This window comes from Octopus sinensis, linkage group LG11, assembly GCF_006345805.1.
Source record: "Octopus sinensis linkage group LG11, ASM634580v1, whole genome shotgun sequence".
Lineage (NCBI taxonomy): Eukaryota > Metazoa > Mollusca > Cephalopoda > Octopoda > Octopodidae > Octopus > Octopus sinensis.
The window spans coordinates 44231225-44303313 of NC_043007.1; the positions used below are offsets into that span (position 1 = coordinate 44231225).

The 72089-nt window shown below is 36.2% G+C and overlaps 2 protein-coding genes and 1 long non-coding RNA gene across 3 annotated transcripts in view; 2 read left to right on the top strand and 1 right to left on the bottom strand.

Annotated features, from left to right (window-relative positions):
• Positions 1-4426: 4426 nt before the first annotated feature.
• Positions 4427-5882, bottom strand: LOC118765411. Its single transcript, XR_005001274.1, has 2 exons — positions 5380-5882; positions 4427-4778 (listed from the first exon to the last, which is right to left on the bottom strand). It is a non-coding gene; the product is annotated as an uncharacterized LOC118765411 (long non-coding RNA).
• A 17055-nt stretch (positions 5883-22937) lies between these two features.
• Positions 22938-53986, top strand: LOC115217227 (ribosome biogenesis protein NOP53). The gene is made up of 14 exons (XM_029786869.2): positions 22938-23121; positions 26964-27043; positions 29524-29614; positions 32992-33167; positions 34049-34122; positions 38346-38441; positions 39089-39199; positions 40670-40852; positions 42734-42789; positions 44690-44812; positions 46274-46340; positions 49374-49456; positions 50397-50453; positions 53915-53986. Exons 1-14 carry the CDS (start codon positions 22979-22981, stop codon positions 53919-53921), a joined length of 1347 nt encoding a protein of 448 aa, XP_029642729.1. The 5' UTR covers positions 22938-22978; the 3' UTR covers positions 53922-53986.
• A 4406-nt stretch (positions 53987-58392) lies between these two features.
• The window catches only part of LOC115217411 (endonuclease G, mitochondrial-like), a 21740-nt gene continuing 8043 nt past the window's right edge, over positions 58393-72089 (top strand). The window contains exons 1-2 of the mRNA XM_029787104.2: positions 58393-59015; positions 62793-62905. Coding sequence (XP_029642964.1) covers positions 58488-59015; positions 62793-62905 — 641 coding nt within the window. The 5' untranslated portion in view covers positions 58393-58487. The remainder of the gene's footprint in view (positions 59016-62792; positions 62906-72089) is intronic.

Consider the following 72089-nt stretch of genomic DNA (forward strand, 5'->3'; position numbering starts at 1 on the left):
AGGAGGTCCATATGACATCAGGACAGTATTCAAGAGTAATACAACACTCCGCAAATATCTCCTTTGAGTAAAACCACTAACAGAAGAAAATATGACCAAAGACTGTGTACTCCATCCCATGCAGGTGTGGTAGGTTATATAAAGGCGAAACATGCTGCCCCCTCAAAATAAGGGTAGACGAACATCGCAAAGCTGTGACCAAGGAGATATTGACAAATCGGTTATAGCTGATCATGTATGAAAAAATGGAGACAACCTCCCCCTGTGGGATGAAGTTAAAATAATAGACAGAGAATACCACTGGAAAATACGAAAACTAAAAGAAGCAGCACATATGCTAGAGCACAACAACCTCCTAAGCAGACCGAGTGCAGATATGAATAGGATATGGGAACCGGTATTAAGGCGGCAAGCTGGCAGAATGGTTAGCACGCCGGGCGAAATGCTTAGCGGTATTTCGTCTGCGTTACGTTGTGAGTTCAAATTCCGCCAAGGTCGACTTTGCCTTTCATCCTTTCGGGGTTGATAAATTAAGTACCAGTTACGCACTGGGGTCGATGTAATCGACTTAATACCTATGTCTGTCCTTGTTTGTTCCCTCTGTGTTTAGCCCCTTGTGGGTAATAAAGAAATAGGTATTAAGGTAGGATTAGAAAATATTAGATTTATAAGCCCTAAAATTTACTCCATAATTCCCCATGGGCATATGGCATAATGGTTAAGAATGCGAGCTACTAACCCCAAGATTCCAAGTTTGACCTGAACAACAACAACAACAATAATAATAATAACACCGAAAAATACCTTAGGAATGAGAACTCAGGTTCGAAATTTCCCCAAGACACCTGAAGAAGGCTGGAGGGTATATCAGCCGAAACGTTGTGTTAACAACAAACAAGATGAGGACAAATATCCGTCGAATGTAAATAATGAAAAGCAATGTAGTTTTGCGTATGTTTATGTGAATATATGTATATGTAAAGGTCTGAGGATAAACTGAAAAAAAGTAAAGAAATAAATAAGTTTTACAAAACCACCTGAACAAATACTGGAGTTTTCCAAGACCAAAAGTGATGGATTGCCAAAATAAGTACCAGGGTCGATCTGTTTTTACTAAAACCTTTCATGGCAATACCTCCCTCCTGAAAAAATATTTTATACTACAAACTGGCAGAAACGTTAGCATGCTGGGCGAAATGCTTAGCAGTATTTCATCTGTCTTTACATTCTGAGTTCAAATTCCGCCGAAGTCGACTTTGCCTTTCATCCTTTCAGGGTGGTTAAATTAAGTATGAGTTACGTACTGGAGTCAATCTAATCTACTGCCTTCCACTCCAAAAGAAATTTCGGGCCTTGTGCCTAGAGTAGAGAAGAATATTTTATACTACGTTGTAATTTTAATGCATCAACAAATGCTATGCAATCGCAACTTGAGATTACACATATAGGAGAAACCTCTGTAAGTTACAGGGATGAACTGCAGTTTCAATTCAGATACATCAGTATTGAGAAAAAAAATATATAAATTTATTAGTTTTGGTTTTAAGGCTTTCTTTATCCTCTATAGATGTTTAGAGACTTAATGAAGGGCCAGTTGCAAATTTGGACATACCTACTCGTGTGCCTCCTACGAATGTATTTCTTCATAATTTCTAGAAAAACAGATATTTTTTAATGAAATTTTCTACAAGTACATTTTGGATGGTGCAGATTACGAGGCTGACCTTTCCGAATTCTTTTCTTCACTGGATTCCTATGCTTTCGATGACAGAGATTTCAAATATGCATAACAACCATGTTTTCAAAATTTTTAATTCCCACCATCCAATTGTTAATTTTGAACTTTTTTTGAATTTTTTTTCAATCCACGTGAAAAAATATGGAGATTAAGAATATGAAGAGGGAGACAAATATTAATCTCAAATTTTTAATGAAAAACTCCAAAATTGATCCACACTCCATCTTGCTGTCTAAAAGTGAAAATGAACGGCTGTTTTGTCCGTTTCCGCATGCATAGATTTATAGTGAAACAGCAAAAGGATCACGATACTCAGTATGCTAAAAATAACAGCTAAATATCTGAATGTTGTTTTGGGGGTGTATCTCGCTTCCAAAAATTTGTTTATTTTCAGTGAATAGTTTTTTTCAAAAATTGCGAGAATTCACTGAAGATACAACTTCTTTTACCAATTTTTGTGGAAGCTGTGTTCCAAGTTGTGGCGTTCTGGGTTCAAGTTGGATTACCAAATAGGCCTGGATTACAGCGTGGCCAGAAGATTTTTTGCTTGCTGTGTTTTTTTTTTTAACTGTAGACTGATTTCTTTCCTTCTATTTTTTTGTGACTTTCTTTTTTCTAGAACTGTTTTATTTTTTTTCATTCCTTCCTTTTTGTTGCAACTTTCTTGTGATTTCTTTCTTTTTCTTCCTTCATTTTTATAATTTTTATCTCGAACTGTTTTTGGGCTTTTATTTAAAAAAAACATGGCAAAGAACAAGGACAATGTTTTGGAGTGGGAAATTGTACCACCCAAATAGTGGATGAAAGACTTTGAAGAGAGGACAGTGGTGTTGAGGACTTACTCCAAGTCACTCGACACCATTGCCCTATTTGAAAACACTGTTATCGAAAGGGAGTTGGCAGAGTATCTGTCAACTATTAAATTTATCTCCAGGGGAGAGTCAAATATGCAACGGTGTGATTGCTATTTGACACTCCTGAGGAGGCTCGCAAATTTGCGAGTCAGCCATTGGAGGGCAAAGAGATTTTGTTCCTTCCCACGTATTGTGGGAAGAAGTTAACAAGAGCTTAGGTCTGCGGGTTGCCACCCGGGATAGAACCCAAGTGAATAGAGGAGACTATCCGCCGGGGTCTTGGTGACAGCGGAGCCAAGCTCCTCAATGTTAAAATGTTGCCTGCGGCTGATTGGGTTGGGTCAAAAACTGTTTTGACCCTGTGGACCCAATCAGCTAAGAATCTGGTTTTCCCAGATTTTTTTTAAATGGCTGAGTGCAGGTACCCTGTGATTCTTGAGGGAAGCCCCCCTCCCCCACTCCAAGTGTCACCTGTGCCTGGAGCCAGGCCACATCTAAAAGAACTGTCCCAAGACTAGAGTAGGGTCCTGGAGCAGTTGGTTGAGGAAGAGCCTCCCCCTCCTCCTCTGGAAGGAGAGATGGCGGTAGGTGAGGAAAAAAGGGGGGGAGGAAGATGGGGAGCAACAATGGTTGCTCACCGAAGGATCCCAAAGTTGCGGGAGGAAGTGATGATCCTCTGGTTAAGGCAAAGGAGCCAACCCCTCCCGTACCAAAAGAATGGGACAGTGCCAGCAGTTCGCAGTGCACTGCCGGCATGTCTCAAAACCTTGTTGGTGGGAATTGTGCCACTGATGGAGGAAACTGTGGCCCCTCCCAGTGAAAATAATGAGGAATATGTAGTCTTCTATCTCAAGAGAGGGGGGCGGCCGTAGAGAAGTTTGTAAATAGTTTTGAAGGTCGGGAACTGGCGGTCTCGACCTGCATTGATAGTCCATATTGGCCTCCACACAGGTGGCTGCGGGAGTCATGGAAGAGAGTTATTTTTATAAGATATTTGATTCCTTTTCTAAGGAAGAGTATAATTATCTCTTCTAGGTCCCCGACTTGCTACGGTGGGTTTACCTGCAGGCACAAGAGATTTGATCAGGGAGGTAGAGTGAGAGGTCTTGGCACCTTGATTGAATTGGAACTCTTTGATTGTTAAGAGGCTCCATGCCTCAATTTATGTTACTGTAAGAGGTTCATTACCTCATTTGTGTTATTTAAAAAAAAAAAAGAAAAAAAGAACAGTGTTCTCAAGGGGCATCGATTGGTGGACGTCATTTGCTTCTCTCATCAATATCATTGTTTTGTTCATCATTTCATCTCATTTGTGTTATTGTCCAGCCCGCATTTGCTTCTATCTTTGTAATGCCTTTATGGCAAATCTGGTGAAATAAAGAAACTTGCTTCCCAACCACATGGTTCGGTGTTCAGTCCCACATGTCCGCCTATTAAGATTAAATTGGAAGTTGTGAAAGAATGTTTTCTTGGTGGGGAGAGGAGTTTTGGAAAATTCCCACATGTCAGCTTTGTTGGTGGAGTAAAGATCATGGACTGCACCCTGCTTTGGGATCGTTTTTTTTTTTTACAGGAATACACTATATAGATGGTGGAGATTCTGAATCTGCAAAATAAAAAGCATTTCAAAATTTTAATCCCCCCCACCCCACCCCACTATTTCTTAAATTTTCACTTTAAAAAATGTTTTCGGTAAAATACGTAGAAAAATACAGAGACTATGATTCTGAAAAAAAAAATTTGTAAAATTTCAATTTAACAAAGAAAAAAAAAGAAAATAAACACCCCCTTCCCTCTGCCCTATGACAAGAAATGAAATTAGAGTGTTTTCTCAACTAATGTTTCATGACGAACATAACCCAACACATTGTGGTTGAGGGTCTTTTGAAATTAAGAGAAGTATGTAAAAATTAGATTTTTTGCACACACACACACAAAATGACATTTAAAAAATATTTTTCTGTTTTGGTAATTCGTATTTAGAAAGTTGATCCTCGGTTTGGCTGCTGTTTCTAGCTTGTCAGATTTCTGGTTGGGGCGTACTTAAAAATTGAAGATTTTAAAACCCCACAAAACCTTTCCCTTTCTGTCAGGGTGGAGGGAGTATTTATTATTTTTTTGAAACATTGAAATTTTACAATTTTTTAATCTTCATATTTTTCTACGTATTTCGTCAAAAAATATTTCTAAAATAAGTGAAAGATTTGGGGTGGTGGGATTTAAGTTTTGAAATTTTTTCTTTCGTAATTCGTATTAAAATTTTGAAAACGTGTTTCTAGCATGTCAGGTTTTCTGTTTGGATTTTACAAAAATGTTTTTTCAGAATCATATAATTTCCGGGTTTTTCTACGCATTTCGCACAAAAAAATTCCTAACTCTTTACTTGTTTCAGTCATTTGACTGCGGCCATGCTGGAGCATCGCCTTTAGTCGAGCAAATCGACCCCGGGACTTATTCTTTGTAAGCCCAGTACTTATTCTATCGGTCTTTTTGCCGAACCGCTAAGTGACGGGGACGTAAACACACCAGCATCGGTTGTCAAGCAATGCTAGGGGGGACAAACACAGACACACAAACATATACATATATATATATACATATATACGACAGGCTTCTTTCAGTTTCCGTCTACCAAATCCACTCACAAGGCTTTGGCCGGCCCGAGGCTATAGTAGAAGACACTTGCCCAATGTGCCACGCAGTGGGACTGAACCTGGACCATGTGGTTGGTAGACAGGCTACTTACCACACAGCCACTCCTGCGCCTAAGAAAGTGAAAATTTTCACTTTCCTAAGAAAGTGAAAATTTAAGAAATTGGTGGGGGGTAATTAAAATTTTGAAATGCAGTTTTTTTTTTTTGACAGATTCGGAATCTCCGCCCTTGATGTAGTGTGTTCCTGTAGAAAAAAAAAATCCTGAAGGGGATGCGGTCAATGATCTTTACCTCCACCGCTTTGTTTCCTCATAACTTTCATAATTGATATTTTTTTCATGAAATTTCCAACAAATACCTTTCACATGGTGTGGATTACGATTATATCAGAAATGAAAAAGAAAAATAACTGACGGGCTGGTACACATACATACTTACACGTCACATATATTCACAAAATGAAACTTGAAATTTCGAAAACCATTACTGATGTGCGCATGTTCAGCATTATTTTCTATTCCCATCAAATTCTGAGATAACGTAATTAGCATACTCAGCAAGACATTTGTAGAAAATATCATGAAAAAATTAACCATTTTTCATAAAGTTATGAAGAAACAGTGCCGACTCGTGTGGATTTTCTGAAACTCCTCTCCACCTAAAACTCCCAGAGAAAAAAAAAAAAAAAACTTTTCAATCTACGTAATCCGAAGCGTATTTGTAGAAAAATTCATTTCCTGAAAGTTATAAATAAAGTCGTCGGAAGATATTTGTGTAGGTATGCCAGTATAGGCGATTGTCATAATTTTATTAACTTTGATAGATTTTTTGAAATTTGAATGTGGGCATGATTGAGATCACGGCAGAAGAGGGTTACTGACTCCTACACGGAGTCCACCCCCTTGCAAGAACACTCAACGCGCCCTTAAAGTTACAACACATTTCCACCACCACACCAAAAAGAAAAACACTACGTGTCACGTCTAGTCGAAACCGACCCGACATGCACAAGGGAGTAGCACGTTAAACATTGTAGTAGTACGAAATTCTAAATTCACTATTACACCTCCAGAAATAAAAAATATATAAAATATTAAACGCGATGGTCATAGCTGGAGCGTTTCTGATCATAGATTTGCAAGATGAGGGCCGGCCCCAAGAATAGAAAGAGTTGGTGAATGTCATTTAAAAATGCTGGTCTCATATATTCTAGTTTTTCGTCCATTACGTAAATTAAATAACTGAATAATTTCGCTCAGGTTTACCTTATTACTTCTCTAAAGATGTTATATACCCCTATATTAAACTGATTCACAGTATTTGCAGAAACCGAATAAATAGGTGAACTGAGGTCTCGATCTGCTAGAATATCTATTAGACCTATTTATTTAATTTTTCAATTAATCAGACGTATTTGTAGAACATTTAAACATTCATATCATTAATCAAGAGTACCACCCTTGGCATCTCAGCAACAGGAACAACCACAGACCAGTCATCACAAGAGAACCCTTTATGTACGTACTTTTTAGCTGCTGGAAATAGCAGCTAAATTCTTTCGCATACATTGTCGTCTTTAATATAATATATTGAACAATGTGGTACCTGATATACAATAAAACGGGATGGTCACAACTGATGTCATTTATTCATGTGGCGACTCAGTTAGGGTTTGCATCAACTAGAGACTTTTACACCTGGCTAAACTCAAAAGAACTCTTTCTCCATTCAACTAAGCTGACAGTTTGTTTAATAACTAACAAGAATACTGATCAGACACACAAAGTCGTTGAGTCTACGTAAACAACGAAATATGGACACAACCAAAGGGACATCACATAATTTTTACACGATTTACATATTAATTAAACTGAGTTAATGACGTTTTATGGTATATTTTATAGACTTAAAACAGCGTTAAGATAATGCCGTTTGTGGGAAAGGTTATGAAAGACAATAAAAAAATAGAGAAATTAAACCTTGTACTTTACTGCCCGTCTCTTGATCTTTCCTACTAACGGCATGCCTAAGATAAACCAGCACATTATATGTTACAATTCTCGTAGATATTCGGGGATTTTACTGGAGTAGAGTAAATAATGCTTAAAAATCATTTAACACTAATTCAACTGGCTTTAAGTACTGTTTTATAGTATATTTTATAAACAAAAACAGCACATTTAAAAAGATTTGCAGACATTCCCGAGTGGTCCAGCATGTCGTTTCTGTGTGGTCTTTCTGTTTAATACCGGGGGTAATAAACAGAAAAGACCACACAGAATCAGATTCGACAACTTTATCAAAAATTAATGACTAACATGAGATATATTAAGTAATAACATATACAAAGCATAATAAAATGATGGACGTTACGAAATAAATTGTTCCGTACCTGGAAAAAACGGGAATGTTCTTGAAAGAGACAAAAACCGGTGACGGCAACAAGAAAGTGGTTAACTTGCTGAAATTCGCTATCTTGTTGAAATTCGCTATATTGTTTTCTTCTTCTTACGCAGAGTTTACAAGTGGAAAAGAAACGATAAATGAATGAGTATAGATAGCCCTTATACATACACACAGTCAGTCACAATGACGATTTCTAGGAAGCAAACATTTTCACTATCACTTTGTTTTACAATACTGATTGGTCGGGAATCTGCCGTAAAAGGAGATTCTGCATATCGAAAGAACAATTTCTGAGAATTTACAAAGTGAAACGGCATACGTGTGAATTAAGAAGAAAACAGAACCATTTATCAGTAAAAGCTATATAAGAAATTGAGAAATTGACTTGGTGAGTGTTTGTGTGTGTATGTATTTAAATATATACAGGTTAGTTATAGCAGACGGAAGACATATTAAAACTTCTGATAAACACAAGTATATATATACATTGTTGACTTCGACTTTTTTTTAAACAAAAGGGTTTCTCAACCCAATATTTACATGCTATTTTAAAATTTATGCATGATTCGAAATCGACTATATCAGAGATGTGCTGCCAAGGTAGGCAAGTGTCTACCTTGAATAAAATAGATCTATAGCAACATTTTCCCTTTAAGGCAAAATATGCTTCTAATTCAGTAAAATTATAAAAGTTACTTTGATTACTATATATGAAATGCAAAATATTTTATTTTTTGTAGATTAGGTAGGCATAATGCGTCCCTGCCTTTCAATCTCAATATTTAAGCTACGTATAGTACTGAAGTAGTACATGTGCTGCGTACATACATTTCTACAAAGTTTCCTTTACGTGCTATAAAGGCACGCTTATTTTCTGTGTGTTTTTCTATATAAATGTCACCAACTGCCTACCCTGAGTAATTACTAACAACACATGCCTTATATATAAATGTTATCATCGGACTACAGACATGCTGGGACAACCTCATTGATAGCTTAAGTTTAGTTGCTAGAAAAGACTTATTTGCTTACCAACTATGTGGTCTTGAGTTCAATCTCACAGCACACCAAGTCTTCCACTGCCTGTGACTCTGGGATTGTAGTGCCTTTGGGTTCTATATAGTGCTGTTGTGGATTCATAAGTTGATAGTGCAGTGCTTGAAATTTTCCAGCATTAAACTTCTTGTTTATTTCAACCCACTTTTATACTGCATTTCGGTCCCACTGTAGGCTTGCAACATCATCTGAATTTTTTTTTATTGCATGTGATAATTTGTATCATTGATGTAGCTAGTGACAGTGGTTGTCCAAGAGGGCTATTATAAACAGTAACTGCTCTAAGACAGTTCTCTGGGAGACATCACTTAGACTTTGAGTTTCCTCAGAATGGGTACCATTGGCTGCAACTTAAAGAAGTAGCCACTTTCCCAATTTACCAGTAAGGCCAAGGTTTCACAGCTTATGACATATCATGTCTTGATCTACCATATCAAATGCTTTTGCTAAGTGAAGATATATCACAGTGACATCTGAATGGTTAAAGCATCTGTTTCAAAGCCCAGTCATAGTGCTGTAAGAGCTGTGTGAGGCAGCTTCTCCCTGGACAAAAGCCATGCCAGTGTATTGTTCAGTAGGTCATTTTCTTCTAGGAACATTATCAGTTTCTTTCTGATGATTTGTTCCATGACTTTACTGATATGTGAGATCAGAGAGACTGGCCTGTAGTTTTTGGCCTCTGCTCTGTTCCCAGCTTTGTGGATAGGGTGTATAATGCCTTCCTTCAGCATTTTAGTAAGTTTACCACTTGCAAGAAAACTCTGGAAAAGTATCTGAAGTGGTTTTGCTAAAGCCTGCTTACATGACGAGAGGAAAATAGATGGGAAGCCATCCGGACCAGTTGCTGAGCTTGAGCTCATTTCATCTATGGCCACTATTAAATAATTCAGCCAAGTTTTTTATCTGCATGTGTCCGAGTGGGAAGGTGAAAATACTTTTAAATTGTTCACTGAGTACCTAACTTATCCTTTCTGGGCTTGCAGTCAGTAAGCTATTTCCATGGAACAATGGTCCTGTTTTATATTGTATTGTGTCTGTTTCCTTTGCAAATTTATAGAAAGCTTCAGGGTTTATTTACATTCGACGGATATTTGTCCTCATCTTGTTTGTTGTTAACACGTTTCGGCTGATATATCCTCCAGCCTTCTTCAGGTGTCTTGGGGAAATTTTGAACCTGGGTTCTCATTCCTAAAGTATTTTTTGTGTGCAGGGGCAATAATACATATAGATACATGTATATATGGGAGTATATGTACATATACATGTGAGTATGAGTTGTATGTGTAGATGTTGATATGTATAAATACCTATGTACATGTTTAATATATGCATCTGCATACATCTTCACATATATATTTTCTTCTACTACTAAGCATTGACCTATCCAACCAACCTAACCTATATTCCCAAATTCTTCATTCCACCATATTACTACCCCTACCCTCTCTCCCTGCCCCATCACTTAGGATCTATCACTACATACCTGACACTCCTTTACTTTTTACACTATTATACCTCTGTCTCTCTACCACCCCCATTCCTTCTATCTGACACTCCTTTACTTTTTACCCAATCATCTTTTTACACTTTCATATCTTTCTCTCTCTATCAACCTCACCTCCCCATTCCTACTATCAATTTATCTTGTTTGACCACTAACTTGTACACTTTCACTCTCTTCATCTCTTTATTATCTATCTCCTTGCTTTTCTTTTTTCTTTTCTTTATTCCTCTCCTCCTGTTTTCCATTTGACCTTAAAAATACATTCCCTACTTTTAGGTCACTTTAAATAAAACCCTTGATTCAATAGCACTGTGTACATGGAATGACCAATTTTAAGTACTATTGGAACTTACAAGGTATTGGAATCTTATATGTATACTATTCTGCCAAAATAATGGATCTACAGATGCAATATCCCCACATATCTCACATCTATTTTCATTTCTCCACTTCACTCTCTATTTCATATCTTATCTAAATTACCTATTAACTATTTTCTCACACTGTCTCTGATGAAGGGATATATAAAGTATCCCAGAAACAGCTGCAAGACCTATTTATAAATGTTCTAAAATCTTTCACGGCCTTCGATTTTTATCACATTCTGAAAGAAATTTATATATATATATATACATATATATATATATATATATATATATGAAAATATATATATATATATATATATATGAAAATATATATATATATATGAAAAAAAAAAAATATATATATATATATATGAAAGCATGAAACTATAAGTTGTGTATTTAAATGGATATTTATCTCTCACTGGATGGAGTAGTTTTTTGTTAATTCTACCTCTTTTGGATCTGTAAACTGTGTGTATGTGGGGGTTTATCTCTCTCTATATAAAACTGAGAATGTGTGTGTGTCTGTTTGTCTGTGTGTTTCCCTAAAACTTGAGAACTACACAACCAATTTCATTCAAATTTTACACATGCCTTACTTAGGGTCCATGTAGTTTCATGGGCAAAAAAATGTTCAACTTCTTGCCTAGAGTGAGCCCATAGCAATATCATATCTTCTCCACTATTTCAGTATTACGTGTTAAAAGTGAAACAAAAACATTTCTCTATTATACATCAGATACTTTCACTTTAACAATAAAAATAATAATAACAATTAAATTATATGTAGTAAGTAATAATTAAAATCAAACTAAAGTATAATATAATCGTAACATAACAAAAGTAAAAATAGCAATTGGTATAGCATCAATGACTTGAACTTGAATAAGTGGTTTCACATGAATGGGAATAAATTAAAAATAAAATTAGCGTGCAGAAATGGAATAGTCCAGATGGAGCTGTGCTTTTACATTAGATTATCTGCTAATTAGCTAGCATTAAGTATCTATATGAAGTTTGGCTGTATGTAATATCTGTTTTCTCGAACAGCCAGTTCTACAGAGTAATGCTGTTGGTTTATTTCTTATATATAAAGGACTAAAGCTTCAACTGCTTACTGCTTTCTGATTCATCGTAAGGTTTGTTGTTATTATTATTACTGTTTAACTATTGTTATTACGTTTGTTGGTTCCTCGTAAAGGAAACATTGTTGTGTTGCATTTGTTAAATAATTGTAAACTGTAACCCTCCCCCTTTGGGAGAAGGAGCTTTGGTTATTGTTTAAAAATTGAATTGTGTCCCTGTTTGGGGAAATTGACTATATTTTCACCATTTACACGAAGCATTTTTGTTAGAATACCTTCGATAGAAGAAAGTCCAAAAATGAATTTCGCTGCAACCGTCGGTGGGCACGAACTCATTGAAGTTAAAATGGAAGAAATACAGATTGATCACGGACAAAGACGGTGAATCTAGGATAACACCACCAAACGAAATAAAAAATTAAATTAAAGAAAAGACTATTGTCTATAAAGTATACAATGTAGAGAGAAAAAAAAAGATTTGAACACCTGGAGGAAAGCACCATTGAAAAGTGTCTTGGCGTGACTATGAAAGATATCTAACAAGAGGCGGTAAATTTGCCACAATAGAAGCAAGGTTTGAGTCAACAAAGTGTGCAAGGGAGTACTCAAATCGAACCTTGCAAAGTGGAAATATTTTATTTTTACCTTTATATCTGGGATGTAGGACATCCCGGATAAAAATTTAAAATGTCCCCCCAGAAGTAGAGGTAGGCTGGATTGTAGCCACACTTCTATACAAGAGGGAGGACAAGATACAATTGATCAAAATTGCAAGAGACGGGCCTACAATTCCAGTCTGTTATATATTTTGAGTATTGTTATCACTAGCGATAACAAGATATAACTTTGTATTTTATGTGTAGATGTATATATATAGATGTACATGTAATATGTACACATATATATACACAAATATACATGCACTAGCACTATGACCCGGCAACGACGGGTCATAATGCTAGTATATATATATTAGTGAAAGGACAAATGAAAGAAAGTGGCACTCACCACATTTGGTAGGAGTTACATATGTTTATATAATACAATATAATATATATATATATCATCATCATCATCATCGTTTAACGTCTGATTTCCATGCTAGCATGGGTTGGACGGTTCAACTGGGGTCTGGGAAGCCAGGAGGCTGCACCAGGCCCAGTCTGATTTGGCAGTGTTTCTACAGCTGGATGCCCTTACTAACGCCAACCACTCCGTGAGTGTAGTGGGTGCTTTTTACGTGCCAGACGGGGCTGGCAACGGCCACGATCGGTTGGTGCTTTTTACGTGCCACACATATATATATATGCAGATATGGGCACAGGACATCACCAACTGTAAACAACACAAAGTACGAAAACAAGCGAGTTAAATACACAAACGAGAGAAAAAAAACTGAAAACAGGAAAAGTAACACAAACAATGACACTTCATCAGTTGTTAGCTGTCTATCTACTCCTCATTTCAAGCATTCAACGACAAACGAAATCAGAAGTAGATTGACAGCTGACAACCGATGAAGGGTCGTTCTTTGTGTTACTTGCCGTGTTTTCAATTTTATTTTGTGTTGTTGTTTGTGTATTTAATTTGCTTCTTTCCATACTTTGTGTTGTTTACAGTTGGTGATGTCCTGTGCCGATACATGCATATGTATATATATATATATATATATATATATATATATACAAATTGAGATAGGGGTTGCAAATTCAACCCATAATGATTGTACCTATTGTATTGTATTACTCATTCATGTACGCTGTTTTGTTATATTTTTTTATGTTTAACCTTAATGTTCTTATGTAGTGGTTCAATAAAGTATGTGATTGGGTATTATCTGGTAGTTGATTAATGATTTAGATGTATTTCTCCATTTTCTGATTTTGTATATATATATATATATATATATATATATATATGCATATATGGGCACAGAACATCACCAACTGTAAACAACACAAACTCGACTGAGGAAAGAAAACTCCGAATGACCCGTCCTTGTTTTCTTTGTATCTATGTGGATGTTTTGTTGTCCCTTTCTTGTATCACCTGTCTGGATGTTTTGTGTTCTTGTCCCTTTTTGTGTATATATATATATATGTGCATATATATATTATTTATATTATCATTTAATTGAACACCATGCATCCATTTCCAAGTAAGTTTATGTATATATATATATATATATATAATAGAAATATTAAAATTACTAAGTCTCTCTAAAAGAGAACACGGCAGCGTTCCCGGAAAATAATAGCTTTATTCTTATTTTTATAAGAATGCCATATTAGTATGGCGATAACTATTATTTTCCGGGAACGCTGCCGTGTTCTCTTTTAGAGAGACTTAGTAATTTTAATATTTCTATTATTGAAAACAAGTGGATGTATTCCACCGAAACTAGGTAAATAAAACCTTTGAACAGAGATTGTCGGAAGCGACACCTACTGGTCTGACTACGCTACACTGAAAAGGGGCAATACCCCGAAACGCGTCTGTAGCTGTCGGTCAAGTAGTGTGGAGCGACTGACCTCCCTTGTTCGAAGGTTATATGGATACAGTTTGTGTATCAAATAGCTAACTTAAGGCGATGGCCTCATGGAGCTAATAAGCGGACAGCTTTATTCTTATTTTTATAAGAATGCCATATTAGTATGGCGATAACTATTATATAAATATATATATATATATATAAAATAAATATAAGAGAGTGGTCACTATATGGCTCACTCTAGCACCAGTTAATCAAAAGGTTTCAACCACAAAAATACATGTTCCCATGAAAGTCAGTACGATTGTTAGCTCACACACGGACAGGGCAAATAAAAAATAACAAAAATACAGATTATTTTGGGACAATTGTTTCGCTATTAATGAATTAAATGTAATATTACTTACAAAAAAATCCACTTGTAGCTCCTCAGCCAAAACTATCTGGATGAAATCCACTCAATCACACGCCAGATTTTACCATAACGATAAATACGCGTGTGGTTCAATTGATTACATCCGACGTTATAATTCAAATGCCCCAACTAACAGCGCGCCAAATTTTCACGGAAAACAAATACAGCATTTAGAAATAAATGCAGCATAATTATAATTAATTAATAAGGGTGAGAGAATTAGATACTAATTTAATAGTATATCTATTCTACACCAAGTGGCCTAGTGCTCCGAGAACCTGGATTATTATAATATTTTATAATATAATAATAATTTTTACAAATAAATATAAGAGAGTGGTCACTATATGGCTCACTCTAGCACCAGTTAATCCAAAAGGTTTCAACCACAAAAATACATGTTTCCCATGAAAGTCAGTACGATTGTTAGCTCACACGGACAGGGCAAATTCATTAATTCATTAATTCATTAATAGCGAAACAATTGTCCCAAATAATCTGTATTTTTGTTATTTTTTATTTGCCCTGTCGTGTGAGCTAACAATCGTACTGACTTTCATGGGAAACATGTATTTTTGTGGTTGAAACCTTTGGGATTAACTGGTGCTAGAGTGAGCCATATAGTGACCACTCTCTTATATTTTTTTGTAAAAATATTATAATATATTATAAAATATTATAATAATCCAGGTTTCTCGGAGCACTAGGCCACTTGGTGTAGAATAGATATACTATTAATTAGTATCTAATTCTCTCACCCTTATTAATTAATTATAATTATGCTGCATTTATTTCTAAATGCTGTATTTGTTTTCCGTGAAAATTTGGCGCGCTGTTAGTTGGGGCATTTGAATTATAACGTCGGATGTAATCAATTGAACCACACGCGTATTTATCGTTATGGTAAAATCTGGCGTGTGATTGAGTGGATTTCATCCAGATAGTTTTGGCTGAGGAGCTACAAGTGGATTTTTTTGTAAGTAATATTACATTTAATTCATTAATAGCGAACAATTGTCCCAAATAATCTGTATTTTTGTTATTTTTTATTTGCCCTGTCCGTGTGAGCTAACAATCGTACTGACTTTCATGGGAAACATGTATTTTTGTGGTTGAAACCTTTTGGATTAACTGGTGCTAGAGTGAGCCATATAGTGACCACTCTCTTATATTTATTTTGTAAAAATATTATAATATATTATAAAATATTATAATAATCCAGGTTTCTCGGAGCACTAGGCCACTTGGTGTAAATAGATATACTATTAAATTAGTATCTAATTCTCTCACCCTTATTAATTATTATATATATATATATATATATATATAATATACATATATATATATAAATACAAAATGGGACAAGAATGCAAAACATCCAAATAGATGATACAAAAAACACGGATGGGTCATTCAAAGCCTCTAATCTTCAGTCAAGAACCAGATCATCCTTGCAATTTTGGCTGATTAATCTTGAGATTGCTCTGATCTGGCCAGCCCCAAGGAAAAACTAAGCTACGAGCATTAGATTTCTTGGAAAAAGGATTGAATGTATACGAAACAAGGACAGAAAAATGGATGATGTTACACAAATATAAGTACAAAAAACAAAAAAATAATACGAATATAAATACAAAAAACAATAATAATAATAATAATACATATACACACATATATGTAGTTTATAGATCCAATAGAGGTAGAATCAACAAAAATGTATTCCATCCTGTGAGATATATATATCAATTTAAACATATAACTGAAAGAGAAGACAACTAATAGTTTCATACTTTTATGATACTTGAACAAGTGTATTTATAAAATACATCAAATATCTTAAAGCAATATTTCAGGTTCTGTTTGTGTGTTAAATATATATTTTAAAAACAAGGATGCTGGACAGTAAAAAATAAGAAAAAAATGTGAAAAAGTTTGATACAGAAAATGAAACCAGAAAAAAGAAATGAAATCTAGAAAACTAAGGTCTTCATCCTCCCTGAATGCAGAAAGCTCTTTAAATACAACTAATTTAGAACAAATTAACTGAAAATATGTCAAAGTCTATGAGACATCAACTCAAGCTGGAGCAGGTGGTGCCCTCCAATTCGATAAAAGACACCTATCCATGTGTCTATACTTCCTAAAAATGTCAGATCTCGAATTAAGCAGTGTGTTAAAATTGCTAGATCTGAGAAGAATATGAGATATTTCTTATTTCTTTATTGCCCACAAGGAGCTAAACATAGAGGGGACAAACAAGAACAGACAAGGGGATTAAGTTGATTACATCGACCCAGTGCATAACTGGTATTTAATTTATCGGCCCCAAAAGGATGAAAGGCAAAGTTGACCTTGGTGGAATTTGAACTCAGAACGTAAAGACACACGTAAAACTGCTAAGCATTTCGCCTGGCATGCTAACGTTTCTGCCAGCTCGCCGCCTTGATATGAGATATTTCTGCTATGCATAAGTCGCATTTCTTAGATCCATTAACATATAGCATGGATTTCTCTATTATTTCCATATAATTGTATATAAAATATAACTTGACTGAGGGAACAGAAAAATGGTAGATCTGAATAGAAAAAGCAGTGAGAAAATGCATAAGAAAGTGGAGAATAAATACTCCATAAAAACAGACTTGGGTTCAAATAATAGTACATTATTAGCAGCGAAGTCTAAACCTGAGATAAATAAGACCATAATAGTAGAAGAATGTTGTAAAATAAACAGCAATAATAGCTCCAATAGCAAGCAAAACATACAGGTAAACACCAATATACACAACTTAAGGGGTGATGTAGAACATAAAAACAACAAAACCAGCAGCAACATGAGAGCATATAACTGCAGATGGAGAAACAAATGTAAATTTTGAAACAACTGCTTGAAAAGGAGTATGATTTATAAATGTGGAAGCGAAGGCAGGTCCACAAAAATGTGTACATCGATGCAACATCTGACAATGAAAAGCCGTCTTAGAAACCATCTTATGTCATTTGCGGATGTAAATAAAAGTCACTACACATCCTTAGCTAATCTCATCTAGAGACTTAAATGGAATGGGGTGAAACACACAACGAAGTTTCTATATTAAAAAATACCAAATCATATGACGGAACATCACAAGTCTGAATCCATGTCTGGAGGAAACACTGGAAATTATTATCTCCAAGGAAAATGTAATAGACATTCCAAGGTGGTTGTATCTTATAGACAAAATTAAAAAAGCCTTCTTGAGACTGGAACAAAGTATCACAAAACAGACAAACACCAACCATTATTAGCATCAAACCAAACAGTAGAAGGACTTTCCAAATGAAGTAAAAAAAAAGTGAAAAAGACCTTGTATACAACAAGACCTTGTATACAATATTAAGGACCCCAACATAAACCGTGGGAAAATACAGTAAGTGCTGTTTATTATTATATTATTGAACATGCAAGGAAACAATACTAGATGTATAGAATGACTATACAGAAATATCATAAACATGTGGTACCTTCACTAGTAAATGCCATGCCCACTTAAGCAAGAAAATTAACAGAACAGCAGGGGCCTATATAAAATGCTTAATGATACCATTCCATTCTCTACCTTACTGGCACCAGAGCAGAAATCACAAACTGATAACCTCTAAACAAAAATTTGCTCCCTTAGAGCTTGTAAAATCATTCTGGCATCAGGGTTAAATCAAATGTCCAACATTCCACACTCACAGCACATATACACTGAATTCAAAAGAAACAAGTTCATGACTATTCTCTTTTACTTTTCTTATATTATTGATGTCTACTCTCTCTCTTTTCCTCTTCCTATCCACACATGCCCACTTGCACAAATTTAAGTACCAAATAATGCATTATATACACCCACCCTCACATTGTTTATGCATATCTATATGTTTAAAATTCTCTAGTTATATCTGTATGTATGATATATCATAATAGTCACAGGAACTGCCCATAGATCCTACAGATCCTTCTGAGTGGTGTAAATTGGTAACTATCCCTTAGCTAAACATTCACTACAGCCAGAACACTAATTCAATATTGCTGATTTCTCCTTTTTTGAGATCGGTGACAGTTTGTCACTGGAAAAAGCATATAGTATTTTGCATGTGGAATGAGTTTTCATCACTAGCTCATAATTATCACACACTGATGATGGGAACCCAGGTCTGTGTGTATCACATAAGGCTAACGATGGGAACGATGATTTCCCCTCGCAAATACTAATCGGACACAGACAGTGTGCCATTAACCAGATGGAGGAGATGTCCCCCAGAGGCTAAAAACAACACTATGTGACCACCACATTTAGTTGGCAATTATATTTTACAATATATATATGCTCCTAAGGGCATTGGACTTCGCCAAGCAGTATGTCAACATCGATAGCTCGGAAATTGATATTATTATGCATGCGAGGAAATCGCTTCTTTTTTTCGAGGATTCCACCTGGATTAAGAAGACTGAGGATTCTCTTTTCGATGTACCGATGGGGGCATACGACGGGGCTGAGTTATGTATGCTCATAGGAGCCTTTATTCTCTATTATCTAAAAATAGAATTCCCATTTATAGATGCAGGTTTATATAGGGATGACGGCCTTATAGCCACGCATAATCTAAACGGCCATGAATCAGATAGACTTAGGAAGGACCTCATAGCTTTCTTTCAAAGGATGGGCTTACGGGTTACGATAGATGCTAACCTGAATAGTGTAGATTTTTTAGACGTAAATTTTAATGTAAGATCGGATAGATTTAAACCTTTCCGTAAGCCCAATGAAAAGCTATCGTATATTAGCAAAGATTCGAACCATCCACCAGTTATCCTTAGGAACTTAGTCAGCAATGTAGGTAGAAGAATATCTTCAATTTCTTCGGACGAGGCAGCTGCACCTTATTACGATAGCGCATTAGAGAATAGTGGATTCTCTGAGAAGATCCAGTTCAACCAGCTTAATGCTGATAATAATGCTGCACGAAGAACTAGAACCAGGAAAGTTTTGTGGTTCAACCCGGCTTTCAATTTGGCCGTAAAGACTAATATAGGTAAGGAATTTTTGAGATTAGTCTCTAAGCATTTTAAGCAGGGTCATAAATTCTATAGGATATTTAACAGAAGAACCCTGAAGGTTAGCTATTCTTGTTGCAGAAATTTCGCCTCTTACATTAGCCAACATAATAGGAAGCTAATTGAGATTAGACATGGTGCCGAGCCCATTAAGAAATGTAATTTCAAAAACGAAAGCTCCTGTCCGTTAGAAGGGAAATGTCTGGTGAAAGGAGTAGTTTATAGAGCCAAGGTGCAAGTGGAAGGCTCATCGGAATACAAGACATACACAGGGGCTTCAGAAAATTCATTTAAAACAAGATTTTATTCTCATAAAAATTCATTTAAATACCCAGAGAATAGGAAGAAAACCAGCCTAGCAAAATATGTCTGGGAACTAAAAGAAAAGGAAGCCCCACCTTTCAACGTGACATGGAGCATTCTGGACAGGGCGGCACCATACAGGCATGGAGCATACAAAATAATTTCAAGTGCAAGCTTTGTCTATTAGAAAAAATGTACATCTTATTCAAAGACAATAATTCTTTGAATCAAAGAAGTGAGCTAATGAACTTATGTAGGCACGCGGCTAAATTTAAAATGTCGAATATAAATATACCATATGGATAGAGTATATATTTTGTATTTTTGATTTTGATTTTGACTCTTGAACGATGAGCGCTACGATGGATTTTGTTTCCAAGCTATGCGGATCTTAATCTGTATAGCAAAGTCTTATGTTTCTACATATATATTAGGAAAAACCTCCAACTTTGTTTTCATGTTATTGTATTGTATAGGATTACCTTGATTATTTATATTACCTTGATTATTTATAAATGACCCAAAATAGGATGTTATATTTTATTTTATGTCTTTCGTATATATTTTTATTAATGCACCCATTTTTTTAAAAAAAAGCAATTTTTTTTTAAAAAAAAGCAATGTTGTCAAAATTAGAACGTTGATATAAGTATGTGCATAGCAAAGCATATGTATTTGTAAGCATGCGTATCTGTGTATGTGTAAGTGAAAGTATGTTTGTGCTTAAGCACACATATACACGACTGTATGTATATGTATCAATTCAAACTTGTGTATGTATACTTGTCTCCATATATGCCAATAATGCCGTTACACTGCTTGTATACATAATTTTTTCTTATTTCGTTTTTTTCCCCACACCTCCTTCGTTCCTTTTTCTCTCTCTCCCTTTCTTTCGTCCCCCCACCTTACTCAGTATATGAGAATCGCTACATAGATCATTTTTTAACTTGCGTGCGAGATGGTTTTGCGTGAATATATGTACACATGCTTTTATGTGTATATTTAGATTTATATTCATACGTCTGTATATGTATGGCGTTTGCGCGCATAATTTTGTGTATGTTGATATATATATGTAGATTTTAATATAAATATGTATTGCAGTGTAATATTTATAACAGGTTTAATTTCTATGCATTAATTTGCACTTTCTTCATTAATGTCAATATGTATTTTATTCAATGTAAGGTTTTTTCCTCGGATTTTATAATTTTTATATATATATACTTTTTAAAGGTGTAGCGTTTGTAAGAGTATAGATTGGATTGATATATCGGTTCCATTCTAGCAAAAACTGTCTGATGAACGGCAACGAGAAACTCAGAGTAACAGATTTTGTTGAATTTTCTGCTGCTTAAAATAAAGTATATATATATATATATATATATATATATATATATATATATTATATATATATATATATATATATATATAATATATATCATCATCATCATCATCATTTAACGTCTGTTTTCCATGCTAGCATGGGTAGACGGTTTGACCGGGGGTCTTGGAAGCTGTTTCTACAGTTGGATGCCCTTTCTAACACCAACCACTCTGTGAGTGTAGTGGGTGCTATTTACGTGCCACCAGCACAGGTGCTAGGGGAAGCTGGCAATGACCATGATCAGTGTACCAAATCCACTGACAAGGCTATATTTGAAGAGACTTGCCTAAAGTGCTATGTAGTGGGACTAAACCTGGAACCAGGTGTTTGGGAAGCAAACTTCTTACCACCAGCCCACACCTGTGCCTATATATGTGTGTGTGCTACCACAACTTGACAATCGGTGTTAGTGTGTTGACGCACCTGTAAGCTAGCGCTCTGACAAAAGATAGCGTTGGATTAAGTACCAGGCTTTAAAAAATAAGTATTGGGGTCGATTTGTCTGACTAAAATACTTCAAGGTGGTGCCCCAGCATGGCTACAATCTGGTAAATTTTAATCCTATCACCTGCACGATTTTCACTAAGAAAAAAAAAAAAAGAAACTCAGATTTTTTGCCAGGAATCAAGTACCCTGACTTCTTAATAAGCAGCAAACTCCTTTTTTTTTTTTGGAAAAAAAGGGAGGGGGATGGGCCCTCCCACTATCCAGGAATCATTGGACATTTTTTTTGTTTCATTGAATGAATTCCAGTGACCTTCTAATATACTACAAAACCCAGAGAGAGAAGGAAAAGAGAGTGAATGAGTGGGTGACAAAGTTCACTGAATGGGTAACAATCTATCATAATTATACATATCATTATACATCATCATCATCATCGCTTAATGTCTGCTTTCCACGCTGGCATGGGTTGAATGGTTTGACTGAGGACTGGTAAGCCAGGAGGCTGCAATGAGGTTCCAGTCTGTTTTGGCAAGGTTTCTACAGCTGGATGCTCTTCCTAACGCCAACCACCCCCAGAGTGTAGTGGGTCTTTTTCCGAACAAAAATAAGGGGTTTGCAGCATATTAGGAGGTCAGAGTACTTGATTCTAGGCAAAAAATCCGATTTTTTTTTTCTTAGTGAAAATCGTGCGGGTGATAGAATCAAATAATACCCACAATCTAATGTTTGAAACAAATAAGATATATGCATACATGTGCGCATGCGCGTGTACGTTTGTTGATATTTGTCTCACACTGTTTGACAACCGGTGCTAGTTTGTTTATGTCCCTAATACATTGGCAGTTGTCAAGGTGACAAATACCAACACACACAGACGCACGCACACACACATACACACACACAAAACACACATATTACGCCGTAGCTTACAATCTGTTTTGTTTTGTTTTGGTAAATTACTGATAAAATATAAATTTTCCCCGCAGTCGACAAGCTTTGCATGTATTTAGTTATTAATCTTCAAATAGCTACTGAACCAATAAAACATTTGATATTGGAAGAATGAAAAGGAACTTACGAAGTAGAACGTTTCAAATTAAATCAAATTTAAATCAGAGGATGTTTTCATTTTTTCCTGGTTTTAGAACCGGAAGAACCGAGGGGAGGTAAGTCTAATCAGCCTTTTAATGGCGACCATGATTATGGATGCAGCTTCAGTCAAGAAAGAGCGTTTACACCAGGGTAAAAATAAAAAGAAATCTTGGAGGAAAACTAATATCACAGACGTAGAAGAATATTTGGAAGATGTAAGACATCAAGAACGAACTGGGTAAGTTTTTTTCTGTACGATGAAATGGTTGTTGATTTTTTTCTTTTTTACATCATGTTTTGTGTGTATTCTCAGTGGCACGTGTTTGTCATCTTCCAGTAAATGGTAGTCAACGGCTAATAATATCCATTCAAACAAAGCAGGATCTTATTAAATTACACCATGAATTATTGATTAATAACGAATATATATATATATATATATATAAATAGATGAGTGTATTTTTACCTTGTTAACAATTAACACGGAAAAATAAATAAATAGTTACCAGGGTAGCAAAAATCTCACAAGTAAAGAGGTTGTAACTCCTTGATTATAAAGGTAGAAACTAAGTGTTTACGTGGAATATTTTGAATAATATATGAATAAATAAATGTAGTTTAACGCAGGTGTAAATCAAATATTTGATTTACACCTGCGTTAAACTCCATTTATTTATTCATATATATATATGCACACACGCACGCACCCATACACTCGTATTATCGCATGCTCTCGACGTGCGATAATTAAGTCATTATTCCTCTTGCAGGAAATCAAGTTATGTTTGGACATAATAAATGGCAAGACTTCCTTTTATACCCTAATTGTTATTTGTTGTTAACCATTTACACTAAATGTTCTGACTGTTTACGTTGGTACAGTATGGATAAGGGCTGTTTTGTTTAGCTTATGTCAGCTCTGAACCAGAAGCTTTATGACTGAAGTGTTCCAGCAATGGCCATCCCATCGTATTTTCAGACCATATCTAGGCTTACATTATCAAATGTTTTCCCTCATTTTATCATGGTAACGTGATTGGGAGGGGGAATAGCTGCTTAAACAACTACGAAGTTCCTTCGTTGACTGTCGAAATCTGCGGAGTTAAAGGACATGGTCCGCACCCCCCTTTCGATTATTTTTGTTTGTTTGTTTTTTTCTACAGAAACTCGCCTTTTTGACTGCCGAGATTTCGAATCTGCAAAAAAAGAAATCAGCAATTCAAAATTTTTATCCACCCCCACCAATTTTTCACTTTTTTTTAGAAATTGTTTTTGGCGAAATACGTAGAAAAATACGGAGATTTTGATTCTGGGAAAAAAAAATTTTTGTAAAATTTCAATTTTTGAAAAAAAAAAAAAAAAATAGATACCTTCCCCTCCTAAAATAGCAGATGTAGAAAGTATCTAAACAGAAAACTCGACATGCTAGAAACAGCAGTTAAATTTTAATCCCCCCCACCTTTTTTTTCTTTGCCAGAGGGGTGGAGAGGGGGAAATTAAATTTTGAAAACGTGTTTTTTTGGGGTTTTAAAAATCTTCAGTTTTTAAGTACGCTCCAACTGGAAAGTCTAGCAATCTAGAAATCACAGCCACACCAAAAATCCACTTTCTAAATACGAATTAAAATTTTAAAATGCTGATCTTTTTGCAGATTCAGAATCTCCATAGTCGTAAAAATAGGTTTCTGTTGAAAAAAAACAAAAGAAATGGGATGTGGTCCATATCCTTTACCTCTATCTCAAAATCTGTCAAAATGTTTGCAGTTCTTGTCTAATACTTTTATCACTGACCTAATGATTCTAAGATTTGTTGCCACAAGTTCTTTACCTATGGACCTCTTTGAATATTTTTTTCAAATGGATCCCTATAGCCATTTGATGATTCTAAGATTTGTGGCCACAAATTCTTTACATTGGAGAAAGTAATTTAGTTGTTTCTTTCAATAAATACATCCAAATCACAATTTTTTCATGTATCCTTTACTATTTGGCTTGCATGGACACCCCAAAATCTTATATGGACCCTTTTTGAGAACCACTGCTGTAGATAATCCTCATGACAGGAGGGTCATCATCAACAACAGGAGATTGATTTATCTACAGCTGTAAATCCAGCTTTCTGGAAACAAATGGTGGTAGTGGAAGTCTTTATTCCATGGTTATGTGGGTTTCTGTTGTTTCTGAATAACTGTCAATGTATAAAAGGTATCCAGTGCATTCTGTAAAGTAGTTTGTGATCGAATGGGTCCAGAGAAACTTTTGGTCTTCTCATTTCTGATGTTGGTGTCCCACAATAAAATGTTCCTGCACACAGTACACTCTCTGAAGTTGTTGGTATAAGGAACAACATCCTATCACAGAAACCATCCAACAGTAGGACATTTGTGAGATTTAGTCTTCTGACATCTCTAGATATGGCAATAATTCTGAATAAGAATTGACTTAGACTGACAACCTCTCCAGCCCATTCCAGCATGGAAAGCAAATACAAAATGATGATACTATCAAGAATCAACTTCCTGATGAAACAATCTCAATAAAAGGATTTCAAAGCATTTTGTTGTGCCTTGTTTCATGTTGTTGAATTACCAGTGTAGTGTTTAATGAAAGAAACTAAATTGTTTAAAGATTTCAACAACTGGATGGATAGTGCAATTTTCTGGGTATACTCATCATCATCATCATTGAACATCCTCCTTCCATGCTGGCATGGGTTGGACATTTTGACATAAGCTGACTGCAGTCTAATGACAGAAACAAGTAAAAGATAAAAGATAATACTTTTATTAAAGTGGTCATCAAGGCTGTTGGTTTGTAGTTGCTGCATACCAACAGTACAAATCCAGTTATCAGCAACATGTAAACTGACATGGTTTTACTTACTGTAAAGATTTTTTAATTGTACTGATACATTGGGATAATACTCCTGTAACACCAGCATTTTAAGATTGGTGTTAGACTGATATGTTGCTATAATTATTGCTGTCTGTGAGGAAGTCTGGATATTTGGAGGTTGGGAACATTCCAGTTTCTTTGCCCAATCTGTTTGAGGCATTTCTATTCTAGCAGAGTTAAACTGCTTTATACTGGTTAGTGGTGTATTTCTTTCATCTCTAAGCTATTCATGAATATCTGTGATTTCAACATGAACCCATTGACTTTATACAGCCAGAAAGTGAAACCTGAGTTTTCTGTAAGTTCAGTAAGGTCAAATCCATTACTCTATAGGACAACTGTATACACATAATTTACTTATGTTCCAGCCCTTTGAGCTTTTTTATTTTTTTTATTTATATATGTCACTTGTTTAACTTATTCCTCATGATCTTTTCTTTCTCTTTGACATTTCTTAATACCGAGACAATTATATGTTCTCACTATGACCTATCACACACATTGAATTATTCAATGAGGATAACTAGGGCCAGGTGGATTAAGAAAGCAATAATAATTTAGTCAGTCAGAGGGTAATCTAATTACCAATGAAAATGACTTTATAGCATCTATTTGACACTTGAATCAAAACTTTTTTTTATACATTTTATGAATTTTGAGGAAGATTTACTCTGAAATCTTTTGTCACATATGCTGTGACTTCTTCAATGACTCACCAACCCACAGGATGTGTGATGAAAGATTTCAGACAAAGGACACTAAAATAAGATGAAGGTTTTATTTATTGAACAATTACACATTTAAAAGTGAGAAGAAAGTGCATTGGACTCTGAGCTTTGCTGGGTTTTGTTTCTTTGTAATGGTAAGAATAACAAAAACATTTGACCCCCATTTGGTTGTAAACATGAAGTACTGGCTATTATCATTTTAACTCATAAAAATAGAAGCTTATAGAATCACTTTATTCATAAAAAATTGAATTATGTTTGACATTAGGATAATGTTAGGCAATTAACTGAAATTTGAAACTTCATTTTAGATGTCTGTACAGTTATGTAAGAAGTCAGTTAATGAAGCTGTTTCAATTTGGAATTTTAATTGCTAAAAAATGTCTTATCAGATTTTGAAGTTAAAATATCTTCAGTTATTTGTTGTTGCTGATATCCATTTAAATTTTACTTTTCAGGGGAATTATTTCACTAAAAGCTGATGAAAGTCTCTTTTTTGTTGATAAAAGTGTTAGCAAATCAAAGAAAAGAATCACAGGTAACTTGTACTTTATTTATTTTTCACACACTTTATGTAGAATTTCAAGCTTGGACCAGGCAGCATGTTTTGGATTTGTGTCATAAATATCCTGTGCTATCCATACAAATTTAATTATCTTGTGCCTTCATCATTTAAAATACTGTATATGATGTGACAATTGATTTTTAATATTACATTTATCTCACTTTAAAGGTGACATGTATAGTTTTCCTATTAATGTTCAAATCTGACCATCAAATCCATTGGGAATCACTTGTTTTTTAGGTAAACACTCACTTTCTGAGTGAGATGGGTGTAATAGTAAAAATTTACTAATGTGACTATTACTACCTTATATGATCTTAACATTGCAGCTACCACGAAATGCTTAAATGTTAATGTTAACAGTCTTGAGAACCCTTTCTGTAGACCCACTATACTTTTTTCATCTTTTATCTTTTACTTGTTTCATTCATTTATACTGTGACCATGCTGGGGTACTGCCTTGAAGAATTTTTAGTTGAATAAATTGACCCCAGTACTTTTTTTTTTTTTTTTGCTGAGCCTGGTACTTATTCTATTGTTCGCTTTTATTGAACTGCTAAGTTACGGGGATGTAAATACACCAACACTAGGTGGTGTGGGGGCCAAAGACACACACACAAATTGGGCTTCTTTCAGTTTCCGTCTACCAAATCCACTCACAAGGCTTTGTTCGGCCTGAGGCTATAGTAGAAGACACTTGCCCAAGGTGCCACGCAGTGGGACTTAACCCAGTACCATGTGGTTAAAAAGCAAGTTTCTTACCACACAGTCATGCCCATCTAATATTTTTTCTCTAAATCACAGTGTCTGTAGTATTAACTCTTTAACTGTGTGGTTAAATTTCATGGTCATTTCTCTAATGATGTTAATAAGCAATCTAAGTAAATAGTAAAATCAGCATGCATGTAGAAAATGGTTACATTGTCTTGCAATATTTTTCACATATCTCACTTTACTATTGATACTGTATGTGTTGTAGCTGTGTGGTAAGTAGCTTGCTTACCAACCACATGATTCCTGGTTCAGTCCCACTGCGTGGCACCTTGGGCAAGTGTCTTCTACTATAGCCTTGGGCTGACCAAAGCCTTGTGAGTGGATTTGGTAGATGAAAACTGAAAGAAGCTCGTCGTGTGTGTGTCTGTGTTTGTTCCCCCAACATCGCTTGACAACCGATGCTGGTGTGTTTACGGCCCTGTAACTTAGCGGTTCAGCAAAAGGGACCGATAGAATAAGTACTAGGCTTACAAAGAATAAGTCCTGGGGGCGATTTGCTCCACTAAAAGGCAGTGCCCCAGCATGGCTGCACTCAAATGACTGAAACATGTAAAAGAGTATGTCTGATAAGTACAACATGTATTAATAGAAGTTAATTATTTCTTCCACCACATTAATAAACTAAGTGACTGAAAACCTGTCCTCCATAGCAGAAGTGTTAATGCTGCTCTCCCTGATGAAGAGGATTGGCCTGCAAAAGCCCTGTGCCAGTGCCACGTAGAAAGCACTTATGCCGACACCATGTAAAAGTGCTCAAGCCAGTGTCACATTAAAAACATTGAATATGCACTGTAAAGTGGTTGGTGTTAGGAAGGACAACCATCCATAGAAATCAAAACAAATTAGACTGGAACCTGGTGCAGCTTGCCAGCTCTGGTCAAACTGTTCAACCTTTTCCAGCATGGAAAACGAACATTAAAGAATGATGATGATTATGACTGAATACTGAAAATAATATAATCAAGTTTAGAATGTTTAGATTAGGTTACTTCTGCTAGCAACAAGAGCTTTCTCCTTACATAGAAAAAATAAAAGGTAGACTATATAAAGTGTATGAAAGAAATATGATGTTGTATAGTAGTAAAACATGGGCATGGAGGGTGGAAAGTATGCAGAGGCCAAAAATAAATTATCAATATGAACATGCATTGAAAGCAAATTGCAAAACAGCAGCTGGGTATTAAATACTTCAGCCAGTGTGTGCTAGTGTGGATGAAAGAGACACAGAAGGAAACCATAATTATGTATTTGATCCCAGAGCATGGAATCATGAGTGAATACTTTTTCTATAACCTCATGTTGTGAAAAACAGGTGTGGAAGTTGTCAGGGAACTGTATCTAACCTTTGTTAACAGACGTCTTCCATCATCCAGTTTAGCAGCACAGCTTGATCTTTGTTCAAGGCAGCATGACAAAAAGGGTAAGGAAGGAGAGAACTGAAGTACAGAGGAGACAATAATGGAAGAGAAAAACAATGATAGGTAGCTATATAGTGGCTGTTGATAAAGAGATAGAATGGAAAAACGTGAATATTGTGACAGAAAACAGAGAATAGTGACAGCTAGAGAATAGATTAGTTGAAACATAAACTCATAATTAGAAAACTAAATAATTTCTTTGATTTGTCTGCATTGTGTTGAAATTTGGAACGATGTGTTAATATTATTTTTTACCTTCAGCTGCTGAAAGAAGACGCTTAAGGCAAAAAGACCAGCCTTTAAAATGTCATTCACAATTGTATCGAAAGGGTAAAATCGCATGTCCAATAAAGTAAGTGAATTCTTTGATATTTGCCCTATCCTGTTATGATATAGGTGTATCATGATATATATGGTTACAGAGGTGTGGTACCAAAACTTTTGCCTGTTACAATATATTTTGAGGAAACTCTGCTGATGTTGTGAATAGGTGATATGAGTTAAGGTTTTAAAATTATTTCTTTGGTTATTTAGTCAGGACTTCCAAGGCTGGTGGTAGGGACAGAGGGATGTCTAGCTTCTGTGCTTGCAACAGAGTGGATTCTGTCTGCTAAAAAGACTCAAGAAACATTATTATTAATATTACAGCTGGGTTCCAACTTGGGTCGCAGCAGCAAAGTCCACCTGCCACACATCTTGGTTCAAAATCACTGCCTTAAGATCCTGCATCAGTTGCTCTAATGATTCTACTGGGCCATTGCTGGGAATAGAAAAACAAATGTAGTATGGCATATTTGGATTAGACAAGATTATATCTTAAATGGCTGTGGTGGTAGTCATAATAGTAAATATAGGAGGACATGGCACATTTGTGACCCAGAGTGTGTGCAGCAGCCATGCAAAAGATCAAGGTCACTATACTTATTTCTGCAATTGACAAATAGAAATAAATTGACAGTGAAACCTTTATTTTATAGTATCTGCTTTTTTTACTGTATTTCCTCATTTTTACCTATGTCTAGAATCAGTACTACTCAGCCATTTTTGTTCCGTGCTCCATTTTGGTTTCGAAAAATGCAGAGAATGTATATTACATATATACACACACACACACACACACACACACACACACAACACATATAAATATGGTGCTTGTTTTCTGAGAGCGATGTTGGGAGTCTTGCTAAGTGATCACATGTGGAATGAGATCAGGGGTAGAACTGGAGAGAAGGATGTTGTCACAAAATACCACCATGCAAATCTACAATGGGCTGGTCATGTCACAAGATTCACAGACGATTGGTGGATCCATGCAGTTGTTGAGTGGTGCCAGCGCATGCAGAAGAGACCACACAAAAGACCTCCAATCAGGTGGGAAGAGGATTTAAGAAAATTGTTTGGATCAATGGGGTGAATGCTGTGGCCAGTGGAGTCAACTTGGCACTAGACAGCCTGACCAACCCAGGTGATATAGCATGTATCCAAAAAAGGATTTAATTGAAAATATTCTAAGTTTTACTTGTTACTTATGCCATAGGTGCGTGCAATAAGGTCAAATTGTTATGAAATTTGCTTCATATCTATGAAGCTATGATTTTAATCTCACTGTAGCATTTCCTATAACCTTGTGTTGACCCCATGTCTTTTGAACGAAACTGGGTAGATGGAAACTGTAGAGACACCCATTGAATGGCTTGTATCTTATTCAGAAAGTACCGTCTTGATATAAACTGTGTCGTGCTGATTCTGTTTGACAATTACATAAAATATATACATACCTGTGGAATACTTGGCCACTTTCATGCTAATTCAGAAGCAGGTGGTGCACACGATTGAATAAGTGAATCCTCATTGTCAAGCAATGGAGATCCAGTACCACTTAATTATCCCCTACCATTCTGAAGTAACCTATGCCCCACCAAAATACTGGTAAGCCCCATTTTGAGAAACACTGATTTAGATATCATTCCACCCTCAGGTGATTAATTGTTGTCTGTACTTATATGTAGAATGTTTCCACTGGTCACTTACATTTGAGTAACTAACATTATTCACAAGTAGATAGTTATCATTCTTCACTTACTGGTGAGCTGTTAACTTAATAAGTTAACCACTTATAAATAAATAAGGTAAAACCCATATATTTTACATCAAGTTATAGAACTATATATTTCATATAATGGAAAAAAAAATCTTTTATCTTTTTGTTTACTTATTTCAGTCATTAGACTGTGGCCATGCTGGGGCACTGCTTTGAAGAATTTTTAGTTGGTTGAATCAACCCGAGGACTTATTTTTTTTCTTTAAGCACAGCACTTATTCTATCAGTCACTTTTGTCAAAATTGCTGTTTCAGGGACATAAACACACCAACACTGGTTGTCAAGCAGTGGTGAGGGACAGACAAACGGACACACACACACATATGACAGGCTTATTTTGGTTTCTGTCTACCAAATTCACTCACAAGTCTTTGGTTGACCCAAGGCTATAGTTGAAGACACTTGCCCAGGATACCATGCAGTGGGACTGAACCTGGAAACATGAAGCAAGCTTCTTAGCACACAGTCATGCCTGCACCTTAAGTATTGATGATCACCTGACTGAGTAGACTATCAGATGCTATACATTGCTGGTCACAATGCACTTTACATCCTTTTAGCCTCTAAATGATGCCACCCTGCTGGCTAGGCGAGCTGGCCAACATTCTCTCCTGATTGAAAGGGTATTAGAGCATTGTGAAAGGAAGTGTTTTGCTGAAGAACACAACGCGCTGCCCAGTCTGGGGATTGAACTCATGATCTAATGATTGTGAGTGCAACATCTTAAACACTAGGCCAGATGAAAACAATTTCAATTGACATCTGAAACTGGATTGCTAGGTTGATGGGGTACTAGACAACCAGTTGTGACATCAACAGTTATATCATGTAAATTTTGCTGTCTTATTATTTAATTAAAAGTATGGGATGTATTCATAGGTTTGCTTGTTGAACATTGGTCTGAGTCCAAACATCATCATTGTTTAATGTTCACTTTCCATGCTGGCATGGGTTGGAAGGTTTGGGTACTGGTGAGCCAGAGGCTGCTCCAGGTTCAATCTGGTCTGGCAAAGTTTCTACAGCTGGGTGCCCTTCCTAACGCCAACCACTCCAGTGGGTGCTTTTTACGTGTCACCAGCATGAAGGCCAATCAGGTGGTTCTTGCAACAACCACGCTCACACTCAAAAGGTGTTTTTACGTGCTACCTGCATGGGAGCCAGTCCAGCGGCACTGGCAATGACCAAACTTGAATGTTGTTTTTCATGTGCCACCGGCACATGTCGGTAAGGCAACGCTGGCAATGATCATGCTTGAATGGTGCTTTTCATGTGTCACGGGCACAGCAGCCAATCCGTGGCTCTGGCAATGATCACGCTCGGATATGCTTTTAACATTCCACTGGCATGAATGCCAATCAGGCGGTATTGTCATCGGCCACGTCACTGATTTTAGTTTGTACACTTACCTCAATAGGTCTTTGCAAGCAAAGTTCATTGTCCAGTAAATGAAGGGTATTCATAAATGGGCTGGTTACACCCACTGGCATAGGCCATGGGCTATGGTCTCACTTGACTTGTCGGGTCTTCTCAAGCACAGCATATCTCCAAAAGTCCCAGTCACTATATAAAAACTTGAAAATTTTTGTTTTGTTGATATGTTTAATTTTGTTTTCTCTCTTCTTTCACAGACCAAACAGAGTTGTGAAAAAAGTGTCGGATTTCCAACTTGAGCGTTTACTCAAGAGAAAGCTTAAAAAAAAGGAAGAAAGGACTATAAATGATCGCATACAAGCTAATAAAGACTACAAAGAAGAGAAAGCAAAATATTTCTCAGATCGGATTATAGATTATGATCTTTGGAATGGTTAGCCATTTAAATTGTTTTTTCCTCTATGAGTTTGTGCATCTGTTGCCATTTGTGGTAGCTACTGCTTCTGTTTCTTTTCCCTCACTGCATGATAATGTTTGTATGCTGTTTATTTCTCTTCATTCAATGTAATAATATCTTAGATGACTGTTCTTTATTCCCCCTCGCTACCATGTAGTAATAATTCCTGCTTTAGACAGCTCGAATGGATCTGTATGATATAATGAAGAGCATAGCCTTGTGGTTAGGATGTTGGACTCCAGACCATTGAGTTGTAGGTTTGATTCTCAAACCAAGTGGTGCATTGTGTCCTTGAACAAGGCTTTTCATCTTGTGTTACTGTTGTCCACTCACCAGAAATGATTTCTACCAGCAGTTTAGGGTTAACTCTGTAAATGGACTGGCATCTTGTTCTTGTGTTCTGTCACTTAAAAGCCCCAGAAAGTCAGATAAGCTCCAGGTTCCATGAGTCTGTTGGCTCAAAGTAGACTTTTAGGTGGTTAATGTGATAATACTTGTGTTGGGTGGTTGGTATAATTTACTTCCCTTATTCTATCAAATCCATTCTCAATCTGATCATAATCTGATCAGACTATGGCCATAGTAGAAGATGCTTACCCAAGGTACCATGCAGTGGCATCTATGTGCTTGAGAAGCAACCATGCAGCTATGTCTGTGTTTTGAAGGATTGTACAATTCATTGCTCAGTTCTAAACATTTTTTAATTGGTTTTGTTTTTCTTTTTAACACAGCAATTTGCTATCTGGCCATTTTTGTGTAAAAATTTGAAGTGAAAGACATTTTGTAGCAAATCAAAATTTTGCTTTGATTATTGATCCATTTTTATTTCCTGTTCTTTTTTTTTTTGTGAATTCCAGACTGTAAGAAAGAAGATGAAGAAGTAGAAGCAGATCCATATTATTTAGAATACACTAATAAGATAAGAGTAAAGGTATGCCAACTCATATATGTTTTATTTCCCTCTCCCTTCCTCATAATTTTAATGTGGTTAGTAGATTCTCATCATCATTTAATTTCCATTTTATATGCTGGCATGCATTAGACAGTATGACAGGAGTTGGCAAGCCTGAGGACTGCACCAAACTCCACTGTCTGTTTTGGCATGATTTTTATGGCTGGATGTCCTTCTTAATGCCAACCACTTTTCAGAGTGGACTGGGTGCTTTTTATATGGCACCAGCATTGGCAAGGTCAGTTTTTTAGGGCTGGATGCCCTTCCTAATGCCAACTACCTTACAGAGTGGGCTGGGTGCTTTTTATGCGGCACCAGCAGTTGCTCACATTATTTGAAATACATCAATGATATAAGAATACATCCAACCCATGCCGGCATGTAACTCCTTTATATCCATTTTGCACACCATATTGCAAGGATGGGACAATTTATCTGTTGGAAGAATAGTTTTCATCAGCATAATCACTGCTAACCACTTGAATGTGAAATAGGAGCAGAGGCTGTTTACTGTTCCATTACTCAATCCACTTGTTTCAAGCACATTTAAATTTTGCCTTAAGGCACAACACAAAAACTGGAGAGAAAGTTGAACTTGTGACTCTATAGTTTGTAGTATGACCATTGTTCTTGAGAGAGTTTATATTTTACTCCCCAATCATGTGGTTTAGGGTTCAGTCCCATTGTGTCAAAGCTTGGGCAAGTGTTTTGCTTCAGTAAACTCAGGCCAACCAAAGTCGAGTGGATTTGGTAGGTGGAAACTGACAAGCAGTACATTGTATGCATGTGTGTATATCTGTATATATATATATATATATATATATATATATATATATATACATTATATAATTAGGGTTCAGTAAAATAATTTACTTTACCACACACCGAACTTTTAGAAATAGCAGCCAAAAAATTTTAGCTATTTCCTCTACTATAAGAAAAGTCTCCCAGACAATGTATACTCAAAAATAATTCACGCAGGTATAGAGGGAAAAATAATGAAAGATCACACGTACATCGATTACTTGAGAACGCCATTTCTAGATTAGTTGGATATAGAGATCAACATTTCCGTCATCAGCCCAAGATTTCATTAGGTTTGAATATATATATATATATATATATGTATCATTATCCTTTAATATCTGTTTTCCATGCTGACATGGGTTGGATGGTTTGACCAGTGCAAGCAAACCAGAGATTTGCACCAGGTTCCAGTCTGATTTGGTTTGGTCTCTACAGCTGGATGCTCTTCCGAACACCAACTACTTTACTGTGTATGTTGGCTATATATATATATATATATATGTGTGTGTGTTTGTGCATGTATGTTTGTTCATGCATGCACAATGTGTATATACTTTTATGTGTATCTATGTGTACACACACACAAACACGTGTGTGTATTCATATATATATATATATATGTATAAGCTACAGGACAACCAAAATGTTAAAAAAAAAAGTGAATTATATAGAAATATCTACTCGCATAATAAAATATGTATATATAAAATAAAATATCTCTCAGCAATTTTCTTCCCCTCTTCTATTTCTTAGCAAACCCTATTTCTCTCTGCCTCTTAAGCTGAAAACAACTGCAGATGGCGGTGGCAACAGCGGCCACCAGTCAAATTTCACACTTGTGTATATATATGCGTGTGTGTAAATATATATATATATAATTTAAAAATAGGATAAAATCTTTAAGAATTTATCAAGCGTGAAAAACCTCAAGAGAAAAAATCCACCAATTTTTTCACTTAAATATATTTGTTTATATTATATAGAGGGCATTACTATACATAAATGCCACACGCTAGGAGGGACTCTAAAAGTCAAAACTACCAAAATAAGTAAACACATCGTACCGAATGCAACTCTCAAAGCAAGTCATTTAAAAACAGAATTTAGCTGCAGATCACCATGATTTCATAAAAATGCACTTTTTAATCATCAGTGCAAGCATAATTCAAAATTTATAATGAATGAACAAAAACAACATACCAGACAAACAACCAATGTATCCAACGTAGCATATAGAAATGTTCAACCTTTATACAGCATATGTAATCTGTTTGACTGACCAGGCAGTTCCCGTTGGACTTCCCAAGAGGAAGAAACACAAGCCCTGGGTGACGAAGAAGGTTAAACGAGAACGTCGACTCAGAGATATTGCTTGGGCTGAATTCAAAAATCTGGATTCGACTGCAGCTTTTGAGGTGTACAAAACTCAACGAGACCGAGCCGTGAAAATTGAAAAGAAAGAACGCTTCAGTTATGAATACAAAATCGCGGCAAATGCCAGTAGCAATCCAAAAACCTTCTTTGCCCATGTCCAGCGGAATTCCCACTTGAACAACCAGATTGCAAGGTTGGTAGACTCAACAGGCGTATCGATTGAGGACCCTTATCAACAGAGTCAATTATTTGCTGAGGCTTTTTCAACTATTTTCAAACAAGATGATGGTCGTGAACCCCCTCCATTTGATAGATCGGTACCTCCAATGCTTCGATTGATCATCACGCGGGACCAAGTCAAACGTGTTATTCAAGGCCTCGATGTCAACAAGGGTCACGGCCCTGACGGCATACACCCACGGGTTATCAAAGCGTTGGCTCCGGTCATCTGCGAGCCCTTAACACGACTATTCAATATGTCATTGGCGACGGGTGTTATACCTGCAGACTGGAGAACAGCGATAATCTGCCCAATTTTCAAGAAAGGGAACCGCGAAGACCCGCTTAACTACCAACCGGTTTCCCTTACATCAATAATCAGCAAGATGTTCGAAGCCATCCTTAAGAAAAGTATGATGCTCCACCTCCTAAACACAGCCTCGATCACTGATTCCCAACACGGCTTCGTGCCGAAGAGATCATGCTTGACCAACTTACTAGTAATGGAAGAATTGGTGATGCGCATCCTCGATGATAGTGATGCTGTTGACATCGTTTTATTGGACTTTGCCAAAGCTTTTGACTCGGTAAACCACCGCCTACTACTTGTCAAGCTTCAAGCATATAGTTTCCATCCGGATATTGTACGATGGGTTGGTGCCTTCCTCTCAGATCGCTCCTTCCAAGTTCAAGTTAATGGTTCGCGGTCCGACGTCTCCAGTGCGAGCAGTGGCGTGCCTCAAGGTTCAGTGCTTGGGCCCTTGTTGTTCTTAGTCTTCATAAATGACTTGCCCGACGACTTCACGCAACACACCCTTCTATTTGCCGACGATATCAAACTGGTCGCTCCTCGCGGTAGTATAGAGGATCTTCGTCGATGCCTCCACCAAATTTGGAAGTGGTCTAACGATTGGGACCTGTGTCTGAACGTGTCAAAGTGCTGTCATCTGCCTGTCGGCTCTACTCCTGCAACTCAACTTGATTTCGAGCCGGGTCATCTGCTGCTGGAGAGGACCGATCAGGTAAAGGACCTGGGTATCTTGGTGGATTCCTCCTTTTCGCCTTCGGCCCAGTGCGTCCATGCTGCCAACAAAGCGCACGGAATTCTGTTTTTGATTCGACGGTCATTCGGAATGCTCACAGCAGCCATATTCCTGCCACTCTATGTCACGCTGGTGAGACCCATATTGGAGTATGGGATTCAAGCCTCTTCTCCTTATCTCCTCAAAGACATACAGCACCTCGAAAGAGTCCAGAGGCTGGCTACCCGCATGGTTCATGGTCTCAAAAATTTGTCCTACGAAGAAAGGCTGAGGACGCTCGACCTTTGTTCTCTTGAAAAACGCCGCCGCCGTGGTGATCTCATTCTCGCCCACAACATCATAAGCGGGAAGTGTAACCTCTCGAAAGAGCTGTTCTTCACTCCTGCTCCGGAGCGTCGACTGCGGGGTCATTCCGAAAAGCTCTACCTGCGACGATTTCATCTCAATCGAAGGAGAGGAGCTTTCTCCGTCCGGGTTGCGGATCCGTGGAATAAGCTGCCAGACGAGATAGTGAAGATGCCGACGACCGCTTTGTTCAAAGCCTCCCTGGACCTCAAGTGGCCTGAACTCTTTACATGAACACCACCCTGTACTTAACTCCATGTCCCCCTACATGGCCTTGCTATTTGCTTTTGAGCCAAATTAACTAACTAACTAACTAACTATACATGTACGTAAATGGCGGGCTTTTTTGAATTGTATTTCAGTAACAACGTGCTTATTTGGAATAACATAAAACTTCTTGTGTTATTTTTTCAGCCTCCTGCAATGTATTTAAAGAAACGTTCTGAGGTGCCTGCCATTGAGGTACCCCATGCAGGTAGTTCCTATAATCCAGCATATGATGATCATGAAGTAAGTTAAAGACTTTTTTTCACCTTTGTGTTGTTGGTTTATGATGTTGTCATTCCAGTTGTCGTCTGTTGTATTTGCTCATACTTAACTCCTCATCCTCTAGCATAAAGCTGCCTCCCTTTCTGTTATAGGCCCACTCAGTTGAAGGGGTCTTAGTCTTATAGGCTGCATATCATCTTCATTTAGTGCTGGTGTCAAAAAAAAAAAGACTCATTACACTCTTGAAAGTGGATGGTGTTAGAAAGGGCATCCAATCTTTAAAAAACATGCTAAAGCAGAATTGGAGCATAATGCAGTCTTCAGATACATCAGATCCTGTCAAGCCCTCCAAGCGATGCTAATGTTGAACACGGACATCAAATGATGATTATGATGATCTAGACCAGTTGTTGGTTTACTCATCAATCAGTTGTGTCTGGTCATTTTAATACAGCCTGTGGCTGGAATCATTGTCACATGGCCAGTTTGTATCATTGTTTTATAACCTTGGTAGCACTCTCATATAGTCAGTTATCTATTTGACTGTGGTCAGTTATTTTCACTTTGTCACATGATCTGTTGTTATAGCACTGTTTTCCTGTTTCATTGTAAATATAAAAATATTTCCACTTGATTTTATTAAACATTATGTAATATTTCTTTTGCAGAATCTTTTACAAATTGCAACAAATGATGAAATACGATACACTAAGATGCAAGATAAGTTAACAAGAGCTCTGGATGCTATGTTCCCAACAGCAGCAGAAGCACCAACTACAGTAAGATTTATTTTCTTGTCATCAACTATAGTTTTTTTTATTAGTTTATATTACTTTTAAATCTAGTTCCATTCTTCTAGTGTTGTTGTTACTCTGCTATGTTTTGTGTTTCCTAATTACACACACACACATATCCATATATATATATATATAGTGTTGAGTGAAGAGAAGTGAAGAGATATATATATATATATATATATATATATATATATACTAGCAGTATCGCCCGGCGTTGCTCGGGTTTGTAAGGGAAATAACTATATAAGCATTTTTAGAGAGTTACTTCCCTTATATTCGGGCTTTCTTAGCCATTTCCGTTTTGGTGTCTTCAAGCCATGAAGTCGTTGTTCTAAAAGAACGCTGGTCTCCTTGACAACGCATTACGACGTTGATTTGCTTACACTCCCTTCCCCACAGCTTCACGAGGGAGGGAAGAAGGGGGAGAAGCAAACAGGTGCAGGTGTGACCATGGACGCCAACTCCGCCACCATCGACACACGAAAAATTATGCATTAAAATGGAATAAAAAATTATGTTAAATTATTTTTAAAATCGTAGACTCATCATAGACGCGCGCTAATAGCCAGACGGGCTCGATATTAATCACGACTATAAGATACCCGAATTTGGTTAAACTGCACCGCAAAATGTGGGAGGAGTTAGGAATCTAAATCGAAGGGGACAGACACTCACACAACTACAGTTTTATATATATAGATATGCATGCTACATACATGGAATGGAAGCACTCCGTCGGTTCCGACGACGAGGGTTCCGGTTGATCCGAATCAACGGAACAGCCTGCTCGTGAAATTAAAGTGTAAGTGGCTGAGCACTCCACAGACACGTGTACCCTTAACGTAGTTCTCGGGGATATTCAGCGTGACACAGAGAGTGACAAGGCCGGCCCTTTGAAATAAAGGTACAACAGAAACAGGAAGTAAGAGTGAGAGAAAGTTGTGGTGAAAGAGTACAGCAGGGATCACCACCATCCCCTGCCGGAGCCTCGTGGAGCTTTTAGGTGTTTTCACTCAATAAACACTCACAACGCCCGGTCTGGGAATCGAAACTGCGATCCTACGACCGCGAGTCCGCTGCCCTAACCACTGGGCCATTGCGCCTCCACGCTACATACATACATACATACATCAATCAATCAATCCCTCCCTCCCTCACAAGCATAGAAAATGGATGTTAAATGATGATGATAATGTGTGTATGGTGTACTATGAACATGGCACTGCAAATTAGTAACTTAACTTTGATGCAGTGACTAAATTGTAAGTAAATGTTTTCAAAGCACATATATTAGTACTGATCACAGAATATGAATCATTATCACTCTGACTAGTAGACAAATGTAACAGTAACTTAATTAGCAGTGGCTTAGTCAGTTAGTATATTTCTGATTTTCCTTAGAAATTTTGTTTGTGTATTTATTTGTTTTTGTTTTGTGATTTTGTTTTAAAGGAATCTTGGATAAAAGAAATGTCTGCAGGGCTTCAAGAAGAAGATGGTGATAAAGAAAAACTAAATGAAGAGAAAGATGGAGAAAATGCAGAACTTAATAATGAGGAAAATGAAGTAGTTAAAAAACAACCAAAAGCTAAAACAAAAAAGCAACACCGTAAAGCACGAGAGCGTAAAGTTGAGGTAAACAAAGTTTATATTTAATCATTTTATTTTAAATATTTAATGTATTCCTGGCTGATGAATGTGTATGCTGTAAACATTGCTTAAAACTTAGATGGGTAACCACTTAGGAAACCCAGGTGCTTTAAGCACTTTTGTTCAGCCCCTGTCAGCATAGCAAACTGGACATAAAATGATAGTGATGATAAAGTGTCTTATAAACTTATATGACATGTATACATATAAACAAACTAACATTTGTTTTTTATGAGTGCCAAAATGTGTGTATATAGATACAAATGAGATAATTTATTTTCCAAAACAGAGATGCTTTTAGAACAGCACAAACATTAGGCAAATTACCCTTATGAAGTGGATAAATTTGTCAACAACCAGCTGGTCGACAAATTTTTCCACTTTGTAAGGGTAATTTGCCCAATTTTTCTGCTGTTCTAACTCTTTCATTACCATATTTCTAACCAAAATACACCCCTTATGTGTTTCATTTAATTTCTAACATAATCATAAATGTAGCCTAGTTTCATTAAACAACTCTTTTTATTTATCAATATATTAATGTGATTTTTGGAAGAAAATCTAACGAAAGGTTCTCAACCAATTCTATTCCATAACTTTAGTCTCAAAGTGATTCTAATTACAGGTAAATTCAACAAAATATAAAATTATTAAAATTTTGTTCAAACATCACTATAGAAAATGGGTTATTAGTTAATATTCAATTGGGTATACAACAAAATTTTATTATAGAAGAGTTGTGCATATTACTGGATTTATCAGGTGAATTTAAACACACAAAAGACAGGTGTACCATGAAGGTATAAGTAAAACAAAAGACTGGAATTTGTCTGTGAAGAAAACTAGAAAACAAAATACACCATCAACTAGATGAAATAAACTCTCCCACATACGTAGATACACAGAAACAAACAATAATGATTTACAAAAGAAATTAATCAAAATTCATCACTCACCTTACACACACACTAATATGAAAGGCTTTCAGTCTTCATCTCTAGATCCTTTCAAGGCTTTAGTTGGCCTGTGGTTATAGTAGAAGACACTTGCTTGAGGTACCATGCAGTGGGGCTGAACCCAAAACCATGCGGTTGGGAAGCAAACTCTTTTAATATATTTTATAAATGGATGTTCTTCCTGTCACCAACCATTATACAAAGTGTACCAAATGCATTTTATCATAGTACCATCACCAGCAAAGTTGCTTTGTTCTTAGCAAGATTAATTGTCCTATTCTCCATTTTTAACCATTCATTTATCTATCAGTTCAAAGAGAATGCTGGGTGCATCTTATGTCACCAGAAACTGGACATTATGTCACCAGAAACTGTTTTGCTTCTGCTCCTTTGTCTTTTCTTTCACCAGCATGAGAGCCTTTGTCAGCCCATTAGCAAGATTAAAGAGTTTCCTTTACCTTGTATTGTCTTTTTACGGACATTGTTTTCTTTCCCACACAACTAGATGGGACAAAAGTCTGTGTGATTGTGTGATGGAAGGATAATACAGAATAATCGGATTGATAGGGGCAAGGGGGTGATAGAAAAGAGAGTGTATGGTGGAGTTGATCTTTTCTGATGTTAGTTACTAAAAAGAAACAACAAAACTAAGTCATAAAAGAGTGAGTGATGAAAGAGAACCAATGTGAGAGAAGAGTAACGAAAGAGACAGCTACGTTATGATTATTGGTAAAATGGTTGAATAGAAACAGCATGGGGATGTGATGGAGAAGAGAAAGTGGTAGGAAAGGGATAGGGTGAGAGAGAGAACCAGAGTCTTGTAAAATAATAAAAGAAAATATATGCACAATAGCCATACTCAGAAAGTAATTTTATTTCTGTTTTTCTCCTTTTACTTTCTCTTTTATAGGAAAGAACAAGGAAAAATAAGAAGTTATTAAAGAAACGAGAACATGATGTTTTCAGGTAAACACTTTGCAAAAACTAGAAATTATTTATTTTTGCTGTATCTGCTAGAATCCAGAACATTTTTATTTTCTAAATTGTTTTAATATAGATCAGTGGTTCTCAACCGGGGTCCATACTAAATTTTGTTACTCTTTTACTTGTTTCAGTCATTTAACTGTTGCCTTGCTGGAGCACTGCCTTTAGTCGAGCAAATCAACCCCAGGACTTATTTTATCAGTCTCTTTTGCTGAACTGTTAAGTTACGGGGACGTAAACACACCAGCATCAGTTGTCAAGCGATGTTGGGAGGACAAACACAGACACACAAACATATACACACATACATACATACATACATAAACATATACGACGGGCTTCTTTCAGTTTCTGTCTACCAAATCCACTCACAAGGCTTTGGTTGGCCTGAGGCTATAGTAGAAGACACTTGCCGAAGGTGCCATTCAGTGGGACTGAACCCGGAACCATGTGCTTCGTAAGCAAGCTACTTACCACACAGCGACTCCTACACCTATATTGTTGTTAAAGTTTGTGTAATAAATTTCTTATACATCTATAATACACAAAATATTTCAATTTTCTTTATACAATTCCTAATATAAAAATACAGTAGGAATTGTTTGGTGCTATTTTGGTGTGTGGTCTACAGCTTAGGGGGGGGGGGTTAGTTTAGGTTATCTTTTAGCTTACTTTTTAATTTCTAAAAACTCTTAAGATGTTGGCTAGAGTTTTACAGTAAATTCTTTTGAACATACTTAGCATTGTAAATGTATTTTTTTCAAAATTCTTACTATTTTAATAATAATAAAACAATGTTTCATTTATGTCTTAGTAAATAATAATGAGAAACCAAAAGTAAATAATATAATAATCAAAATAAGCACATAGATCAAACAGGTTTGGCAACCATGAATTTTACAATGTAAAGAAACTAAAAACTATAAAGTAATTGCCCTTGAGCTTGTAGATCACACACCAAAGTGGCACCAATTTTTTTTGTATGCAACGAATGACTATGGAGGTCTAGTAGAGTAAGATAGGAATCAAAGGAATCCACAAGCAAAAAATGATTGAGTAGATCATTGTTATGGAAAATTTTACATTTTTGCTCAGCCTTCCAGAAACCTCAAAAACCAAGTGCTCGCGCCGCCTCGACTGGCTTCCGTGTAAAAAGCACCATCCGAACGTGGCCAATGCCAGCACCGCCTTGACTGGCTTCCGTGCCAGTGGCACGTAAAAAGCGCCAATCCGATCGTGGCCGTTGCCAGCCTCGCCTGGCACGTAAAAAGCACCCACTACACTCACGGAGTGGTTGGCATTAGGAAGGGTATCCAGCTCTAGAAACACTGCCAGATCAGACTGGAGCCTGGTGCAGCCTTTTGGCTTCCCAGATCCTGGTCGAACCGTCCAACCCATGCTAGCATGGAAAACGGACATTAAACAATGATTATGATAATTACATAAAATAACCCTAAATACAAATCGGGTAATGTTTGATATATGTAATATTTTTCTTTCATTCCCATAGCGTTTCTGCTGTTGGGGTTTTATATATATATATATATATATATATATATATATATATAGATGCACACATACTACATATATCTCTTACTGGCTCTTCTACTTTCACTCAACTTCAGTTTATCACTCTTTTTTAAATTTTACTCATCTCTACTTATTGTCTCTCCACTGTTCTATCAATTCTCTCTCTCTCTTTACCAGTCCTCCCTCTGTCTGTCTGTCTGTCTCTCTCTCTCTCCATTACATCATATGCACAATTTGCAAAATGTGAGAAGAGAGATTGATCTTGTAACTGCATAGTTATACTGTTGTTTTAACATAGAGGCAATGAAATAGTTTTAAATTTGCAAAAATAAAAAAAATTTTTCCTCTTCAGAGTACGGAGTATGCTGAAAGATATGAAAAAATTTGATAATGAAGTTGAAAGGAAGAAAATTTCAAAAGACAAGCAAAAGAAAGAAATTGTGAAAACAAGAACTAAAAGGCTTGGGAAAACACCGTATCCTTTAAAACAAATAAAAAACGAAAGATATTTTTTTTCTTCTTTATTCAAGGTTTGAAATTTGAAAGGGATTAGCTTAAAGCTCCTGAAGTGACTTTCATTAAATATTTGATACTTTTTTTTTTTTTTAGTAATCCTAGACAAAATGTAGTGCTTTAAAACAGCCCTTGGTTCTATGACACAAGCTTCTTGCTTTAAAGTGATTCAAATTATAATTTCCCCTCAAATTTTGATGTTGTATTCCAAACATCAGCTTAATGATGGCACAGTTATTTTACTAAATTCTTCGTTGTTTTCATAATTATTGGTTTCAGAATTTGACACACGGCCAGCAATTTCAGGAGACGGCCTAAGTCGATTACATCAACTCCAGTACTCAACTGGTACCTATTTTATTGACCCCCGCAAAAGGATGAAAGGCAAAGTTGACCATGGCAGTATTTGAACTCAGAACATAAAGACAGACAAAATTCTGTTAAGCATTCTGCCTGGCATGCGAATGAATCTGCCAGCTCACTGCCTTGTTTTCATTATAGTTAATGCAAAAACTATGTACTTCATGGGGAATATGGTTACGAAGGGGTTAGTTTGGATCACTACAAGTGCTACTGCCCCTTCTCTCATAATCATTTTTCTCTAGCATTGAGACAAGGTCACATTGCTTTATATGTGGTCCCAGCATCTACGAGATTAGGGATGCTCAGAGAGAGGGTTGCAACTTGTATGCAAGGACAACCATGCTTTTATATATATATATATATATATACACATGTTGATGTGAATTTATATTTCTCTTTATGTGTATTTGATAATTGCAAACAAAGGCCTCATTGTTCATATTGATGGTGTCTTTTGCTTGCAGTTCACCTGGAAACCATGCCTGGGTTTCTTGGTATGTTGTGCAATCTTTATAAACATACAGCTCATTCAAATGGTGTCATTCTCTACATGACCATGTTTGGACTGTTTGTTATTTGTTGACTGAAGTATTAATAGCTTGCTTGGAAGTGAGTAAGAGTTGGCATCAGGGAGAGCATCCAGCCTTAGAAAATTCTGTTTCAGTTTAGTCTCATCTGACTCATGCAAGCATGGAAAAGTGGACCTGCAAATGAAAAACAAACAAATGAAAACTTCAATTTATTACAACTGACAAGTGTCAATCTGATTTACTATTGTATGAAGTTGGGTCCAACCATAAAATATATACATCATGATATATATGAAAAAAATCATTTTGTTTAATCCAAAGCATGGAAAACAGACATCAAATGACAATGGTGGGAGGTGGGAACTCATTTTTTTTTTTTTATCAATCTTTTTGCTTGATATTTTTACATTAGGAATAGATATGATAGATGAAAGTGTCTGCAGGTGTGTATTATATTTCTTGTATGTCTAAGAATAAAAGAGTATTTTTGTTGATAATTTTGATTTCTGTTAATTCCTTGACTGATTTAGTTTTGTTAAACCTGAACTAGATGTAAAACTCTGCGAGGAACTTCCAGACAGCCTCCGTAAAATTGTGGTAAGTGAACTGATTGCTTTTATAATTTTGTTTACTTTCTTTGTACAGTTTTGTTATGTTGCCAGAGAAACAAAATTATTATTATCATAAGGCTGGCAGAATCTTTAGCATGCTGGGAGAAATGCTCGGTGACATGTCTGTCACTATGTTCTGAATTCAAATCCCATTGGGATCAACTTTGCCTTTCATCCTTTTAGGGTTGGTAAAATAAGTAGCAGTTGAGCACTGAGGTTGATATAATTGACATGCCTTGCTGACCTTGTGCCTGAATTCGAAACCATTATTATTATAACAATAAGGCAGTGAGCTGGCAGAATTGTTAGCACACCAACTAGATTGCGTAATGGTATTTCATTAATCTTTATGTTCCGGGTTCAAATTCCATCGTGGCCAACTTTTCCTTTCATCCCTTCTAGGGCTGATAAAATAGCTACCTGTTGAGCACTGGGGTCAATGTAATCAACTTATCCTCTCCTAAAATTACTGGACTTGTGCCAAATTATAAAATCATCATTGTTATTATTATTAATAATAATAATAATGATAATAAGGTGGTTAGTAGGCAGAATTGTTAACACACCTGGTGAAATGCTTAGCAGTATTCTGTCCATCTTCACATTCTGAGTTCAAATTCTGCCTAAGTTGACTTTGCCTTTCATCCTTTCTGGGGTCAATATATAAAGGATTATTATTAATAATAATAATAATTCTTTCTACTATAGGCAAAAGGCCTGAAATTTGTGTGTGTGGGGGGACTACTTAATTATTATTATTAAGTGAAGGCATATGGCTCAGTGTTTAGAGTGTCGAGCTTACGATCATGAGGTTGTGAGTTCGATTCCTGGACCAGGCTGTGTGTTGTGTTCTTGAGCAAGACACTTAATTCCATGTTGCTTCAGTTCACTCGGCTGTAGAAATGAGTTGTGACGTCAAAGGTGCCAAACTATATCAGCTTTTGCCTTTCCCTTGGATAACATTAGTGGTGTGGAGAGGGGAGGCTGGTATGCATGGGCGACTACTGGTCTTCCATAAACAACTTTGTGCGGACTTGTGCCTTGGAGGGTAACTTTGTAGGTGCAATCCCATGGTGATTCATGACTGATGGGGGTCCCCCGACTGATTATTATTAAGACGGCAAGGTGGTAGAATCGTTAGCACGCTGGGCAAAATACTTAGCAGTATTTCACCCGTCACTATGTTCTGTGTTCAAATTTCACTGAGGTCAACTTTGCCTTTCATCATTTCAGGGTCAATAAATTAAGTACCAGTCGAACACTAGGGTCGATGTAATTGATTCATCTCCAAAATTGCTGCCCTTGTGGGCAAAATTTGAAATTGTGGTGGTGGTGGTGGTAGGTGGTAGTTGCTGCTGCTGCTGCTTCTCTTTATTCACAAATGAGTTCCAATCTCTTCAATGTCAAATTAGTCTTTCATGTAGGTCAATGCAGAGTGTCAGTTAAGTATTATGGTCAGTTTAAATCAGAGAGAATTATTATTAGTATTTATTTTTAGAATTTCACTTGGATCTCTCCCTACCCTTCTAATTACCAGAAGGAAAACATTCAAGGTGTTCAAGGTTCTATACAGTGAGATTGAACTAAAGACCTCATGATGGCAAAGTAAATCTCATAACTATATTATAGATATTTCTAACCCAGAATATTGTGCTGGACAAGTTGGACAGGGTTCAAATCTTATAACTGTCATGGTATTATAACTGCAAAACAAAGTATCAATCTCTGTTTCTGTATGTATTGATCAGATGGATGAACTGACTTCTAATTCCCAGTTGAGTGATTAGCAGTAACAAAAACAGCCAGCTGTAATAACAATTGTTTCCATAATAATCCATTTTTCAATGTTTGAAGTGTATTAATATACTTCAGTAAAGAAGTATCAAACTCATTTGACATGACTGACTGGATAGGGACAATTATTCCTAAAAACCTTTGCTCATAACACAGGCCAAGGTAAATGGATAAAGTGGGGGAATTGCATTATTTTAAACTTATTTACAATAAAGAAAAGAAAAAATATGTGGCAGTAGCAAAGTCTGTGTGCTGAGATATATGGGGAAACCACATCTATGCAATATATATAGATCATTGTATTAAATGAGAGTCCTTACAGTCAAAACAGAGGTAGAAATTACTCGAATGAACAGAGTTCTTGAGAAGACCAATATTTGATAGAAAGCTTGCATTGTTTTAAATGCAAAACCTTTCAATATCATTCATATCACTAGGATCCATTCAGACAAACATATATAATTTTTTTTTTTTTAAAAAGGAAGATTTCTGTTTTGTTCAGCTTATATAGATAAAGTGAAGGGGAAATAGATCATATCTTTTATGATATGGATTCATAAGTTTCTTTTTTTCAATGGTTAAGATGACAAAAAATTCCTGAAGTTGCACTAATTTTACTAATTAAACCAATGATAATCAAAGTGGTGGTTGGGTTCTGGAATGTGAACACATGATAATAATATATATTTTGAAAAATATTTTTAAAATAAAATTCTTCTTGTTATGAAACTGAACTGGGGAATACCAAATTAAATATTGCTGCAAGCTTTATATTTGACACTCCTGTTTTAGTCCATTGATTTTATCTATAAAATGGACTGAGACTCATTCAAAATATAGTAATTCAACAGGTCCCACTGTTATATCATAAATGTAGACCATTACCTAGTTTTAATTTTCTGTTTCAACCACTTTGCTAACTTTATTTGTACCTCTTAGAAAAGGCCTGGTTATCATAATTTTCTATTTCTTCCTATAATTCCAAAGCTGATAAAAATATCCAGTTATGTGAATGCTTGTTTAATGCTTTAAGATATTTTTATTATTGCTTAAAGCTCTAAGATTATTTTATCATAGTTGGGTTCTACTCTTTATGTTGTTTATGTCCTTTGAAAATCCATCTACATTAGCAACCTTCACCTTTTCATAAATTTACAACTTTGCACATAAATAACACATTAATTAATTTAAGCTTAAATCTCTTTTGGTAATGTTCTTTTGTCAGCCGGAAGGAAATCTTTTAGAAGACAGATTTACCAGTTTACAACGCAGAAATATCCTGGAACCTCGACAAGTCTTCAAGAAAAGGTTAGCTTTTGTTTGTTTTCCAGGATTCTCATCATCATTTGCCTTTCATCCCATCTTTTTGAGATCAATATAATAGAGTACCAGTCATGATACTTTATTATACTGATGGAAAATGCTGACATAAAAATGAAAGTATATAAGGATTGCATTTATGTATATCCAATATCACTCTAGGAGGGTATTTGTAACAAATTATAATATAATTAAGTAAAATTTTATATCTCTAACATTAGTACAAGACCTAAGTACTATAAGATAGTTATGATATTGTATTATGGTAAGTGTTGTAATTCCTGATATGCCTTTGAGAATAGATTATCCATTCTGCCACCAATGTCTTTGGGAAAAGCATAAATGTCATGATTTTCTTTATAGAAACATTTTTTTCTTTTCATATTTCTGTAAGAAACATTCATTTTGTTTAAGACATTTTTACACTTTACTTGAAATTTCCAGTTCTGTTAACGTCTGTTTTCTGATAGTTTTGGGATTTTATATTTTATTTGTTAAAATGTTTTTTATTCTGTTGTTGTATTTTTTAAAGCTAAAATATTCCATATTGCCCATTGAGTCATGAGTATCAAGTTCATTAATTCCATAATTGAATGAATGACAACAATTTTACTTCTACTTCTTGGCTATGTAGCTAGCAGTCGAAAAGTTGTTTAACTTTAGATAGCTTTAAAAAGAATAAATGGATGTAAAGTAGTAGGAGACAAAAACAGAAATAGTATTGCAAGCCTAATATATACAAAATGAATTTCAAGAACCACAGACTTTAATCATGTTTTGTATATTAGGAATGAAAGTATTTCTAATGTATGTTTTTACAGAAACTTTTTTTTTTATTTGATATTCTGTTAAGGAATTAAAATGCATCAGCCACTTCACTTTGGTTTGAAAATTCATTAATAATGCATATTAATTTTTCTGTTTACAGTGGCCAGAAGAAATACAAACGAAAGGTTTATGTCAAACGCTCTCACAAAGAAGATCCGTAAGTACTTCTTAATGTTTTAGACACACTGGGAGTGATGGATTGGCAAATTGGTAGAGTGTCAGACAAAATTTGACTTGATGTCTGTATTCTGAGTTCAAATCCTTTTGTTGTCATTTTTGTTGTTCAGCTTTAACCCATTAGCATTTAGATTGTTCTGTGGAATACAACTTTATTTATTCATATTGTTTTAAATTGATTATGTATTATATCATAGATCTAAGATTTTGATGATATTGATTGTATATTTTTAGAATGACATTGTAGGGTAGGCATGAGAGGCCAGATCTGGCTGGTTTCAACATAAAATAAATAGAATATTTTGGCTGGATATGGTCAGTTTAAAGGCTAAAAAGTTAAGACATCAATACATTAAGCCAGTCAAATATTGCATCTGATTTCCCATTTTTACTTAAAATATTGCAGCTAAGGATAAAATTTGAATATGAAAAATTATTTGATCCTAATGTACAAAGTAACATTATAATTGAAATAGATACCATCATTTTGTTAAAATATTGACACACTAGAATACTTAAAAAATGAGAACTAGAAGTACCAATATAGCTAAAGTTTTATGCAAAGTAGAATAGTATATATGGTAGGTAAATTCATTATATGTAAAAAATAAGCATTGTTCAAGACTAAAAATGTGAAGACTTGGCAATAATTGAAGCAAATTTTATTGTGAATTTGTTGTTATAGGTAGATTTTACTGCAATATATAACTCATTTTTGTATTATTCTATTTATTGTACTAACTAATTATGTACTACTATTATTGTTTATAACCAATTTTCAAATTTCTAATTATTAATTAATAATTTAAAAAATGAATTTTTTTAAAGTGCAAAAAATGTTGAGTTATTTTTAATTTTTAATAGAAGTAACAAGTAATAACAAATAGAAGTAATAACTTGTAATAAAAATTTTATAGTTCTGTATTTTAGAGATGAGGAATTATGTACATTAATTTACATTTGATGGATATTTGTTTTCATCTTGTTTGTCATTAACACAACGTTTTGGCTGATATACCCTCCAGCATTCATCGGGTGTCTTGGGGGAAACTTCGAACCTGGGTTCTCATTCCTAAGGTATTTTTCGATGTTATTATTATTATTATTATTATTATTCAGGTCACTGCTTGGAATTGAACTCGGAATCTTGGGGTTAGTAGCCTGCGCTCTTAACCACTATGCCATATGTCCGCGGGCAATTAGAAAGCCCACTGCATATGGCATAGTGGTTAAGAGTGCGGGCTACTAACCCCAAGATTCTGAGTTTGATTCCAAGCAGTGACCTGAATAATAATAATAATAATTATATTGAAAAATACCTTAGGAATGAAAACCCAGGTTTGAAATTTCCCCAAGGCACCTGATGGAGGTTGGAGGGTATATCTGTCAAATATAAATAATGTATAAAATTTTTAGTTTTAATAAAGCTAATATTTTCTAAATCTAAATATTTCATTTGAAATTTTATTCTTAGCTGCAATATTTTAAGTAAAAATTTTCTTGTTCTGTACTTTACCAGATGTAATAAGTTGTCCTGAACTTTTCCAAGTGTAATAACTTGTCCTGTACTTTTCCAGATTTATAATCTTAATATTATTTCTCGTGCTTGCATTTTTCCATGTAATATATATATATAGATGCAGGAAAAGCTAGGAGGTAAGAAGTTTGCTTCCCAACCATATGGTTCTGCATTCAGTCACACTCCATGGCACCTGGGCAAATGTCTTCTAGTATAGCCCTGGACCAATCAAAGAATTTGGTAGATAGAAGCTGAAAGATGCCCATTGTATATATATGTTTATATATCAGGGACTTCATCATTGTCATCATCTTTTAACATTCATCTTCTATGCCTGCATAGGTCGAACAGTTTGATGGTATCCAATGGGTCCAAGATCTGTATCATGCTCCAATGGTTTGCTTTGGTAGGGCAAACCTCACTAGTGAGGTTGTCATGCAATTTACAGGATAACATTATCCAACATGTATCCTTTTTTTAAGTTGGTAGGGTATGGTTTGAGAGAAATTTGGTTGTTATTTTCAGCAGGTTGAGCTACTGCAAAAAAAAAAAAAACAGGCACACTGTTAGCTTATTCCATCTTGTGTTCCAGGATGGGAAATTAGATGCTAAATAGCTAATGTAGAAGTACAGCAGAGGGCTGAGTCAAGCTCAGTGGGATATTTGGTTAACAGCTCAGGAGTAAGTAGTGTGTGTTTTTTCATTAGCACCACAATGTGTCTACACCCAAGACACACTTAATTCTTAGTAAGTGAATAGATGCTGTGTGTGTGATATTTTTTCTGTCTTTAAAACCCTTTAGCATTCAGATTACTTTGCCAAATGTAATGCTTATTTATACATATTGTTTTGAATTAATCATGTTTTGTCTTATAGCTTTGAGATTTTGATGATGTTATTGCCTATTTTTAGAATGACATTTTAGGGTAGGTGTGAGAGGTTAGATCAGGCCAGTTTGAACATAAAACAGGAGGAATATTTAGGCTGGATGTGGCCAGTTTAAATGCTAAAGGGTTAAGCAGTAACATCTCAGTGGCATTTATGAGTGATTTTGATGGCATGCATTGTTGCATTTAGTCTCTCTCATGGGAAAAGCAGAGACTAGTATCTTATTTCATTTGCAATTACTAAGAGTAAGTTGCAGTTATCTTAATCCATAAAATACTTAACCATTTCTACCTGTTGTACTGTTTGTTTGCCAAATACCCAGCCCTTAACTAGTCCAGTTCATTTAGCAACGAATGTGCCTCTACTTAGTTCATTTACTTTTATGTTTATTCTGTTATGCTAGCATGGGTTAGATGAGTATATTATTAGAGCATTGTTTTACAGCTGGAAGCTTTTCCTGTTGCTAACCCTTACCCGTTTTTCAATTAAGGGACTCCTGAAATAATGCACTTAGAAAGCAAACTTATTCTATCAATTGTTACAACGTTAGCAGTTGAATTTCACTTTATTTCTTCTTCTTCATCATTTTTAATTAATCTAACTATGTCATTATTTTGTTTATCTTTTACTTGTTTCAGTCATTAGAATGTAGCCATGCTGGAGCACCATCTTAAATTTTAGTCTAACGAATTGACCCCAGTAAATTGCTAAGTTACGGAGATGTAAGCACACCATCAGTTGTCAAGTGGTGGTGGTGAGGTGACAAACACAGACACAAAGACACACACACACACATACGTATAACAGGCTTCTTTCAGTTTTCATTTATCATATCCACTCACAAGGCTCAGGTCACCCAGAGGCTATATGAGAAAAACACTTGCTCAAGGTTTCCACGTAGTGGGGCTGAACCCAGAACCAGGTGGTAGAGAAGCAAACATCTTACTACACAGCTATGCTTGTGCCTTTTGTTGTGTTTTGTTTCAGAATTAATTGTCAGTATTAATTATTCTAATTATTTTTTTATTTTACAGGCTGTAATGTGAAGAAGGCTGAAAATGTAACTTTCTTGACTGAATACTTTAATAAACTCATTTTAAAAATTGTTTGGCTGTTATTTTTGTCTCCCACTGCCTTATTGTTACCTTATCATCATCAGCAATGTCATTGTCAGCGCCAGCTATATGTGTGTATTCTGTCATTTGACTGTGGCCATGCTGGAGCACCGCCTTTAGTCAAGCAAATCAACCCCAGGACTTATTCTTTGTAAGCTTAGTACTTATTCTATCGGGTCTTTTGCCAAACTGCTAAATTACGGGGACATAAACACATCTGCATCGGTTGTCAGGCAATGTTGGGGTGACAAACACAGACACGTCTACCAAATCCACTTAAGGACTGAACCTGGAACCATGTGGTTGGTAAGCAAGCTTCTTACCACATAACCTCTCCTGCACCTAGGATAGGCTTTCCCATTGGTTTTGACCTATGAAGATCTGATAACCTACATTTTCTTTGTCAGTCATGATGGTTATGTTGAATGTGACATTTGAGTCCCACTAATGATTTGCAAAGAGACCCACAGATGTTGCAAGTACAAAGATTACGAGTCAGTACAGGCAGTATATTTGCAACTATTTGTCTCCTTTACCTTGCATCCCTAAGCCTGTTAGTGCTAGTTGAAACAAAGTCTTGTACACCATTTTGACATGACTATCTCCATTTTGTTTGCTCAAAAGTATTATGAGCTATACTGACTGTCAAGAAGTTACTCTTCAGCATATCTGAGCTATGATCATTAGGACTTTGGGAATTCTTACATCACTCATTCTGATGACATGACCAACTCAGCGGTATGTGTTTACATATCAAGGATTACTTCATAGTCATCATCTTTTAACATTAATTTTCTATGCCAGCATAAGTTGAACAGTCTGATGGGATCCAATGGGCAAAGGACTGCATCATCTTTCAGTGTCTGCTTTGGTAGGGTTTTTACATGAGAATGCCCTTCACAATGCCAACAACTTTACAGAGTGTACTGGGTGCATTTTTTTTTTCCACACTGGCACTGGTGAGGTTGTCATCAAGTTTGCAGGATGATTATATATATAACCTCATCACCATCATTATTTTAATGTCCATTTTGCCATGCTTGCACAGGTCAAAGATTCTTAATATGAACTTGACTGTTGAAACTGATTTTGTTGTATCTGAGGAGAGTCATTGTGCCAGTAATCATAAGTGCTGGTTCTATTTTACTTATTTTTCTTTATTATTCATCAGTTTGTTAACTATTTAACTAATCAACTGTTTGATTAATCATTCAGTTTATCAAAGTCCTTTCAATCTTCAATGGTATACTTTCTCTACTCCAGGCCAGCTTCAGGTCTGTCTGCCCATCTCTTAGTTTTTTTGTTTTCTTTTAGTTCCGGGATATGGGTGAGAATGTATGAGATGGGGAAGAAGTAAGTAAGAGAAGGTGTGGGTTTTTGAGTGCACATTCTTGTATGCACAACTTGGTGTAGTTGATTTTATGAGAAAGAACATGATAATCAGTTTCAAATTTTGCGGGAGGGGTAAGTCAATTACATTGATCCTGAAAGATTGAAAAGCAAAGTCGACCTTGAAGGACTTGACCTCAATGTAATGATGGACAAAATGCTGCTAATCATTAGTTTGAGACAACAGGGCCATGGATAGGACTTATGTCAGCTTGGTGCTTTTAATATCTCATGTTTAGTAGACTCAACAGCATTACCTAGTTTAACTCTACCACCCAGGTGTGTGATGACTTCAGAAGAATTAGCAGGTTCCTTGTCTTTATTCAAACTCCAAATCTTTGCTCTCAGAATGACTCAATATTTTGATATACTGCAGTAATTCGTGATTCTTGGGTTCTCTGTCACAGTCTTGGAAACTCTGTGAAGGGTTACAGATTACAAGCAATGCTGTTCCTAATCTGATGAATTCATATATCAGGAGCCACTTAATTATCATCATCATTATCTTGACTTTTATTTTTCTTTGTTCACAAGGATTGGACAGAATTCATTGAGGTACGGCTGAATGCCCTTCATGTCTCCAATCCTCATGTTTCCAAAATTCTTAATCACACAGCCATGCCTGTGCCTGCAGGTTACATTTTCTATCATAATTGGTGATCAATAGTGCCATTGGTTATAGGTTACCAATGTATCAATCTTTGGTTCATTGTATTTTTTATGGTGAGTGTGACAAGGTAGTGTCTGTAAACAGTACAAACAAATATGACCCAGAACTTCATTCGAAGCATACTAACTGTTTTTAATTTTCTTGCCAGTGAGGATCAACTCACCATTTTCAGTAGAGTACCAGATTTTTTCATGAATGTTAACTGTCTTCTAAGTTTCATATATGTATATATATATACACAAACACACAAGAAAGCACATACATACAAAACAAGGCGGGAAAAATAGTACTGGAAAGCCAAAGGCAGGGTAATACACCATTAAAGCCAGAAAAAAATCTTCAAAGTTTCATGAGACTGTTCATCAGACAATTTACAATAGTATATAATACATATATATAAGCGATGTACTTCTGCTCATAGGTACAGAATTAAGTTCTTAACCACATGTCCATATAGTCCTCTAGATTTGAGCTTAACTCTGGTTTTAATATAGATAATGTGTATCTTCCCAGGATAGGATGCCATCTCACGCTGCAGGTAGTTTATGTCAGCACTTCTGTCCACATCTTTTGTGAATCTTTTTGATCAGATATTATTTAGCCCTAAGTAAGACTTGAATTAGCAGACCTATTATCAAAATCATTTCTGATTTTACAACCCTGTCTTTTTAGCACTGCTGACATATATCAGAGTTTAGTCAATGAATAACAATACTGTTCTTATTGAATTCCTAATGTTTTCAAACACCATCGTAATCAAGTTTTCTCTTCAGTGCAAGGACATGTTTGGAAATCTAATATGAAAGGAAGGTACAACTTATGTGAAAGAAAAACGTCATGTGATGACAGTGAAGGGCACTTGAAACCGAGACAAAATAAAATATGCTAAGGTCTGATCCCATGATGATGTTCGCGTACAAAATGACAAGATTGAATAGTGATGTTATCCAACTGTGGAACATGTGTTCCACCATCATCGTGTTCTTATAGCTGTTTCTCAGGTTGCATAGAATCATCATGGTTCAAATCAACTCATATCTGTAGTTATTGTGCTTTTCTTGATGGGTCACATCTTGCTTGCATGTTTTCTTTGACACGACTTCTATGGCTACATACTCTTCCTAACATTTTACAGTGTCCAGGGTGCATTTTACCATGGTACAAACAAGATACTAGAGAAGTTGCCATGCCCTCCAATGACAAAAAATTCTGACTATCTTTAGTTGCTGTATTTTTCCAGGGACATCAAATTCAAAAATTCAGTTCAAATATTTTCTTTCTTAAGTTTAGAATTTCAAATTGATAGACCAAAATCAAAGGAGAAAAAGATGTGCAATTAAAACCTGAAAGTAAATAGGAATTCACTTTGATTCACATTGTCATTTCAGTTATAATTTTAATTGCTTTTAGATAATGTTTTCAATTTCCACCCCACTACACATATAAAACATCTATTAATTTTCAAATGTGTGTGATCTTGAATTACATTTCCTATCATCAACACAGTTTCCTGAAGCTTTGATCAAAATTACAGCGTGCCAACGGCTAGGTTAATAGGGAACTGGACAAACAACTAAAATTGTATTTTCTGTTGTTCCTGGCCATAATACTTAACCCTCAACACATGAAAAATAGCTGACATCGTGTTGGAGCCTTTACCTTGTCACTTGATCTCTTAGAAAAAGCAATTTAATTTATCTAAATTGACTGTGCATTCCCTGAGAAGAATAAATTGAAATAGAAAGAAATTATTGACATGCTCATACGAAACATGTTTCTTTTAATTAATTTTCTTTCATTTTGAAACTGTGGTTAATAAAAAAGAAGCAATGGCCCCGCCAGGTGTCAAAGAGCTTTATTTCACAATCATGTGATTCCAAGTTTGATACTACATAATCTCATAATCTGGGTGTCTGAAGACTCATGAGTGAAATTTGTAAATGGAATTTGAGGTAGCCCACCATGTATTTCAGGTGCATGTCAAAATAGTTGGAGCATCAGACAAATACTTTGTGATATTTGGTTACATTCTGAGTTTAAATCCCTCCTTGGAGGCTTTTACCTTTCTTCCTGCTGAAGTTGCCTAAATTCTTGAAAGGATGTGGTGATGTGGTACCAGCTAAGACCAGTCCAGTAATCAAAGCCGCTAAAAGAATGTGTGTGTGTGTATACATCCATTGCTGCTAGCTGCTTGTGGACAATTTTCAAGAAATATTCATCACAAAATGAATGACATTAAGGAAATAAATTGATTACCAAGAAATATTTATTTGGAAGCTTCAAGAAAGTATGTGCGTTGTACATTAGAGGATATGAATTCAGGGGAGATCATTCTACTGTAGTTTTTTTTTTTTTGTAAATAACTGGCCAACACACATCCATGTCGGCAGCTTTTCTTCCGTGTTACCTTTTGGTGTTCGTGATTTTGATGCGATGAGAACCCATCGCCTACTCGTAACAGCATCGGGAATTTCTCTGATACTGGGAACAGGTTTAGGAGTATGTATAGAGAAAGTGAGACTGTACAAAAACTTAAACGATGTTCCTTTGCCTATTCCGTCCCTTCAGGCTCGGGAGCTTTCTGTTGTACAACAAAATGCCGGCGTGGCTCCTAGTGCGCCAATGCCAGGCAACAGGGTTGCCCAGATAATGAAATTCGGTTTTCCCAGTATGAGCAACCTTCGTTCGTATGGCAATTATGTTTTATCCTACGATCAGAGAACACGATGTCCAAATTGGGTATTTGAACATTTGACACCCGAGAGTCTGAAGGAGAAAAACGCCGATAGAAAATCATGTAACTTTGAGGAAGATCCTTCAATCCATGCTTACTTTAGGGCGACAGATCGAGATTTCTCTGGGAGTGGTTACGATAGAGGACACATGGCGGCAGCTGCGAATAATCTACAATCATGGAAAAATCTTCAAGAAACATTTTATTACAGCAATGTAGCACCACAGGTGAGTGTATTGCAGAACAGACAACGGATACAAAAGCAACTCTGTAAATGTTATTTAATTGTCTTTACGGTAATTCCTAATAAGTTTTAGATGATACGAACATAAAAATATGTCCTTATATGAGAAACGCTGATTGTTTCAAGTTAAACTCGTTACGCTAAAACTTGTATCCTTTTCGCCCTTCACGTGTTGAGGGCACTTAGTGTTGACGGTCGCCTTAGAGTTAAGCACTCGATAAATTAAATTTGCGCCCTCAGTTTCGATTACATTTGTAGCAATTTTAAATTCACTTGAATTATTAATGTTCTTGAACGCTATATCTCAATTCGACCTCTATAAATTTCTTGTATCGTGTCAATGAATGAAGTCAATTTTAAAATTTGGCGATATGAAATTGTCTCCCTTGAATTACTATTTGTTTCTCAAATAGATTTTAAATTCTAGAAAAACTCAGATTAAAAATAGTGTTTACATAGACGGATACAGCATGCAGATATCGATTAAATATTATACACTGTTAATAATGATAATAGCGTTATTGTATGGCTCCAGGTCACTTTCGATCCAACAGACTATAATCAAAGATGCTCCATTCGTTATAATCTCGACGCTCAAAATGCAGTATATATATAAAATCAGTGTATCTGTATTTAATATACTCGCTCCACCTTTTTTTTTTAAGACAAGGTTGCGTATGATTCGATTGATTTTTAACTGCTATTTCTAGTAGATCGAGTAATTTATAAAGCAGAATTTGAGTGGCTTTGTGGTTAGTAGCATACTTACCAACCACATGGATCCGGGCTCAGTCCCACTGCGTGACACGTTGGGCAAGTGTCTTCTACTATAGCCTCGGGCCGACCAAAGCCTTGTGAGTGGATTGGTAGACGGAAACTGAAAGAAATCTGCCTTCTTCAGTTAGGAAAGGATACACTAGACAATGGTGGAGGCGCAATGGCCCAGTGATTAGGGCGGCGGACTCGCGGTTTCGATTCCCAGACCGGGCGTTGTGTGTGTTTATTGAGCGAAAACAACTACAGTTCCACGAGGCTCCGGCAGGGGGGGGGGTGACCCCTGTTGTACTCTTCCACCCCAACTTTCTTTCACTCTTTCTTTTTGTTTCTTGAGTAACGCTGCGATGGGCTGGCGTCCCGTCCAGCTGGGGGGAACACATACGCTACAGAAACCGGGCCCATGAGCCTGGCTAAGCTTGAAAAGGGCGCATAAACATAAAATAAACACTAGACAAAGTAATCATATATAGTGCCAAAAGAAAAAAGCAGGGTGGCCACTGCTGGAGTACTTCTGATCATATTTCTGTTTGATTAGAGCTGACCTGGAGCTAAACAACCAATTTATGAGACAGTGACAGTCTATGCTGTTGTTTGATTTGCTAGAAATAGCAGCCACGTCTCCCTCAAATCACATATGATGGTGTAAAAAAGGGGATAGACATAAGCACCTTTGTTCATAAGTCTAATCATTGAGGTCTTACTATTTGCAGGATATTTAAAAGTTAAGTGAGTCATTAAGGAGATTAGAAATCTATAGTTAATCTTAAGATGAAGGCAGCCATAAATGACTGAATCAGTCATTGTTCTCACCTAGTGGTTCATTATATTGTGTTGAAGACCAAAACGTTCATAACCCCATAAGTTATTGCCAAATGGATACAGCATTGTTGAATGGTTAAGAAGTTCGTTTTGCAATCATGAGGTCCTGAGTTCAGTCCCACTGTGTGGCATCTTGAGCAAGTATCTTTACTATAGCCTCAGCTGAACCCAAGCTTTGTGAGTGAAACTGGGTTGATAGAAACTGTGTCAGATGGATTGTATCTACAATACAAAACGTACATCTTTGTCACACACACTACCATGTTGTTCCTGTTTGAAAATCCTGTTAAGGGTATAAGCATGTGTGGAATACTCAGCCATTTTTATGTGAATTCATTGAGCAGGTAGTTTACTTGAGTGAGCAACTGAACAGTGTTGAAATGCTGGCGATCCCTTTACAAGTACTACACGGTGATGCACTTCACCGTGTAGTAAAGTACCATATAGGAACACACTTTATATGTGATTCTTATAAATGGATCTCCATTCCCATCAATGTGAAACTGATGAATATTTATTGTTGGTTTCTAAAGCTAAGTTCAATTTGTCCTCCTGTGGGTGGGGAGAGAAACTGCAATGTGATAAATCGGTTCCTTGCAGAGAGGAAACATTACATCATGCCCACTTAACATTACAGGAAATGGAGAGGTTCTCAGTTCTCTAGATTTTGGGGATTAGCATAGGACTGACTTAATTAACCAAATGTAAACCAGCTGGCAGGTTGGCTTCCTGTTCTTGTATGATGCGGCTGCAGTCATTCCAAATTAGTGGTCCCAGAGGCATCATCATGCATAGAGCTGACCAGATCCACCAGTGCTCTCCATTGCTTCTGGGCCCGTGCCAGCCCTACTGCATCCTCTAAGGTGACATTGAACCTCTGGAGGTCTTCCTTAATCATGTCCAGCCATTGGGAATAGGGCCTACACAAGGCTTCTTCCAGTCCACAGCTACATTTAACAAATTTTAAAAGTTAAGCCAGCAACTGTGATTTGAAAAGAAAAAAAATCAATTATCAAGGGGTGGATGAGCCAAGTTTTTAAATTTGAAAGGATCAACTTATAGTTGTGAAATTTGAACTCCTAACCATGTGGCCTGTAGTCCAGTGCCTTAGCATCAGTGCTAGTGCTGGATAGTAGACTTAGTCTTTTGGCCAATTTAATGCCACCATCTGGCCTTTTGGCCACTTTTAGCAGAATACATCTGTTGTGAGTTTTTGAGTCAAGTCTTTGGTTGGAGGGTAATATACTCTCCACTTTCCATCAGTCTGAGAAGCCTTGCAATAAAACCATCTCATTATTGTTCCTCTTCTAACACAGCCATATAGATAAATAAATAAATAAATGGATCTCCAGTTACATCATTGTGGTGTGGTAAGAAGCTTGCTTCCCAGTCTCATGGTTCTGGGTTCAGTCCCACATGTGACACCTTGGATAAGTGTCTTCTACTACAGCCTTGAGTCCACCAAAGACTTGTGAGTGGATTTGGTGGACAGAAACTGAAAGAAGCCCATTGTGTGTGTGTGTGTGTGTGTGTGGTCACCACTTGACAACCAGTGCTGGTGTGTTTATGTCCCTATAATTTAGTAGTTCAGCAAAAGAGACCAATAGAATAAGTACCAGGCTTTAAAAAAAGTACTGGGGTCAATTCGTTCAACTAAAATTTCTTCAAAGCAGTGCTCCATCATGGCCACAGTCTAATGACTGAAAGAAGTAAAAGTAAAATAAAAATGAAATAAATAAATGTTGCTAAAAATCATAAAATTGTTTTGTAATAATGAAATTATTGTATACAGTGCTCAGGTGCACCACAACTTGTCAGAAAGTGCGTATAAAATATATGCAGTAATATACAAATGTCTGGAAAGCGAATAATGTATGAGTCAGATACATGCTTGTGTGTGTATGGAGGGGAGAAAATCAGGTGTAGTGTTGGCGAATCTCAGAAAGCATGGAAGTTTTGAAGGATGCAGTGCTCCGACAACTAACAACTGATGCCAGCAGCTTGTTCCATGCTTCAGCAACTCTCAGCGTGAAAAAATGTTTCCTAAAGTCATGGGAGCTGTGCTGTTTTGTGATTGTTTTATTTCATTCAGTGTTTTTTTATAGACTTATTTCATTCAGTGATTTTTTTAATGTTATTTTTTTAATGTTTTTGTTTTGCACAGGTTGGTGAAGGATTTAACCGAGGTATTTGGAATAAATTAGAAAAATATGTTCGTTCAGTTGCCAGGAAAAGCAAGAATGTCTATGTCTGTACTGGACCTCTTTATTTACCAAGGTTAGATTTATATTATTTGCAATGCTGAGAGGCAGTGGACTGGCAGAGTCATGAGAGCATCAGATCAAATACTTTTGCATTTAGTCATAACATTTATATCCATTGTTCAAATCACACCAGGGCCAACTTTACATTTCATCCATCTGGGGTCAGTGAAATAAACTACCAGTTAAGTACTGAGGCTTATTTAATCATCAGTTTAATCAAGACCTTGTACCTATGTGTGAAACAATTGTCATCATTTAATGTCCATTTTCCATGCTGGCATGGGTTAAATGATTTGACAGCAGATGGTAAGCCAGAAAGCTGTACCAGGCTCTGATCTGTTTTGGCTAGGTTTCTATGGCTGGATGCCCTTCCTAATACCAACCATTCCACAGAGCGTACTGGGTGCCTTTTGCATGACACCAGCTCTGGCCACAACTATGATTTCATTAAGTTTGACATGTCTTCTCAAGCACTGCAATTTGCCAGAAGTCCTGGTTGCTTGTCATCGTCTCAGTGAGACTCAACATCCAAAGATCATATTTCACCACCTCATCCCATGTCTTCCTGGGTCTACCTCTTCAACAAGTTCCCTTCACAATTAGAGATCGGCACTTTATGCAACTATCCTCATCCTTACACATCACATGATCATACCTGTGCAGTCTTCTCTCCTGCATACTACATCTGATGCCTCTTATACTCAATTTTTCTCTTAAGACACTGTTGTACATGCACACTGACACTGCACATTCTTATTGCTAACTACTCCATGGAGTATACTGGGTGCTTTTTATGTATCAGTGGCACAGGTGTCATTCATGTGTCACTGACACTGGCCACAACCATGACTTCACTTAGCTTGATGTGTCTTCTCAAGCTCAGCAATTTGCCAGTAGTCCCAGTCACTTGTCATCACTTCTGTGTGACTCATCATCTAAAGATCACATTTCACCACCTTGTCCCACAGGTTCCTTCCATACTTAGAGATCAGCACCTCTTTATGCAGCTGTCCTCGTCCATATGCATCACATGACCATACTAATGCAGTCTTCTCTCCTGCATAACCTACAGTTAATTATATTATGAGACTGACAAACTGCCTGCATTGAAACCGTGTTGAGAAAAAGTCTTGGCTGCTACCTCTTACTTGCAAGGCATTATTTAGACATCAATTCTATTTAATAAAAACTGATATAATATTTGTTTGTTGGTGTGTTGGTTGGTTGCTTTCTCCAGTTATGCTTTACATTGTACTGAGAGAAAGAGAGAGAGAGAGTAGAAGAGAAATACAGGGAGAGTTAAATATGAGGTGGAAGATGAGTACACTACTAGGCTTGGTGTCAAGAGGAGAGGTAGTATGTGACAAAGTAGTTATGGGAAACGTTATACAAGTGATAAATTTGTTTCATTTAATTTTATTTTAAGTAAATGTTGAAGGTGATGATGAAGACCAAAATAAGCATTGTTTCTAACACAGGCACAAGACCAAGCATTTGGGGAGTGAGAAATAGTTGACGATAATCGTTCCTAATACTAGGTTTGGTACTTTATCTTATTGACCCTGAGTAGATGAAAGGCAAAATTGGCCTCACTGTGATTTGAACTCAGAATGTAAAGTGCCAGAATAAATACTGCAAAGCTCTAAAAATGATTCTGCCAGTGCACTGGTCTTTCATGCTTTTTTTTTAGTCTGTCATCAGACTATATCAATTTATCCATCACTAAACTGATATATTCCCTCTTATAATTTTTTAGCAATACTTTGTCAACCAGTAACTGACTGTCTTGTATAACAGTCATTTTGATCATCACGTAGTATTTGCTCTTTCTCCAAGAAAGCATACATAGATTTTTGCAATCATTCTGGTTAGTAATTTCTACATAAGTCAAAACTATGATACTGGACAGAAATTATCAACACTGTTTCCTGTTACTGCATCTTTTAAGCACAGAATAGTTTTCCTGTGTTTCATCCATGACAATATCAGTTCATTGCTATTATGCAAAAGTGTCATAAGTTCAAAATGTTGCTTTTTCAGAAAATGAAGAAATAGTTTTACCATTCCATTTCTTTTTACATTATCAAAAGTTTCAACTTAACAATAATACTTTGCTGGGTGCATAAAATCATAGCTCTACATTATGTATGATATTTTCATTCAGAAATATTTTTGCAAAACTGTTGTATGTGGAACTTACACTTTTGAAAACTGCTAAACCGTTGTATAATTTTCATATTTTGGCATCTGAAGCAGCTGGAGAGATGATAGTTTAACCAAAACAATTGACTATTTCAACCAAAGTTAGATATTGAAAAAAATGCATTTGGCCAAATTTGGACATACAACAGTTTAACATAATAGCAACAAATTATTTTATCATCTAAGATGCTATCTATAATATAATATATAATAATGAAATTATTGTATACAGTGCTCAGGTGCACCACAACTTGTCAGGGTATATGCAGTAATGTACAAATGTCTGGAAAGCGAACAATGCATGAGTCAGATACATGCTTGTGTGTGTATGGAGGGGAGAAAATCAGGTGTAGTGTTGGCGAATCTCAGAAGGCATGGAAGTTTTGAAGGATGCAGTGCTCCGACAACTAACAACTGATGCCAGCAGTTTGTTCCATGCTTCAGCAACTCTCAGCATGAAAAAATGTTTCCTGAAGTCATGGGAGCTGTGCTGTTTTCTGACTTTGTAAATATGTCCACGGGTGTTAGATGGGTGGAGTTTGAAAAGGTGCTCAGAGTTATTGTTTGTACGATGGTTGATAATTTTATGGGTGTCTGCCAAGTCAGCTGCCAGACGTTAGAGTTTCAATGTGTCCATGCCCAGGGATGTAAGGCATTCAGGATATGGCAAATGCCTGATGGAGGGTATTCTTTTGGTTGCACGTCGCTGAACGGCTTCCAGATGATTGATATCCTGGGCAAGATAGGGGTTCTAATTGTAGGTCAGTCTCTTTCTTGAAAAGAGCTCAATTTCTTTAACCAGTAATCTTGAACATTTCCAGGTCCCACTGTTTTCCATTTGGTACAAGCATGGCTGTGTGTTTAAGAAGTTTGTTTTTCGGGTATATGGTTGCAGCTTCAGTCTCATAATGCAGCTCCTTGGGCAAGTGTCTTCTTTTATAGCCCTAGATGATCAAAGCCTTGTAAGTGGATTTTGTAGATGGAAACCAAAAGAAGACTGTTGTGAGTGTATGTGTGTGTGTGTGTGTGTGTGTGTGCGTGCGTGTGTGTGCACACATGTGTCTGTATTTGTGTGTGTGTGTGTATGAGCTTGTACATTTTTGTCTTCTTGTCTTGACATTGTGCATTAGTTATAAATGAGTATCATCATCATAAATGTGGTTCTTTGTATACTCTTTAGTGTATCACAAAGTTCCATAATATTTTCACATTGTCATTATCTAAGGCAATTAAAGTTTCAAATTAATACTAGTGAGGTTTTTCTCAAACAGACTAAAATTAGACTAGACATAAGTAAATCAGTTTTAGTATGTTATTAGATTTCCAAATATATTTTGTAAGAGCTCGGGTAGGTTTCCTTGATACAATGTGATGTATTATATCAGAAAATACACCACACAGGCAACATTTGTTATCTATATTACATGAAGTAGAGTGAAGGAACATGGTCTAGTGGTTAGGATATTCAGCTCACAATCATAAGATTGTGAGTTTGATACCTGACGGCCTGTTGTGTCCTTGAGCAAGACACTTTTATTTCATGTTGCTCCAGTCCACTCATCAGGCAAAAATGAGTAATACCTGTATTTCACAGAGCCATCCTTGTCACACTCTGTGTCATGGTGAATCTCCCTGGGAACTACATTAAGAGTATGCGTGTCTATGTAAAGCTCAGCCACTTGCACATTAATTTCGCGAGCAGGCTTCCATTAAACAGATCAACTGGAACCCTTGTTGTTGTACTGATGGAGTACCATAAAGCAGAGTTGTATGAAGTAGAGATATTCCTTCATCAAACCAAGTGAAACTGTAGTCATGGCCATAGCCAGTATCATATAAATGGCACCTATGAAATTGTAGTTGTGGCTGTTACTGGTGACATGTAAATGGTACATTAAAAGTGCTGATTACACTCTTGGAGTGGTTGGCATTATGAAAAGCATCAAACTATAGAAACCATGCCTAATCAGATTGCAACCTGGTGCAGTTCCAGTCAAACTGTCTAACCCATGCTAGCATGGAAAGCAGACGTTAAATGATGATGATGATGATGATGGTCATCTCCTGTATGATGAATTTTATTACTTTTTTGTCCCGTTCACACTGGATTGCTTTTTCACAAGTCAGACAGTTTTATTCATTTATAATAGGTCATCCCATAAATAATGTATTTTTTTCAATTGTATGAACTAATAATCAGAGGGGTACAGGATAAACTACCTGCATCAACTTGCTATAAAAGTAGGTAGTAATTTTACCTTGTCCTTATTCTTAGTGCAAGTTTTGAAGAGTGCAATTCGATTTTAAGTTATTTTTTTAAAGCTATAATGGAAGTGACAAAGGAACATATTTGGCATATTTTGCTTTATGAGTCCAACCCATGCTAGCATGGAAAACGGACGCTAAACGATGATGATGATGATGATGATGAGTTCAATAAAAGCAACAACGGAATGCAAAGTGTGAGGAATATTAATGCAGTATATGGGGACAATAAGCATAAGCTGGTGTCAACAGTGGTTCCAGAAATTCTGAGCAGGAATCTACAGCCTAGAAGACAAGCCATGTCCTGGATGATCTGTAGAGCTCAACGAGGACATCCTGCAAACCTTGGTGGAACAAAATCCCATTGTAACTATTGAGGAACTAGCAGAGAAGCTTGGATTTGCCCATTCAGTCATTCATCGACATGTGCATGCCATCAGAAAAGTCAGAAAATTGGGTCAATGGGTTCTTCGCAAACTTTCCGAGTCTAATTGCGTGCAGAGAGTGAATGTATGCTCTTCTTTGTTGTCATGTCTCATGTATGGACTATTTTTGGACTGAATAGTGACTGGTGATGAGAAATGGGTTCTCTATAAAAATGTCAAGCACCAAAGACAGTGGGTAGGGAAAGGAGAAGCACCGGCAACCCAGGTTAAAGAAGGTTTTCACCGATGTAAAGTGTTGCTATCTGATTGGTGAGATATGAAAGGTTTAGTTCACTTTGAACTTTTAAACCCAAACCAAACAATAACAAAAGAGATCTACTGTGAGCAGCTTGAGTGGCTTACATCAACATTAGAAGAAAAACGACCGTTCAAGACAAAAGGTGTTTCTCCATCAGGATAATGCTTGGCCACATACAGCAAGGATGACATTCCAAAGGCTGGAGCAGTTTGAATGGGAAATGATGCCCCACCCACCATATTCACTAGACATTGCCCCATCTGATTATCATTTATTCCGAAGTCTTCAAAATCATTTGGAAAAAATATGAATTCTGTAGATGAGGTCAGAACAATAATGGAGGAGTATTTTTCGTCATGGACAAGTGAATTTTGGTAGTGAGGCTTTGCAAATCTACCAGATAGATGGAAGAGCATTGTAGAAAATGAAGGAGAGTATATTTTAGATTAAAAAAGAACTTTGTTTATCTTAATTTTGAAAAATAAAACAAGTATAAAAACTGCATTATTTATGGGACGATCCAATATTTGGAGCATCCAGTTCAAAGAAATATTAACCACTATGGTTGAATTATGCCTCAATAGTATGTTTTTGATTTAGGTTTAGACTTTAGCTGTTGTTTGAAATCTAATCCAGTTTCATCATCATTATCATTATCATCTTTGTTTTATAGTCTACTTTTCCATTCTTGTATGGATGAAACAAGAATCCATTAACCCTTTAGCATTTAAACCGGCCATATCTGGCCAAAATATTCTACTGTTCCAACTGGCCAGATCTGATTTCTCACACCTACCCTACAATGTCATTCTATAAAATTAACAGTTCCTCATCAAAATCTCATAACTACAAAAAAAAAATGCATGATTAATTCAAAGCAATGTGAATAAATTAAATAAGCATTACTTTTGACAGAATGATGTGAATGCTGAAGGGTTAAGGCAGAGTTTCTATGATTGGATGTCCTTCCTCCTGTTGCCAATCCCCTTATGTTTTCAAATGGGATAATAATCTCCCTGCTATTGAACAACAGACTTCTCAGATATGCTTTTATAGTGGACTACAAGCAAATAATATCATCAGAAAGCATAATTTACAAACCATTGAAGGCAAGGGAAATATGAACTCTCAAACAACACACATGCTCACACACATAACTTTGGATATGCATACGCACGCTTCCCCCCTCCCCTAGCATGCACGCGCACACGCGTGTGTGTATTGGTATAGTTATATACTTTGCTCAGGTCCACTGAATAGATATGTGGTTGGAGCAAAGTTCCAATCAAGCCAAAAGTAACATGTAAATATGTAAATGGAACATGGAATGATGCAGTTGATAGGACAGTAAAAGCTAAGAAACAGATATGGAAAACCTGGAAGGTAGTGGTAGTAGGGAGCATTATTAAGGAGCTAGAAGAGAGCTTGGTGATTGACAGATTTGACTAAGGGTGAGGCAGAGAGGAAGAGATTTGCAAATGTCTTCCAGTGTGAGGATCTGAGGTGTGAAGTGTTCAGGATTGTGAGGTAGTGTGTGAGAGAGAACCAGGAGGCCATTGGCGAGAAGTGTATTCAAAATGATGAAGGCTTACTTGCCACTGATATGGAAGATAAGAAAGTGGTGTGGAAGTGCTATTACCAGAGGCTGTTGAATGTAGGGAATGTATGGAATGAAGAGGGGCTACATTGTACTGATCTTACCAAAGGACCAGCAATTCAGGTGATAGCAACATAATACATAAGGCAATAAAGCAGAAGAAGAATGGGAAAGCTGCAAGTCCATCTGGGATTGTTACAAAGATGCTCAAAATAACTAATGAGGTAGGGTACAGAATTACCGTCTAGATAATAAATCAAGTCATATGAGGAGTCATATCAATGACTGGTGTAGTAGTGTTATTGTAAACTGATACAAAAGCAAAGGAGATGCCTTAGAGAGAAACCTTTTATGTACATGATATTTTCCATACAGTTTCTGTCCATATATATATATGTATATATATAAATATGTAGATATACGATAATTTCCATACAGTTTTTGTCTACCAAATCCACTTACAAGGTTTTGTTTGGTCCAGGACAATAGTAGAAGACACTTGCCCAAAGTACCACATCATGGGATTGAACACAAAACCATGTGGTTGGGAAGCAAACTTCTTTACTATACAACTATGTCTTGTGAATAATTTATAACTGTGGATAAAATCAGTTTTGAGTAAGAAAAGAAGGAAGCAAGCATTAATAACAACCTTCTTATATTGTTCCCTTCTTAATTGTTCCCTTACTGCTTTTTCTATAAGGGATAACTGTTGTTGGGTGTCAGACTTATAGTATGTGGAGTCATTTTAGTACATTTCTCATAGTAAAATTCACAACCATATGTTTTGGTTGGTGCTGCAAATTTTACAAATGTCAAAAAATAGTGTTCTTGCAATTATGATGAGTTTTAATATATTTTTACTTCATCAAAATATTAATTTTTCATTTCCACTGGCACTGCTTTCATTATTGTTGTTCTTGTATCTGTTGCTGCTGCCTGTGTTGTTCCTTGAAAGTCATATTAGCTATCTCCTGGTTTATTAATACACACAGATGCAGTGTTATGTTGTTTTTAATCATAATGTGTAAACAAGTGTTGATCCCAATAAGTTAATCTCTTTAAACCTAAATGACTATTGTAATTCTTCCATTAATCATTCAAATCTGACTTCTAGGCAAATTAATTAATTAGTGCCTGTGTGCATGTGCATGTGTGTATGTGTGTATGCATACACACACACACATATGTGTGTGTATATATATATATATATATATATATATATATATATATATATATATATATATATATATATATATATATATATATATACACACATATATACACATGTATATATTATATATATATGTATATATATATATACATATACATACACACATACACAGACATACACATATGCTCACATATGTTTATGCATTTCCTTCATTCTTTTACTGAATTCAACCATTTGAATGGAGATGGATGAGGGTTGATGACAAGAAAGACATCTGGTTGTAGAAAGTCTGTCTCACTGAATTCTGTCTAACCCATGCTAGTTTGGAAAGTAGTCATTAAAATAATGATGATGATGATGATGGTGATTATACATACAGTCATATGAATATGAGTTTATGTGTGCTTGTGTATGTATAGACATGTATATATGTAAATGTTTATAATATTTATATATGTATATGTGTATGTATATACATGTTGAGCGTATGTATATACAGGTTGTGTTCCCAAACACACACACACACACACGCGCGCACACACACACACATATCCCAAAGCTGCACATACACATTCTTTTAAATGTCACTGTCTTACTGTGTTGGCAGTATTTTCTGATGTGATATTCCTTGTTGCTAAATTCTCAAAGGACTATGCACATAATGTGAATTTTGCAAGTATGTCTTTGTGATATATACACATATATGTACACACACACACATGGAATGTCTTTATTTCTTATTTAGGAATCTATTTTCAAGAATGGTATTTAAGTTGATTTATAAGTATATCCCCTCTTGACTCAAGGTAACATGGTGGTGGAGCAATGTAGTTGACAGGCATGGAAGGGCTGGAAGAATGGTGGTAGCAGGGAATTGTATCAGACTGCCAGAAAGGAAGCTAGGAGACAGGTTTATTTAGCCAGAGGGGAAGCAGATAAGGAAAAATTTGCCAATGTTCTATGTCATGAGGACCAAACACTTGAGGTGTTTTGTGTTGCAAGGCAGTGTGGGAGAGATAATCATAATATCATAGGAGAGAAATGTGTCCGCATAAATGATGGCTCACTTGCATTTAATGAGGCTGCAAGGAGAGAGACTTGGAGACGCTACTATGAAAGGTTGCTAAATGAAGAGAGTGAATGGGAGAAAGAGAGTCTGCTGAATGTTGACCCAACAGAGGGACCAGCTAACCAGATTGACAACAATTAAGGGTATGAAGACAGGGAAAGCCCCCGGCCCATCAGGAATTACCGCAGAGATGCTTAAAATATCTG

Excerpts from the sequence above, each read along its gene's own strand:
- LOC115217227 (XM_029786869.2), top strand. The coding sequence starts at position 22,979 with ATGGCGACCATGATTATGGATGCAGCTTCAGTCAAGAAAGAGCGTTTA. Across the intron at positions 33,168-34,048 it reads AGATTATGATCTTTGGAATG|ACTGTAAGAAAGAAGATGAA; the intron begins GTTAGCCATTTA and ends TGTGAATTCCAG. Across the intron at positions 38,442-39,088 it reads CAGCATATGATGATCATGAA|AATCTTTTACAAATTGCAAC; the intron begins GTAAGTTAAAGA and ends TTTCTTTTGCAG.